This window comes from Schistocerca piceifrons, chromosome 4, assembly GCF_021461385.2.
Source record: "Schistocerca piceifrons isolate TAMUIC-IGC-003096 chromosome 4, iqSchPice1.1, whole genome shotgun sequence".
In the NCBI taxonomy this organism is placed as follows: Eukaryota; Metazoa; Arthropoda; class Insecta; order Orthoptera; family Acrididae; genus Schistocerca; species Schistocerca piceifrons.
Window position 1 is genome coordinate 671,391,166 of NC_060141.1, and position 72,089 is coordinate 671,463,254.

Here is a 72,089-nt window from a genome sequence, read left to right on the forward strand (position 1 = left end):
CTATATATAAGGTGGTCCAAGGTCTTTGCGGCAAACGTCTAGGGGTGACAGATCGCGTCATTGTGAGCAAATTTTGGTGCAGACAAAATCTTTGCAGAAGTTTTCCATCGACCCTAGACGTTATTTAAAACTGGTTCTGTCCTTGAGAAGTGGCAGCTGTAACCACTCTCGCATATCTATCAGTGTCAGGGAAATATTTCAGTAATTCTTCTTTTCATAATAATTTTTAACTAGTTTTATTCGAAGTATTTAAGTAAAAACATCAATTGAAAGGAAGTAAAATGACTAATAACAGTAAGTTATAAGAGAACAAAGCTGTAATACCTAAGTCTGTTTTTTCATTGTTAGCTTAGTACTATTCCGATTCCTGTTCGGATGCCTGTCCTGTGATTGGTCATATTAGGTTGTTGCAGTTGCTAATACTGAGTGATGTGTAGAAAAAAGCGCCGAATAAATATTATGTTTTCTTAAAATGTGTACTGCTCATTTTACAAAAAGTATTACCTGCTATAAGCCGGTGTAATTTTCATCATCTAAATACATACTTTCAGGGGCTTGAATTGTTTAAAGACAGAAAGATTCTTAATTGATTAGAACTGAATATTTGTAATATTTGACGCTAAATGGAATTATCGAGTGAAAACTTAAAGGCGAAATCAACTATATTTTAGTGTGAGTAGTAGCAAAAATTTACAGTACCGATATCGTTTAGTATAAAATTTTAATACTGCAGACCGTTATAATGTCTGGTCCGACGCAAGCCTTGGGCTAGATGGGACACTTTGGTAACTTGTTAACGATTATTTATTGGTCTATCTAAACAATAAAAATACGAAAGACCTTGCGAACCTATAATTAAAAACCAGAATCAATAGTGCAGCCAAATAATTACGTTGCTGCATCCCGTTGTGTAACAAACAGTTCAGTAGTATCGCACGCAGTGTTTATAAACTTTTTAAATAAAATTTAAATGAGCTGTATCTTCTTGAAACAATGTGTTGATTCTTAATCTGTTTTCTTATAACTAAGCAGGGAATAATAACTAGACTGAAGCTTCCTCGCCATGTTATTCAAATGAAACGAAACAAGTGCTAGCACACTCTGGCAACACTACGTTTAAAATATCTATATTCAAGACAAGACCAGGACAACCCACAACCAGCTTCCAATGGCGCCCAGCGTGGGGCCGAAAGAATAAAATAGCCAGGTAAGTATTGTTTAAAATATTCAAATACTGAAAATGACATCATTATTGTGAAAATTGTGATAGTGATTTGTGACTGATTTAATATGCGTAAGTAATGTGAATTGTGTTTTCTGTTACATGTTCCATATTTATGGACAACTGTAACCGAGCGAGCTCATTATCATCGCCTCATAAGGCTCAGAACTGTTGGGAGCCGAAGTCCCGCTATGGTGTGTTCCGCTAATAATAAGGTAAGAAAGCTTGTTACTGTGGTTTATTTATTTTTTGTCCTGCGAACTTAGATATTTCCCCTTAACATTTCATGGCCTTTCTTAGTGAAGCTTTTTAAAAAAGGTTTTTTTAGTCGGTTACATAATTAATTTTGCATTGTGTTAAATAGGCAACCGAGGCCAGTTCTTCATAGTTTTTGTGGTTTGTAGTAGCAACATTCTCATATCACGTGATTTTTTTTTTTTTTTTTGAGCAAGTCAGTAAGTGAGTCTTAGTTGGTATATTTCTTGTATTTGTGTTTCAAAGACGTCAGATTTCATTTTACTATTTAAATTTGGAGAAATGGTGAATGAATTCGCAAGCGAAAGATGAAGTCGGCCAATTTTGTAGAATATGGGTCTCGCCATAATTTGAATGAACTTAATCTACATCTAATTCTACACGGATACGCTGCAAATCACAATTAAACGCCTGGCAGAGGGTTCATCGAACCACCTTCACACTAATTCTCTATTATAGCAATCTCGAACAGCGCGCGGAAAAAACGAAAACCTGTACCTCATTACGCGAGCTCTGATTTTCTTTCTTATTATGTTTATTGTTTTTCCCTATGTAGGTCGGCGTAAAAAAATATTTTCTCATTCGGAGGAGAAAGTTGACGATAAAAATTTCGTGGGAAGACTCGGCCGCAATGAAAAACGTCCACCTCAAATCCTGTATCATGAGGGAGACACTCTTTCACCTATTATCTCGATAACACAAAACGTGCACCTCTTCTTTGAACTTTCTCGATGCACTCTGTTAATCCTATCCGGTAAGGATCCCACACGACGCAGCAGTACTCCAAAAGAGAATGGACAAGCGTAGTGTAGGCAGTGTCTTTAGATCTGTTGCATCTTGTAAGTATTCTGCCAATAAAACGCAGTAATTAGTTCGGCTTCCCCGTAATAGTTTCTATGTGTTCCTTCGAATTTAAGTTGTTCGTAATTGTAAATTCTAGATATTTAGCTGAATTCACGGCTTTTAGAATTGACTGATTTATCGTGTAACCGAAGTTTAAGGGATACCATTTACTACTCCTGTTGATGACCTCACACTTTTCATTATTTATGCTTAACTGCCAATTTTTACGCCACATAGATAATATTTTTAAATCGTTTTTCAATTTATTTTGACCTTCTGATGACTTTATGAGACGAAAACAACAACATTATCTGTAAACAACTTAAGATGGCTGCTAATATTGTCTTCTAAATTGTTTATATAGATAAGGAACAGGCTAGGTGCTATAACACTACCAGACCCAAAAGTCACTAATGTTTCACTCAACGACTTTCCGTTACTGTGAACTGTGATCTCTCTGACATTAAATCACGATATTAGTCACATAACTGACACAATATTCATTAATCACGCTTGTGAGATGAAGTGTCAAAAGCCTACTGGAAATCTAGAGTTACGGAATCAATTTGAAATCCCTTGTCAATAGCATTCAATACTTCGGCTGGGTAAAGAGCTAGTTGTGTTTCACAAGAACAATGCTTTTAAATTCGAGTTGACTGTGTGTCGATAGACCGTTTTCTTTGTGGTGATTCGTACTGCTCGAATGCAACATATGTTCCAAAATTCTACTCCTAATTGACATTAAAGATATGGGCCTGTAATTTAGTGAATTACTACTATTGTCTTTCTTGAATATTGATGTGATCTGTTCAACTTTCCAGTCTTGGTATACCGATCTTTCGTCGAGCGACGATAGTATATGATGTTCCAATGGAGCTCTTGCATCAGCTTATTCGCAAAGGAACCTAACTGGTAAACAGTCTGTAACGGAAGACTTGCTTTTATTAAGTAGGTTAAGTTGCTTCACCACTCCAAGGATACCTATTTCTAAGTTACTCATGTTGGCAGCTGTTCTTGATTCGAATTCCTCAATATTTACTTCATCTTTTTGGGTGAACGAATTTCGGAAGGTTGTGTGTGGTAACTCTGTTTTAGCAGCACTGTCATCTATAGTATTTCCATTTCTGTCGTGCAGAGAAGACACTGATTGTGTCTGGCCGCTATCATACGATCAGTATCTCTTTGGATTATCTGCCAGGTTTGGAGACGAAGTTTCGTTGTGGGAACTATTGTAAACATTTCGCGTTGAAGTGCACGCTAAATTTCGAGCTTCTGTAAAAGATCATCAGTCTTGGAGATTTTGCGCTCATTTAAATTTCTCATCCTCTTTTCCACTGTTTCTGCTGCAGTGGTATGACCTGTTTCGTGTACAAGAGGATCAGATCAGTCCTTTCTTAAATTGTTTCGTATAAATCTCTCAATTTCTGTCGATAATGTTTCTTTGAATTAATCCCAAATCTGTTCTACACTTATCGTACATTGTTAATTTGGAGCGAGTGGAGATTGTCAAAATGTCGTCAAGTGCATTTTTATCTGATTTTTTTAATAAGTATATTTTTTGTTTATTTTTCGAGAACTTTGGTGTTACAATATTCAGTCTCGCTACGACAACCCTGGATAGGCCATACATCTACATCTACATCTACATCCATACTCCGCAAGCTACCTGACGGTGTGTGGCGGAGGGTACACTGAGTACCTCTATCGGTTCTCCTTTCTATTCCAGTTTCGTATTGTTCGTGGAAAGAAGGGTTGTCGGTATGCTTCTGTGTGGGCTCTAATCTCTCTGATGTTATCCTCATGGTCTCTTCACGAGATATACGTAGGAGGGAGTAATATACTGCTTGACTCTTCGGTGAAGGTATGTTCTCGAAAATTTAACAAAAGCCCGTACCGAGCTACTGAGCGTCTCTCCTGCAGAGTCTTCCACTGGAGTTTATCTATCATCTCCGTAACGCTTTCGCGATTATTAAATGATCCTGTAACGAAGCGCGCTGCTCTCCGTTGGATCTTCTCTATCTCTTCTATCAACCCTATCTGGTACGGATCCCACACTGTTGAGCAGTGTTCAAGCAGTGGGCGAACAAGCGTACTGTAACCTACTTCCTTTGTTTTCGGATTGCATTTCCTTAGGATTCTTCCAATGAATCTCAGTCTGGCATCTGCTTTACCGACGATCAACTTTATATGACGATTCCATTTTAAATCACTCCTAATGCGTACTCCCACATAATTTATGGAATTAACTGCTTCCAGTTGCTGACCTGCTATTTTGTAGTTAAATAATAAGGGAACTATCTTTCTATGTATTCGCAGCACGTTACACTTGTCTACATTGAGATTCAATTGCCATTCCCTGCACCATGCGTCTATTCGCTGCAGATCCTCCTGCATTTCAGTACAATTTTCCATTGTTACAACCTCTCGATACACCACAGCATCATCTGCAAAAAAGCCTCAGTGAACTTCAGATGTCATCCACAAGGTCATTTATGTATATTGTGAATAGCAACGGTCCTATGACACTCCCCTGCGGCACACCTGAAATCACTCTTACTTCGGAAGACTTCTCTCCATTGAGAATGACATGCTGCGTTCTGTTATCTAGGAACTCTTCAGTCCAATCACACATTTGGTCTGATCGTCCATATGCTCTTACTTTGTCCATTGAATGACTGTGGGGAACTGTATCGAACGCCTTGCGGAAGTCAAGGAACACGGCATCTACCTGTAAACCCGTGTCTATGGCTCTCTGAGTCTCGTGGACGAATAGCGCGAGCTGGGTTTCACACGACCGTCTTTTTCGAAACCCATGCTGATTCCTACACAGTAGATTTCTAGTCTCCAGAAAAGTCATTATACTCGAACATAATACGTGTTCCAAAATTCTACAACTGATCGACGTTAGAGATATAGGTCTATACTTCTGCACATCTGTTCGACGTCCCTTCTTGAAAACGGGGATGACCTGTGCCCTTTTCCAATCCTTTGGAACGCTACGCTCTTCTAGAAACCTACGGTATACCGCTGCAAGAAGGGGGGCAAGTTCCTTCGCGTACTCTGTGTAAAATCGAACTGGTATCCCATCAGGTCCAGCGCCTTTCCTTTTTTGAGCGATTTTAATTGTTTCTCTATACCTCTGTCGTCTATTTCGATATCTACCATTTTTGCATCTGTGCGACAATCTAGAGAAGGAACTACAGTGCAGTCTTCCTCTGTGAAACAGCTTTGGAAAAAGACATTTAGTATTTCGCCCTTTAGTCTGTCATCCCCTGTTTCAGTACCATTTTGGTCACAGAGTGTCTGGACATTTTGTTTTGAGCCCCCTACCGCTTTGACATAAGACCAAAATTTCTTAGGATTTTCTGCCAAGTCAGTACATAGAACTTTACTTTCGAATTCATTGAACGCCTCTCGCATAGCCCTCCTCACACTACATTTCGCTTCGCGTAATTTTTGTTTGTCTGCAAGGCTTTGGCTATGTTTATGTTTGCTGTGAAGTTCCCTTTGGTTCCGCAGCAGTTTCCTTACTCGGTTGTCGTACCACGGTGGCTCTTTTCCATCTCATACGATCTTGCTTGGCACATACTCATCTAAGCATATTGTACGATGGTTTTGAACTTTGTACAATGATCCTCAACACTATCTGTACTTGAGACAAAACTTTTGTGTTGAGCCGTCAGGTACTCTGTAATCTGCCTTTTGTCACTTTTGCTAAACAGAAATATCTTCCTACCTTTTTTAATATTTCTATTTACGGCTGAAATCATAGATACAGTAACCGCTTTATGATCCCTGATTCCCTGTTCTGCGTTAACTGTTTCAAATAGTTCGGGTATGTTTGTCACCAGAAGGTCTAAGATGTTATCGCCACGAGTCGGTTCTCTGTTTAACTGCTTAAGGTAGTTTTCAGATAAAGCACTTAAAGAAATTTCACTGGATCCTTTGTCCCTGCCACCCGTTATGAACGTTTGAGTCTCCTAGTCTATATCCGGCAAATAAAAATCTCCACCCACAACTATAACATGGTGGGGAAATCTACTCGAAATATTATCCAAATTATCCTTCAGGTGCTCAGCCACAACAGCTGCTGAGCCAGGGGGTCTATAGAGACATCCAATTACCATGTCTGGGCCTGCTTTAACAGTGACCTTCGCCCAGATTATTTCACATTTCGGATCTCCGTCAATTTCCTTCGATACTATTGCACTTCTTATCGTTAGAAACATGCCTCCCCCTTCACTGTCCAGCCTGTCTCTGCGGTATAAATTCCAATCTGAGTTTAGGATTTCACTACTGTTTACGTCTGGTTTCCGCCTACTTTCTGTCCCTGGTACTATAAGGGCGCTGTGACCGTTTATTAATGAGAGCAGTTCTGGGACCTTTCTATAGACGCTCCTGCAGTTTACTATTAGCACATTAATATTGTTATTCCCTGTTGCATTTTGCCTACTCCTACCTTGCTGCGTCTCAGGAGGCGTCTTGTCGGGCCTAGGGAGGGAATTCTCTAACCTCAAAAACCCACATGTGCACTCCACGCATACTCCGCTACCCTTGTAGCCGCTTCCGGCGTGTAGTGCACGCCTGACCTATTCAGGGGGACCCTACATTTCTCCACACGATAGCGGAGGTCGAGAAATTTGCACCCCAGATCTCCGCAGAATCGTCTGAGCCTTTGGTTTAAGCCTTCCACTCGGCTCCAAACCAGAGGACCGCGATCTGTTCTGGGAACGATACTACTTCGACACATTACCAGCCGCAACTGAGGGTGGAGTCTCTGAAGCAGGTCAAGCCAACGTAGAATGATCTACGCCACAATAAGATCGAGGTGACGAGGCGTCTGGTCACCTCTGGTCGGATTTACCTGAATATACATAGGAAAAGCCTGAAATGGTAGGAGCCCCAACTATCTGGACTAGATCCTGGGACCCCTTTCCCGAGTTTTTGATGAAACTGAAACAAAAGGACCGGAAGGCAGATACCAAATTTGCTGATATCGAAGCCAAAAGTGGACTTAAACAAGAGGAAAAATTTGCTGCCCTCGCCAAGAAAAATAAGGAATCGCTTAAAGCTATAGACGCTGACTGAGACCCAGAGAAAGCCGCTCTAGACGGCGAGCGTGAAAAGAAACAAGAATAAAGAGATAACATAATCTTAACTGATCTATAACATTTCAGATCCGAGCTAAACGAAGTAAATAAGAAGCACGAAGGCCTTCCTGATTTAGTAAATCAGCTGAAAGTCGATGTACAGGCTGTTAAAATAGTACAGTCCATCGTAGAAACCACAGAAGACAATTTAAGCACCAGGTATAAGAATCTGGAGGTAAATAGTGAAAGAAAAGATCGGTGATTAGTAGGTAGAAGAAATGGGGAGAAGAGATTGGTGATTGGGTTGAGAATAAATCTGTTGAGGTAAATCAGCTAGTTACTGCGGAAATTTCCTCCACAATACAACGAACTACTAAAGAATCGAAGTCGAGTGACGCCTATTCTGTTTAAAACTTCTAGGACAAATTTCAGCAAAGAAAAGAAAAAGTTATGTCTGAAAGCCTCAAGTGGAAAAAATATGCACACATCAACAAAATCTCTCCATCACACCGTTTTCCAGAACTCCTGAAAATGGACGTTGACTGTGGATATCGAATCACAGACACAGTCCCTTCGACTGTTAAGAGATGTCACTAAACCCACACAGAGATGTAAACAATCATGGATGGGCAGCGGCTATTACACGGAGGGCGTCCGACAGCTGATTAGTTCCAGTCATTCCACCAGGAAGGAGGTGTAAGGCTTATTCTAGAAATGAGAACAACTGTATGAGGTGAAATGACAAGTTTAATGTCGCACTATTTCTCACAAAATTACAGCTTTCACACAGTTTTCAACTCGACAATATAAAAACAGCGCAATGGATAAGCATCTTGCCAACATCAAAAAGTGAAATAAGTTGATACACAACAATGTTAAATATTATCTCTCTGAAAGCACATTAATCCTAAACACTATATTATGAAAGTTTAATCGGAAATTTCTTTACATTAATCCTAAGCACAATAATTTGAAAGTTCGATTGGACGTTTCTTTACAAAATTGCTCCTACACATAAGTTATGATGGTCAATACTACGAAAATCGTCCGATTCCGGTTCAAAGTTCGGTACTATTTAGGTTGAGAATCAAGTCTACGGTGGATGATTAGTCAAGTGACAAATTTCATCGCAAAATTACCCAAGGCCACTCGAGTTTACAGTGGACGCAAGCTGGTGAACCAACAGACTTTATTCCTCTGCACACGGTATTTACCTTAAGCTGTGACATGCTGCTGTCTGCGAGGCCGCTCTCTCCCACTGAAATTGCTACAAAACTCATCTGGCGTTTGCTGAACTTTCCAGCAGAAACTTAGCCTATGCTTCTCGTTATGTGAGAAAACATGTACTCAGCCCTAGTCCTATTACGTGATGATATACACGCAAATGGTTGTAGCAGCATGCATATTATAGTGCCCTCTCAGTTCTCGCAAGAACAGTTAACTAATTAGGCTGGTTCGTTTGTCCACAGTTGGAGTTAAACGTTGCAGCAGCTAAATTTTAGCTGGAGTACAGCCTCTGTGAAATTGCTGCCCACACCAATTTCTTCTCTGTGTCATATAGAGCGTTAAGCGACCCGTTCTGCACTTGACGCCAGTTCAGAGACAAGCCCTCGAAAATTTCTCTCTTGTTCTATTCATGGCAGAACTGCCTCTATCCATGTGGGTTCCTTTTCCACGTCACGGTTTTTTTCGACCAATAGGAGCGTTCCTCTTACTTTGTAGGAATTCCCTCTACCGATCACAATGTCCCATCTATCAAACTGCATCGAAACTTCAGTATTTTTCTCCTTCCTAGTGCGTTTGCGCCAGTCAGACGTTTTGTGTCCGTTCTAGACACCAAATGTGCATTGACTTTTCCATGTGTCGCACTCGCTGGACGAAAATGCGTCGGCCGGCCGCGGTGGTCTTGCGGTTCTAGGCGCTCAGTCCGGAACCGCGCGACTGCTACGGTCGCAGGCTCGAATCCTGCCTCGGGCATGGATGTGTATGATGTCCTTACGTTAGTTAGGTTTAAGTAGTTCTAAATTCTAGGGGACTGATGACCACAGATGTTAAGTCCCATAGTGCTCAGAGCCATTTATGAAAATGCGTCGCTCTTTTGCTCATATCCATAAAGTTTGTTCTCAGCTCTTGTGCGGTTGCCCCACTACAGGCAGTCCTCTGGCTTGAATCACCTGGCCCGGGGTCGCTGTCCTCCTTCCTGCCACTCCTTTAAGTGGTTTCCGGCATAACTCCAGCAACGCGACATCTCTACGCCATTGTGGAGCTGGCTTTTCAAAACTAAAAGCGACTTGACCCGCGTTCCCTGTTGTACCTTCCGCTCAAAGACATACATTTTATAGGAATGGTGTGTTAATTACTATCGATTGACTGTCATCCCTTTTTGCTTTACATATAGATAGTCCAATGTTCTCATAACTGTCCATTTACGTTAGGTGTCATCTTCACCTTCTCACTGCAATTTGTAAAGGTCTCATGTAAGGTGCGAATCGGACCATTTTTCTACCCCCTTTCAGAGGTACACAGCCCACGTTGTCTGTAGTTCAATGACGCCTAGACGGTCAATACCGCTGTTTGATCGTGTCCGTATTGTTACTTTGTATAAGGAAGAGCTCTCAACAAGGGAAGTGTCCAGGCATCTCAGAGTCAACCAAAGCCATGTTGTTTGGACATGGAGGAGATACAGAGAAACCGGAATTGTCGATGAGATGCCTCGCTCAGGCCACCCAAGGGCTACTACTGCAGTGAATGACCTCTACCTACGGATTATGGCTCAAAGGGACACTGACAGCAACGCCACAATGTTGCATAATCCCTTTCGTGCAGACACAGGACGTCATGTTATGACTCAAACTGTGTGCAATACGCTGCATGATGAGCAACTGCACTCCAAATGTCCATGGCGAGGTCCATCTTTGCAACCACGACAGCATGCAGCGCAGTACATATGGGCTCAATAATATGCCGAAAGGACCACTCATTATTGGCATCACGTTCTCTTCACCAATGAGTGTTTTATGTGCCTTCAACCAGATAATCGTTGGAGGCACGTCTGGAGGCAACATGGTCAGCGTGAACGTCTTAGACATACTGTGCAGCATGTGCAGCACTGTGGAGGGTCCCCGTTATTTTAGTGTGGCCTTATGTGGGGCTGACGCACGCCGCTAGTGGCAACGGTAGGCACCATAACGGCTGTACGATACAAGAATGCCGCCATCCGATCGACAGTGCAGCCATATCGGCAGCATATCGGCGAGGCATTAGTCTTCATGGACGTCCAATTACGCGCCTATCATGTATATCTTTTGAATAACTTCCTTCAAAACAACGACATGGCCAGCATGTTCTCCAGACATGAACCCTATCGAACATGCCTGGTATAGATTTAAAGGGGCTATTTATGGACAACGTGACCCACCAACCACTCTGAGGGATCTTCGCCGAATCTTCGGCGAGGAGTGGGACAATCAGGACCAACAATGTCATGATGAACCTGTGGATAGTATGCCATGACGAATGCAGGCATTCATCAATGAAAGAGGAGCAGCTACTTGGTATTAGAGGTACCAATGTTGCTGCGATCTGGACCATCACCACTGTAGGTCTCGCTGTGTGGTTGTACAACATGCAATGTGTGGTTTTCATGAGCAATTAAAAGGGAGGAGGATGTTTATGTTGATCTCCATTCCAACTTTCTGTACAGGTTCCGAAACTCTCGTAATAGAGGTTATGCAAAACATGGTTTGAAGTGCGTACTAATTACCAGTTAAATAAAATCTAAAGTTATTTGTCTGTTGAGACATATACTAATACAAGAGTTTTGCAGCAAACAGGGAAGTATAATACTATGTTTGCGAATGGATATGAATACAGTAATGAATTAACTCCATCATGTAGCCCATATGCTAACTAAGAGGGTACAAAGAGCCACATTTCCTTTGCTTTTAAATTAGGACAAAGAATAATGAAGAGTACGCAGTTTCAATCCCATTCTGCAGAAAATGATGAACCACAGTCGACTAATTTCATTAAGAGTTTTCCAAATGTGTTTCCGCGATATTGATCGGACCATACAAAACCCAATTATATTACCTCACTACACTATGTGTAATAACTGCGCGAAATTTTGCCGGATGTTCATCCCCAAATATTGCTCGCATAACAATCAGGAGAAACTTCATAAACAGAATTTTATAATCCCAAGAATGTGTGCTTGCGGAAATACTTCGAGTGATATATAAATAAAACGAGATTTTGTGATGAACCCATCTCTCCTCGTGTGATATTAAGAATATTAAAAGCGAAACTTCCGATTCACCTAAGCGAGAAACCCGTATATGTACTCGACCACGGCCTAGATTCACTTGTCTTTTGTCGATTCGCTGTATATTATCCAGAAAGACACTAAAAAGTTTACTAGAAATCAAGATCTGACTTGTGAGCCATTATTTATGGGGAATGAATAATTATAATCATTATCCGATGGAAACAATTGTAGGAACTGTAACAACAACGGTAAACAAAATAACCATAATAATTATAACAGAAACGGAAACAGCAGGGGCAAATCATCATTTATGGTAGCGAATACAGAAACGGCGACAGTAGTCATAATAACATGAGTCGTAATAATTCACAGAATAGTACAAGTAAAAGAAAATTTAACTGCAATTTTAATCAAAATAATCGGCAATATAGACGACCACTACCGAATCAGTGATGCAACCAAAACCAGAATATGAGTGCTAATCCGTGGCAGCCGTCCACTGTGCCGATTCCGATGCCAGGAACGGCACGAAGTAATGAAATGAGAACGAATAGTAGTAGTCAGATTCACACAGCAGGAACATGGCGCTTTTATTGCTGATATGGCAAACGAACTGCGAAATGAAGCGTCTTGTTCAACATATTAATTCCGGCCAATATTCGCCCTCCGTGGCTGACGGTGGATAAGAAGAAGGCACAAATAAGCAAGACATAATAATGAGAGCCGTTATAAGGACGGGAAGTTTATGTGTGAGGAATTAAGCGAAGAAACCGAGCCGAGCAGTAAAGGACAACAGCAACTGGTGCACGTTATGGTACAGGCTATAAATTACGTAGTTCCTGTAGATGTAATAACAGATACAGGAGCCATGACCAGTGTGATGAGTGAAGCATTTCTTACATCAGTCAGTCAAAACCGGTGAATTCCCTCATTGCCGATTCAGAACTACAATGTTACAGAAGCACTTACGACACAGTCACAGATCGTTATATTTCAGGCTTGAGTAAAAGTCGTAGAGGGGAAGGGAGAAGTAAAGTGCATATTCCCTATAGTGCCTAGATGGGGAATGGGATTTCTTGTGTGAGAGACTAGCGGTAGTTAATCTCTTCACAGAAAAATTAGCATTAAATAGTGAATGTAATAGAGTAGGAACAGGCTTGTTAAGGTGCTGGAGCGGCATAGTAAATATTGCCACCATCTAACAAAACGATGTGAAGAACCAACGATCTAGCACATCACGACTGATGGTAATTCAGGGAATTTAGCTGAGGAAATTGGTTGTGGTAACAAGTTCTAACTGAACAGAAAATAGCGAGTCTGGCTACATGACACCATCTCAACAGCGAGGCATGTCAGGTGAATTCTAGAAGTACATCCACGTTTTCGAAGAGATGCCTCGTATTACAAGAGATTAAGTCTACGATATGGAGGTTAACCTCACAGTACATCCAGTCGTGCCTCCTCCTTGGTCCCTAGGACAAAGAAACAAGCGGTGACAAAGGAAATATGAAAGATGCCAGACTGGCAGATTATCGAGCCATCTCACTACGATTATAGCAGTCTGCGGTTAGCATAACAAAGCCCGATAGTAGCGTCAGGCTTGTTCAGCATGCTACGGACATTAATAAGATCGTTGTTCCCATCCGAACGCATCACGATAACTATGAAGAATAGATGCAGCGGTTCCATGGTGTGAAGTTTCTCACCTCAAGAGGTTCCAGATATTCTTTCTGGCAAATATAGGTGTTATACGTTTCGAGGAAATACGCTGCTTTTATAGTTCCAGGACGAAGTTACCAATTCAGAGTTCTACTTAAATGTGAGTGGCAGAGTGTTTAGTGGCGCCCTAGATACAGCTCTAGGACCAGGGCTGCTGAGTAGGATCACAGTATATGTAGATGATCTAATCGTCACACAGACCTCGGCAGAGAATGTCGAAATCCTCGAGGAAGTGCTGAGCAAATTCAAAGATTATCAAGTTACAGTTAACTTGATCAAATCTAAATTCTGCTGTGAACAGATAAAGATTTTAGGGTGCCTGATTTGTCTAGCAAGGATTAAATCTTACCTAAAAAACTGACGCTTTTAAGAATTTTCCTTGCCCTATGACCAAGTAACAGCTAAAGTCGCTTCCAGGTTTGGCTCCGCTTCTTCGGAGATTTATGCCCAACCACTTATTAAACAATGACCATTTGCTGGATCTTTTGTGTAAAAACACATCATGGAACTGAACACCACGGTGTGCTCCTGTGTTTGACGAAATTAAAAATGTTCTTCTTAGTTCGTAAATTGGCTTAATCCGGACATGAGCAAGGATTTTTGTCTTTCTACAGACATGCATCTTCCACAGATCTTGAAGCATTTCTGTTTCAGTGGGACACAACGGGAGACCGACAAGAGATTAAAGTGATTGGATTTGCAAGGTGTGACCTCTATAGCTGTAAAAGAGGCTATACGGCCACATAATTAGAAGTGCATGTGGTTAAGTGAACTTTGTTAAAGTTTCGCTATTTGTATATGGCAAGAAGGCTAAAATTTACTGTGACCATCAGTCAGTAAACTTTTTGTTATGCTATAGGCTGTTACGTGCAAGACTTGCCCGCTGGGCTCTGGTGCTGCAGTCGTATGGTGTAGAAATTATTCATATAAGGGGACAAGACAACGTTATAGCTGACGCTTTGTCTCGCTTGCCACAGGTCCTTCAACACCTTCAGATATTATAGAACTGACCATACATTTTAAGGTGCTGTTAACTGAGGATTCACCTTTTAAAAGGTGTTACATATCCATGTGTAAGAACATGTCAAGGCTGCAGGATAAAGACCCTCAGTGGCATAAAATAAAACAGTCTTTAGTACTGGATAGTGCAGTTTCAATGCTCGCAAATATCAGTCGCATTTTGATGTGTTGTTCCGAAGAAAAGATGTTAATATTGCTGGAATTTGGCGTGTGCGTCTTCCTGAGCAGTATCTTGCTATGTTCATTTGGTTGGGGACATTTTGGAGTCAAAAAACAAAGCAAGAAAAAATTGCAACATTGTTACTACCCCTACATAAAACGACATGTACAACAGTTGCTCAGAAATTACATCTTCCAAAACTCTAAACCAGTCAATCGATATAGTCAAACCACATTACATTCGACAGTACCGACAGCTCCATTACAGTTGGTATTTTGTGACATTTGGGGACCCCTTACCAACAGCGAACGTAAGTGCGAAATTTTACTAGCTGTATGTCATTTATTCTCAAGGTACTTTAAGCCGCTTCCAATGTCAGGCACAGCGACGGTTATATTCAGAAAGTTCATTCGAGCATATTTCCCATGAGTAGGGAAGCCTACGGCCATACTGCCTGACAAAGCCTAAAATTTGGTCGGTTTTGAATGGAAGAAAATTTTATAGGAACATGGGGTTAAACGAGTTTTGACATCATTATTTCACCCCAAGGCAAGCCCTGTAGAGATAATTTGTAAGGAATTTAACTCGTTTATACATTCATCGGCAAAACAGCAAACAAAATGGACAGACTATGTACCCGTATTTGAAAAGATTTTCAGTCATCTTCTTCTTCATTCCTTCATTCGTCTTTCCTAACTTCGGTTAAATTAATGAATAAATCCACTTCCCAAGATCCCAAAACTTGTTTATGACAGAGAAAGAAATTAAATAACGTTTTATTAGCGCTTAAAAACAGCGCCAAAGACTTAACATTAATTATGATAAAGGATTAGTAGGAAACATATCTGCAATCTTTTTCTAAGTCCTGCTTACTAAGAAAATTAAATAAGAAATGGAGAAGTCTGTATAACGGGCCTTATGAAATTTTAAGCATTCTATATGAGGCAAGTTATTTATTCGCTCTAACACTAGGTTTATAATAGTAGTATACGCCATAATGATTTTAAAAAGTATTTTGAGTAACTTCTACTATTGTAAAGAAATGTATGCAGATCTGTGTTTTAAAGTTAATATTGAATTAATTAATAACTGTCTAATGAAAAATAGATGTTTTCAGACATTAATATTTACAGTTAAATGGTAGTTCCTTTTTCCATTTTCAACCTGGTTTTGCTGCATTTGCGAGATAATAATTTTATTATCATAAATTATTTCAGGTCACTGTTAAGGCGTATTAGTTCTGAATCCTTTCAGAAGAAATCATTTGTAATGAACATTTTGTATTGAGATTGCGATTTTTTTTAAAATTGTTCACCAAACTGCAATGCTCAGATTTCTCGGGTGTAAGATTATTGCCTGGTGCACAGTGACATGATCTGGTGTGAAATTATAACTGGCGAACCAGCTATTTTAAAGATGATCATGTTCCTGAAACAATTTGAGTGATGCGAAATTTGGCATTAGATTTCGATCCCTGAACACGAAAGGCTTGCCACGAATATTAGCCTCCCAAACCTCTCGATAAACTTAAATACCCTGACATAATGTGTACTGGATTATTTGTTGTTTTCCTTTTGCGAAAATTATATTCGTAGCATTATTGAACAACACATAACTGATGGATGTTATGCAGTGGAGGACGCTATTCATTCACTGAGAAAAGAAAATTTTGTGTATTTACTTTCCCAGTCAGACTGTATTTGCGGCCGTTGTAAGTTAATAAAGAAGGTGTCTGAATCGCCACTTTCAGGCCGGACTGTGTTTGCCGCAATCGTGAAATGTTTCAGTGCGAGACAATTAAAATCAAAATAAATTTTTATTTGTATTCGACCCGACTATGCCGACAGTGATCGTGAAGCGAGCTGTACAAGACAAGGACTCGTTTAATTGACTTGTAATATACAAGCTAATGAATTGAGTGGTGGTGCTTCGTGAGTACTCATGATGTGATTGAAATGTACTGCTATTATGACTCATTTGTGAGGAGAAAGCAAGGGACAAGTTGTTAATTGCAGAACGACAGCCACAGGAAACTAACATTAATAATCTTTTTGTGTCCTTAAAGATTATTATAAACTATTTTGAGTGTTTCTAATTATGTCCGTTCGATTTTTATATAAACAACCGAACTTGGAGGGAAATCCCGAACCTGAATGCGGCCGCGAGGGCGGGGGGGGGGGGGGGTGGCTGGAGGCAAAGCTAGACTATTTGCTACCTAGTTCACTAGAAACGAAGCTGTCAGGCTTGGATCTTTGTGGTCTCCAAGCCTTGCTGGTTGGCCCATCTGCTGGGCACTCTGTAGCTGTATTGTCGAGAAACTGATTCGCCGGGTCTTGATACCTGATCGTCGACCACAGGCACCACCTGGGAACGCAGACCCAGTCATCGTCAGCGGAGCGCTGTCCAATAATCAAGACGCAGATCTTCAAATCCAAAAATGATTCTAAAATGATGGAACTGAAATATATATATTGACCTTTATCAAATACTTATACGAGCACTGTTGTTAGGCTCGAACAGAATTAAGAAATGACATATGTAGTTCCTGTAATATAATAAATGACTCAACCAATAATATAGTGTGGCCAAGCGGTTCTAGGCGCTTCAGTCTGGAACCGCTCGACCGCTACTGTAAAGGTTCGAATCGTGCCTCGGGCATGGATGTTTGTGAAGTCCTTACGTTAGTTATGTTTAAGTAGTTCTAAGTTCTAGGGGACTGATGACCTGAGATGTTCAAAATGGCTCTCAGCACTACGGGACTTAACTTCTGAGGTCATCAGTCCCCTAGAACTTAGAACTACTTAAACCTAACTAACCTAAGGACATCACACACACATCCATGCCCGAGGCAGGATTCGAACCTGCGAGCGTAGCGGAAGCGCGGTTCCAGACTGAAGCGCCTAGAACCACTCGGCCACTCCGGTCGGCTACCTGAGATGTTAAGTCCCATAGTGCTCAGAGTCATTTTTTTAACAATATAGTGTATGAAATATCTAAGATGTTATCAACGAAATATTTAAGATTTTCTTTTCGAAAATTAAATTATTTAATGAGCAAACGTGTTATGTCCTTAGTTATCCTGAGATATTTAAGTTTTTGAGCGCCCTAATACGGTTGAAATGTTTACAGAATATTACAGTGAACATTTTAAAATAAATATTTTCCTTGAAATATGTAAGTTTTTTAGTAGACAAGTGGCTATACTTAAGAGGGCAACATTTAGACTCAATTTCAAGTAAGCTAGTTATCAAAAGTGTTTCAGTTCAGATTTATCTTGTAAACTGCTAAATGGGAGCGTGGTTGGACTTCTCGGACTATGGTTGTGGAGTATGCTTTTACGTGGACAAACGTAGTCCAGGTGGCGTCGGGTGGGGTGTAACCAGTCTCCCATTTCCATCAGTGTTGGGGAAATAATTCTGTATTTCTTCCTTTAATAATAGTTTTAGTTAGCATTTTACGAAATACTGAAGTAAAAATTTTAATTAAAAGGAAATAAAATGACTAATAACAGAAAATAATAAGAGAACAGATTTGTAGCACCGTAGTTTGTTTTCCCTATATAAGCAAGTCACCATCATCGTTAGCTCAGTACCATTTCGATTCCTGTACAGAGTCCTGCCCCTTGATTGGTGCTATTATTGCCGTTACGATTATTAATACTCCATATTGTGTAGGACGAAGTACTGAAAGCATACGAAGTTATTTTAAAAAGTGTGCCGATCACTTTACAAAAGTAATACCTGCGCCAAGTCGGTGTAATTTTCATTATCCAAAGATAGAGTTTCAGAGACTTGAATTTATTTAAAGAGAGAGAAAGATAGATTCTTCATTGATTAGACCTGAAGATTTGTGTTTCTTGACGTTAAGTGGTATTACCAAGTGAAAAGTAAAAGGTGAAATTAACTGCATTTTAGTGTGAATATTTGCAAAAGTTAACAATATCGATATCTACATTGAAATGTTGGTACAAAATTTGAATACTGGAGACTGTCAGAATTTCTGGTCGGACATAAACTTAGCGCTAGCTCGAAAATTTTGATAATTTGTTAATGACCGTTTATTGACCTATCCAAATAAGAAAATTAGAAAAGACGATAAAACTTGAAAGCTTAAAATTAAAAATCAGAATCAATAGTGCAGACCAGAGAATTATTTACAAGGAGCTCGTTTTGCAGCGTGTCTCATAAACAGTACAGTTGTATTGCACGCAATGTCTACAAACTATTTAAGTTTCAGTTGAATTCGAAATTGAATTTTCCGTGAACCGCTTCTAGAATACTTTTCCCCGTTTAGGGACACTCATTGTCATCATTTTCTTGACGAAAATGACTCTGTAAATTTACTTGCGTAGATAGTATGATGCACACCTGGTTAGCACACCTGGCTATTTCGGTGAAATCACGTCGCCCCAGAGCTGGGGTACACTAACGGACGCCTAGTGCCGCTAGGAAACCTAAGTGAGCATCTTCTCCCTAAGAAATGTTGTTCACCATGACGTGATATATGATTCATAGGTGCCCGTTTCAACGACTTTTAAACATCTTTTTCTAGCCGGAAGATTACTGATTACTTACTTCTTAAGGTGATTTACTTGTTCTAGTTAATCTTCAGTTTAACTAAATGAAACTAATAATGGAATAATTACATGTGTGTGTGTGTGTGTGTGTGTGTGTGTGTGTGTGTGTGTGTGTGTGTGTGTGTGCGTGTGTGTGTGTGCTTGTATTATTTTACATAAAACTGCACATGTTTGATACAGAGCCATTTTTGCTGATCTTTCTATTACAGTTCTGATTAAATACAAATTTTTATGTGTGTACATAATTATCGTTGACTTTTAATTGAAGTAACGAAAATTGGCTCAAGTTTTATCCTTTAAAACTACACTCTGACTGACTGTGAGATGACGAGAAGGGTAGGGGCCCAAAGCTAATTTGAGCTGTTTCCCTCATCGTGGATTTCTCATCGTATGTACCATTTTAATCTTTCACTGAGGAAGAAGGAGGCAAGGCACTTTTAAATTTAGCTGTCTTATTTTCAAACCTTCACAGCAATTGATTGGAGATTAACATAATTTGTTTGTTCCATCGTCTTAGTCTTTTTGACCGGCTATTTCAGCTTTAATACTGAGTTGTCATTGGTTGAATAAAGGCTAGAGAGGTGATGGGGTGGAGAGGGGCCATGGCATCCTACTATCGAGGATTGTTACAATGCTCGTGACGTTACGAATGACATTACTAACGACGTTGCTAATATGGATAATGACGTCACTGGGTCAATGACGTGAATTGTTTGAGGCAAGCAATGTGGGACCGAACTGCCAATGTAAGAAAAGTGAGCCAAGGGCTTTGAGCAATTACATCCTCGATATTGAAGGAATTACAGTAACGGCATTCCATAAACACAGAGTACCATTATGTATCATTAAGCTGGATAGAATTGACATATCGCAGCAGACGGAGAGTATGTATTACGAAGAAATTGTGCCTTGTGTCTTCAGTGTTCAGGATATTATCATGATAACTAACGTACGAAGAAACTTTACAACCAAAATAGTATACCTTCTCTCCTCATAATAATTCAAAGTTTGAGGATAAATGGTCACAGAATGGCTCATTTCCTTAGGTTTGCATATGCTGTCCTTACGGACAAAGCAGGTTGTTTTTCATCTCGGCCCATTGCACAGCCGGCCGCGGTGGCCGAGCGGTTCTAGGCGCTTCAGTCCGGAACCGCGCGACTGCTACGGTCGCAAGTTCGAATCCTGCCTCGGGCATGGATGTGTGTGATGTCTGTAGGTTAGTTAGGTTTAAGTAGTTCTAAGGTCGACCTCAGATGTTAAGTCCCATAGTGCTTTGAGCCATTTTGAACCCATTGCACAGCTCGTATCCGTTCAGTCACGGCTCACCAAATAGGGGTTGGGTCATTGATTAGTTGCAGAGGTTGATAATGCTCCCTAGCACTTTGGTACAGACACAACAATTAGAACTATATCCATTTGTTGCTGGAACAAATTGTTCAAGTGAAACGAATGGAAAACTGATTGCTATGATATCGCACCAACAATATACATTAATGTGACAAAGGACGTGTGTTATGGATAAGAAAAGTATGTGTACACAGCAAAACTGCAGTACACCTCAGCTGTTTCAGCATTTATATATGCCTAACACAACAGGCAATACGTATTTGACCGTGAAATATACATAGTAACTCTATGGGTAGGGATATTGGTGGGAATATGGTTATGTAGCCACAACAGTTTAGAATACGACAGATATTACCATGGAATCCACAATTATTAGGTCCAATAGGCGGAATGGCGACACTGCTTCTGCCTTTTAAATTAAGCAGTTACTTACTTTTTATGTCTCTATTTCTCGTGAAAACTTCTTTTTCCTATATCACTTTTACAGCCTCAAAACTTGTAACACAAGATATCAGTCTAAGAATGTTATATAATAATCAAAATCTGGTCTTTGGTAATGCTAATTAGTTGACATTATTTTTTTTTCTCTCGTGAAAAATGAAGTTTTGAGCACATTGATTGAAACCAAAACTTTCCAGAACTATATCTTGAGTGGTAGCGATGTGATTGTAATGCCCATTTGCAACGCCCAATCCTGGTCACATAAGGAGATGCAAGAGTTTTCTTCCAGTCGTCGACGAAGTCGTAAGAGAAAACATACACATCATGTTTCTGTTTCTTGCCACGCAATAGCTTCGCATTTTACTTACAGCGTAGCGTGAATTAAGAAGAATGGGGTCCCTGATTCACATTATAGGTACGTGATTTTTATAGCAGGTAAAGCTATAATATAGGTTGTGATGATTTCATACGTTTTAATAAGATATAGTAGCCGTAGTTTCTCGTTTCACCGGCATAATTAATTATCCAGCGTAAACGCGGTAACCCTGTTCCTTTACCCTGGTGCTTCAGCCGTATATCATAAGAAGAAATATAGTTTCCGCGCTTCCGTACCTCAAATGAAATAAATCATAGAGGAAGTTCATTTTTCTAGTAATAGTTCTTATGCAAATTAGTCTGAAGAAGTACAGCTCCAAATGAGTTTCTACATTCACTATACAAGTTTTCGATATCCTTTCGTCAGTCTGCCACCCTAAAGTAATTCAGACAGTATCCAAATGATTATAGCATCAGCAGAATGATGCTTGATATGCCTTGACCTACGTTCTTCTTGTCCTACTTAACCGTATTTCATGCACTGAGTTACCTGTTATGAAAAGTAGTTGCATACATTAAACTCCAACATTAAGATCGTTCTACAAATTCATCATTAGAAGAATAAAAATATGCTTTAAACGAAATACGTGAATCATTTTCATTCGAGGGCTTCACTTAATGTAACCCATTGGCAAAGATTTAGGACAGTTTTAAAATTGTTTATATTGCTGATAAAGAGCAAAGATACAAGCAGCATTAAAGCTTGTTCATTAATATTAGGGTTCATTACAGTGTCAGTAGACTGTATAATTGATCTGTGTTTGTCAAAAACAAGTATTCAGAATTGCTGTTGTCGACAAGAGTTGAATGAAGCGAAGAAAACAGTAATCCCTCATAAATATCAATAATTCTTATTTTCCATGAATCCATGTATCGTATACCAGCGATACTGTCATGATGGACATCTGGATGGATATTAAGAAATATTTTAACGTTTGTCCTCTTATGAAACAATATTTTACAAAAATTGAATTCATGGTGAATGGAGTACGAATTGGTTGTTTTTTTATGAGCACATTGCCATTCAGTACTCTAAATATCTGGGTTATATAAAAACAGGTAAATCCTTTTCATTACCATTTTTATAATACTTCATATGTAGTTTACCGGCATCAATTTAAATATAAAATCAGTTGTTAAAAGTCATAATTTTAACATGAGGCTTGGCAGTTTTCGTGTGAAAATCGTCAGTACAAATAAAAAAATTTTGCAAAATAAGGAAACAACACGGCAGTTACAGGATCAATAGTATTTTATTGCAGACATGACCAGTTTCAGAACATTTAAAAGTTCCATCGTCTTGAGGCGGAACAAGCGCTGTATCGTTGCAAGAGTTAGAGAGTCAAGCAAGTGTGCTGGGGCGTACACCAGTTCACTACTACCAGTGCCACGTCATCATAACACGCCCGTGCTTAATATACAAAGGAATGCGCCACAATCTAAGTGAGAAATTAAAAATTAAAATAACCTCCAAGCTTTTTCAGTGTATGGTCGAGTATATGAATGTTAAATTCTGAATTATCAGAATGATCAAGTGAATTGTTGTTATTGTAGCTACAGTGTTGAGGCTGCTTTGATACGGTTCATCATGCTACTCTATCTTCTGCGAGCTTCTTTATCCCCGAATAACTACTGAAACTAACATATTTTTGCATCTGCTTGCTGTATTCCTCTCTTGGTCACTTTCTACGATCGTTACCACTCACACGTCCCTCCAGTACTAAATTAGTGATCCATTGATTCTCAGAATATGTCCTACCAAGCGATCGCTTCATCTGGTCAAGTTCTGCAACAACTTCCTTTTCTTACCAGTTCTAATCAGTACCTTCTCGTTAGTTACGTCATCAACCTATACCTAATCTCCAACATTCTTCTGCAGCACTACATTTCGAAAGAGTCTATTCTCTTTTTATCTAAATTATTTACCGTTCATGTTTCACTCCCATACACGGGTACACTTCAGACAAATACCTTCAGAAAAGACCTTTTAGCACTTAATTCTATTTTCGGTGTTAACAAAAGAATATGTTAGGCAACATATATGAATTTAATACAAAAATAAGTGGTGCTAAATAATGAAACTAGAGAGCTTAATATTGGTCAGAATATGAAAATGTGCTTTAGAATTAAATGTCGCAAGCCTCAACTTGATGAGAGCAATACTTTGGGCAAAATAGGCCATTTTACGAAAAACTGAAGGCGCTTAATGTTAGACTCAGAAAGACGAAAATTCTTAAGTGACCTCTGTCACAAGTAAAAAGGTTATACGCGTAACACATAAGCTACCTCTATTAGTTTTCAAGTTATTCATTAAAAACGCTATTTGGAACGAAAATGTCCTTATTCTTGGTACGTTAAGTATAATAGGAAACTCTACTTCAGCATTCGATTAGTTCATGCAATAACACAGGTGTACCAAGTTTCAAGACTGAGTTATAAATGACTATTGTTACAAGGAATCTTAAAGAGGCAATCAAGATGTAATGTTCTACTTTCAGTTCCCATCTAAAAATTCTAGCCGGCAATGTTTAATTTCAGTTAAGCTAAATCGTTTTCAGTAACTAAAGCAAACGTAACTCTATTTTTATAAAAATTAAAAAGGTTGTAAATTGTTAAACTACAGAGGTATTAATTACGACGGGTCTGAGAAAGAGGCCTTGCAGATATTGGTACCTGCGCCTAGGTCGCACGTTTTATACGTTAGCGGTCCCCAGCGCTCCTACATCAAAACAGCCAGAGAGGCAGTGAAAAGACACTTCTCACCGATATATCAGTCGGTTCACGTCAGTCAAACGTTTGCGTGCGCAGTGCCTGAAATGACGTCAGTGCAGAGCAGTCTTGACGGTATTTTCAGTAAAAGTAGAGAGGGAACTCGTGAGGACTGTACGCCGTCGTGGATCGCTTAGATTTCACGAAAGTAACTGTTCTTGTGCCACTCGCAATGTTGACAAAACCGCCTGCCAAGTGGTGAGATTATTTTCCACTTTTATGGCCAGCAATTAAATTTTGGTGATAGACTATTTTAGGTAGAAGATTCTGTAGAGGGCGCTTATGAAATGTTAATATTATTATTATTATTAGGGATATAATAATATTTTATGCGTGTGAACTTTTACAGAATATATCAAGCAGTGAAAACTCAAAACTGAGTAAATAACTAGTAGAAACATTTTCTTTCAGTGAGCACAAAGAGTAATGTGAACTTATGATCTGGAAATTGCGGTTAGTGTGTTCTCCATCGCTTTCAGGCTGGCCTCAAAAATAGTTTTTAATCTCTTGTAAAGTGTGATGTTAGGTGTAAAGGACGCACAGACAATTTTAATCTCTTTTCGTAATGACATAACGAAGTATCGACCATTGTATTACTTACCCACCACCCCAAAATCAAGAGCAACAACAAAAATGGCTTATCCATTTTAGGTCATCCTCACCACAGTTGTCCTGGAACAAAAGCTGCATGTCAAAAGTGTAAAAAAAAGGGAAGAGATAACCACTGCCTTATGCCGCTGACTGTACAAGAAAAATAAAGTTGATTTTGTTAACGGGTAAAGGCATTGAAATTGTGATTATGAAGCATTTTATTTTCTCTGTGACAGCTGCGGCTTGTGAGACGGTTTATGTTAATCACTATGCACAATTTCAGTACGTGTGGACATTCCTGTTTATTGCTTCATATTTACCTTATCAATTACTTTATGAACTTAGTTTTCTTCCATTTTTATTTAGGAATTTATTACTCTATTATTTTTGGCACTGTCCTTACATCCAAACGGATGAGTAATACAGAAGCGTTTGCTAATGGAAAGTTCCCATTTACACTTTTGTAAATAAGAGCTACATATCCTGTGCATATAACGTATTCGCCTTTAACGGTTTTCACCCACCTAGAGCAGGAAATGACCCACAAACTGTGGCTGCTCCTCTACCCTTCTTGTCAAGGTCTTCGGTAGAAAGATCAGCGCCATTCCTGATGATTATTATTCTAAATTAATGTGGTGTTGAACCTGGAGCCCAGGACATTTTAATTATTATTAGTCAAAGATGCTACAACTACATCAGAAAAAAATTTGCCATATTACCCTCAGATCTTTGGCAACATCTCTGTTATGATTTGTAATGTACGTATAATTTACACATATGTCATTATACATTTATATCAACAGAAATCACTTTGTAAATCACTGTAGCGAATAACAGGTTTAATCTTATGAACCACTGTTATTATATACACAAAATGCAGCTAAAGCAAAATTTCTGCGTGCCACACTATGTTGGTAATTTCAAGTTTACAGCTGGGAAAATAATAGTGAAAATTAGAAATCGCTCAAACCAATAATGGGACAGACAAGTTCGTGCGGTGTCTCTACACTCTTTCACAGTTCATGTAGGATGTAGTAAATGTTTTTAAAACGTATTTAATACTGTTACCACTTTCTAAAGATACAATCAAAATGTTTGAAACAACCAATATTCATATTTTACTGTATGTATTTATATTCTTGCATGCATTAATGTGTATAAGAGAGTAGCTCTTTTGAATAGAAGATTAAAAGGCAAAATTCTTCATCTGTTTGGTTCACAGTATCAAGATTGTTCGCGATTACCGTATTGCATGTGGTTGTTTCTCCTTTAGGTGAATCTGTGGAATAGACACACAAAGCCCAAATTATTATTTATTAATTTGCCTTTTTCTGGCTTATTATCTGAATTCTAAAACGGACCATTTGTTTGAAACAGTGTTGTTCAAAGTAAAACGTGTGTGAAAGCTTATGGGACTTAACTGCTAAGGTCATCAGTCCCAAAGATTACACACTACTTAACCTAAATTATCCTAAGGACAAACACACACACCCATGCCCGAGGGAGGTCTCGAACCTCCGCTGGGGCCAGCCGCACAGTTCCTGACTGCAGCGCCTCAGACCGCTCGGCTAATCCCGCGCGGCGAGACAGTGTTGTTTATAGGAGTTTAGCACATGGCGCGTTAACATAAATTTTAGAATATATTGTTTTATCTCAACGTTGTTCTGTCTGAACGAATAAAATTGGTACTGGATTGGAGGAAACGAGACAGAGAGAAACACAGCAAACGAGGAAATGAGTAATTAACTGTTATGAGCTCGAAAGAAAGAGAATTCTACATACTGCCATTGGGCCTTCAGGCATACTCATCAGGCATCCGAAGGAACATGCTGCAGATCTACTGTAGTACACTGCACTGATACAAAAACTTAATTAAGTCGGTTTACAGTTCTGCATTGCACTATCATTAATTTGCACAGCGCAATAGTAAACCACAGTCCTGAATTTGAAGTCAGTCTCAAAATTTATGTTTTTACAATATCTGGCCCCCGGCCTGCTGAGGTGCTTATTCCAAATATTTTTTTTATGCATTTGTTATATTTCTAAGTAACTACGGCTTCATATTCAGGTAATTTAGCACTATTATCGATGAGATATGCTACTGAGATTATATCCTGTTGCAGCACCGCAGCATCTGCTAGTGCGGTAACTACAAGACCCAACTTCGTTCCTCTTCTCATTTACGATATGAAGACCCCATGAGAGATGCGGCTTTCAGGATCTCTGCAAATCTTCCCTCGACACGTCCCCTCGTCATTGCCTCCCGCAGAGCCATTGCACTAGCAGCAGCACGTACTCATAGAAGCGGACCACTTACAATATCCCCGCCTCATCTGTCTCTCCCAACGGGGCAGAGTCCCGCCGGGCTGCTGCTGTTACGTGGAGACCGTGTGTCCCCCTCATGTGACGACAGCTCCGCCATCGGCCCTGACCCGCTCCCCGCTAAGCCGCCGTCAACACCAGTGCCACCAGCAACCACCCCTTGCAGGCAGATATTGCTACACGGCTCTGCTTCTACAGCACAATCCCGCTCGCTGCTATTGTTCGGCGTGCTTACGGGGAAATTGTGCCGCGTCGGCGGACAAACTTGCTGTGGTCCCTGCAGTCCTCGATGTGCCGGTCCGCGGATTACGGAGTAATTAGACGCAGGGAATCCTCTTCTGTGTGCCACTCGGAATGCCAGATTCAGATACCGCTGTGGCTGTGGCTGGTGTAGTGCGGGGACGTTCGTACCGGTAACTTAATTCGACCAACACCGAGTCTCAAGAATCATGACCACTGCCTCTATTTACTTGTCGGGCAGTGACCGGAACCTTTATCACGTAAGAGGAGCTACTTATTGTTTTCTAGGTACATATTCAATTCGTTGCTGTCCTAAAGATGAAAGACGGTGGACTCGTTAGCTTCTAAGGAATTCACAGAGCTATAAAAAATCCTTCTATTCCTCTTCCCTCATTTCTTGTTATTTATATAAGCACAGTTATATTTATAGATTATCAGCTTACATTTTACAAATTTCAAAGTGAAATGGCTCCATCTTCAGCAAGAAGCTGACGGGAATCGACGTACAACCGCAACATACGGCAGTTACTCAGAAAGTAATGCATAGCATTTTCTTTTCCTCAACTGAAAACAGCGCTACAAATTGCGGAACACACGTGTGTATTATTGGAAGTCTCCGAGTGAGCGCGCCAAGTTTCCGTCACTCCCGAGAGATAGCGTTGCTGCAGGACAGTTTCAAAATGGCGTCTGTAGGTGATGTACATTACAAGGAACATGCTGTCACTGAATTTCTCACTGCAGAGAAACAAACTGTGGGGAAAATTCACAGATGCTTGGTAAAGTCTATGTAGCATCTGCTGTCGACAGAAGTACAGTTAGTCGCAGAGCACGAAGGTTGAGATCATCAGAAGACGGTTGCAGTGGTCCGAGAGACCATCCACGGCTGTCGCACCTGATGCTGCAGCGAGCTGATGTTGTTTGTCATTCACGAGGACAGACGCATTGCGACGTGGCAGCTGGTATTGCATCTGCCAGTTAGCAAAGGAAGTGTGGTACACGCCCTTGTTTCGCGCTAGACGAAGGGCATCTCAAGGGATGGAGATTACGAGGAGAAATAAAGAGAGTCGATAATACAGCATTCTTTCGTGCGTGTATGAGGGTTATTAGACGGATGCCATATTCCTTGACTTCCGGAAAGCGTTTGATTCGGTGCCCCATTGCAGACTCCTAACTAAGGTACGAGCATGTGGGATTGGTTCCCAAATATGTGGCTCGAAGACTTCTTAAGTAATAGAACCCAGTACGTTGTCCTCGATAGTGAGTGTTCATCGGAGGTGAGGGTATCATCTGGAGTTCCCCAGGGAAGTGTGGTAGGTCCACTGTTGTTCTCTATCTACATAAATGATCTTTTGAATAGGGTGGATAGCAATGTGCGGCTGTTTGCTGACGATGCTGTGGTGTACGGGAAGGCGTCGTCATTGAGTTACTGTAGGAGGATACAAGATGACTTAGACAGGATTTGTAATTTGTGTAAGGAATGGCAGCAAACTCTAAATATAGATAAATGTAAATTAATGCAAATGAATAGGAATAAGAATCCCCTAATGTTTGAATACTCCATTAGTAGTGTAGCGCTTGACACAGTCACGTAGATTAAATATTTGGGCGTAACATTGCAGAGCGATATGAAGCGGAACAAGCATGTAATGGCAGTTGTGGGGAAGGTGGATAGTCGTCTTCGGTTCATTGGTAGAATTTTGGGAAGATGTGGTTCATCTATAAAGGAGACCGCTTATAAAACACTAATACGACCTACTCTTGAGTACTGCTCGAGCGTTTGGGATCCCTATCAGGTCGGATTGAGGGAGGACATAGAAGCAATTCAAAAGCGCCTCCTAGATTTGTTACTGGTAGGTTTGATCATGACGCGAGTGATACGGAAATGCTTCAGGAACTCGGGTGGGAGTCTCTGGAGGAAAGGAGGCGTTCTTCTCGTGAATCGCTACTGAGGAACTTTAGAGAACCGGCATTTGAGGCTGACTGCAGTACAATTTTCGCGGGAAGGCCACAAAGATAGGATAAGAGAGATAGGGCTCGTACAGAGGCATATAGGCAGTCATTTTTCCCTCGTTCTGTTTAGGACTGGAACAGGGAGACAAGATGCTAGGTGTGGTACGAGGTACCCTCCGCCACGCACCGTATGGTGGATTGCGGAGTATGTATGTAGATGTAGGTGTGCATCTCATTATGTTCAATAAAGAATTGTTGAAGAAAAATAAGCGGTGCATTACTTTCTGGGCAACCCTCGTATATTGACAGATAGAGAGCATGAGGAAATTAGGCATCCTTCCATGTAGCAACAAGTGCTAACACACCTAAAATGATTGCAATATACAGTTTGCAAAACATTCACCACGGTAAAGCGCACCCAAGTTCCGTAGCATGTCTGCCTTCATATCTTACATTTGTGTAAGAGAAATTTTCGCTTGTAAATTCTGTTTCAGTTAATGCTGCAGTGCACTGTGTTACTTCATTGAACCATCATACTTCGAGTAATAATCGTTATGGTCAGAAACATTCAACTCGGCTACAATCTGGCATATATGCTGCGAAAACGATATGTCTTTATGTCAGACTTTCGAGCACAGCTGTATTGAAAAAAGGAACCTTTTATCAACACTGAAAATGTATTTCAAGGAAATCGTCTCATGGTATCTGGAGGGAGCAGAATTAATTCTTGGAAATTATTGAATGGAGACTTCTACATCTTGCTCGTGAAAATGCGTACCTGATATTATGAAAACACATTTTTGTCTTTCTAATACGTCGCTTCTTAGGCAAGTGACGTTAAATATTACAAGGATGGAAGCTTACACAAATGAGAGCAATAACTATAATCTGAAATCAGTCGAGTCAGCTTGTCACATACTTTCAGCATCAAATCACTGGAGTAGCAATAAAAAAAAGTAATATGTTCACTCAAACGACATTTATTATATGACGTAACTGTGTGTATTTAGTAATTCTTTAATGAGTATATAGTGGCAGCTGTGAATTTGTGGGACATCCGGTCTCCATACGTTCCCATATTCATTAAACTGCTGGTTCAGAGTACTGGAATGATTTATTCGGATTTCATTTTTGTCATTACATCTTCAATGATATCATCCACGAAGATAATTCATGTACTTAATTCATTTCATGCCTATTCCTTGTGGCAGGTTTAACACCACGACTCCATCCCCTATGTAGTGATATTCTCAAATTTTCTGTAGGTTAACCTCTAATCGCAGTGTTCAGAGTTCTTGGGTGGTTACAGCCGTGACAATGAACGTTTAACTAGCTAATGTTTATGCTTTGGTAGCCAAAGGGCTGTTTCCCATCCGATGAACCACAAGGTATAATTCAGTAGGTCCTCGCATCACATGGTACTGTTTTACTGGTGTTAGGCGAAGATAACAACCACTGTGAAGTAGGTAATGAAGTGTGGTTATAAAAAATAGATTTGAACGGAGGTACCTCGTCCTACGTGGACACACACGGATTTGAGACCCTCATGATTTACGAGGTGCGGTCACGCCCACTTGCAGATTGTAATACCGCTGTCCACCTTCGGAGCCTAAGGCCCACAAAATATGAATAAGTACCACACGACACCACTGGAACCACGATAAAACCAAGCCGGTCCACAAAATACAATTACGCATGCACAGGAAGACGGCGATAAGCTGTCGTTAAACAGCTCATACATAAAAAAGGCCAGCTTTTGCGGCCGAGCGGTTCTAGGCGCCTCAGTCTGGAACCGAGCGAACGCTACGGTCGCAGGTTCGAATCCGGCCTCGGGCTTGGATGTGTGTGATGTCCTTAGGTTAGTTAGGTTTAAGTAGTTCTAAGATCTAGGGGACTGATGTCCTCAGATGTTAATTCCCATAGTGCTCAGAGCCATTTGAACCATTTTGATCATAAAAAAAGGATAGTACACAGCTGATTATGCCAATCTAGTCAGGCGTTGAGCAAAATAAACCCGTGACAGTAACAAGAAGCTAATAACACTGAGTATGGAGTCTAAATCTACATCTACGTGATTACTCTGCTATTCACAATACAAAGCCTGGCAGAGGGTTCAATGAACAACCTTCAATCAGTCCCACTGCCGTTCCACTCTCGAGCAGCGTGCGGGAAAAAGGAGCATTTAAATTTTTCTGTGCGAGCCCTGATTTCTGTTATTTTATCGTGATGGTCATTTCTCCCTATGTAGGTTGGTGCCAACAGAATGTTTTCACAATTGGAGGAGAAAACAGCTGACTGAAATTTCACGAGAAAATCCCGTCGCAATGAAAAACGCCTTTGTTTTAATGATTGCCACTCCAATTCACGTATCATGTCTGTCCCATCATCTTCCCTATTTCGCGATAATACAAAGCGAGCCGCCCTTCTTTGAACATTTTCGATGTCATCCGTCAGTCCCACCTGATGCCCTGATGCTGATCCCACACCGCACAGCAATACTTCAGAACAGGGCGGACAAGCGTTGTGTAAGCGGTCTCTTTAGTAGACCTGTTGCACTTTCTAAGTGCTCGGCCAATGCATCGCTGTCTTTGGTTTGCTCTACCCACAACATAGGTATGTGATCGTTCCAATTCAGTTTATTCGTAATTGTAATCCCTAAGTGTTTAGCTGAATTTACAGCATTAAGATTCGTGTGACTTATCGTGTAATCTAAATTAAGCGGATTTCTTGTAGTATTCATGTGAATAAATTCACACTTTTCTTTATTCAGGGTCAATTGCCACTTATCTCACCACACAGATATCTTATCAAAATCATTTTGCAATTCGTCTTGGTCATCTGTTGACTTTACAAGACGACGAATGACAGCATGATCTGCAAACATTCTAAGAGTGCTATTCAGACTGTCTACTACGTCATTAATATACACTGCTGGCCACCGTAAATGCAACACCCTGAAGGAAGCATCCGAATCAAATGAAATTTACACCATGGGTTTGCAGCGATGAGATATGCAACTGATTAGAATTTCAGCGCAGACGCACATCACGCGCGCCTGTGGCGCCACCTCATAGCGCCATTTAAGGCTTGGCGATTTCGACGAGTGTACGTTCGGCACGTGTGTTTACCATGTGGTTGTCTCACAAGACGATCAGTTATGCCTCGTAGACAACAGCTAACATCGTTTGATCAAGTATCCGAGTTCGACAGAGGAAGGATAGTGGCTTGTCGAGATTGTGGATTATCATACAGAGAAATCGCTAGTCGTGTTGGACGAAACCAAACAACTGTAATGCGGATATGTGACCGTTGGATGCAGGAGGGTACGACGGACCTACGTGGTCGATCGCATTCACCTCGGTGCACCACTGCACGTTCTGATAGGCAAATTGTGCGCATGGCAGTGACGGATCGCTCAGTGACATCCCGAACCATAGCACAGCACATTGCGTCTGTAACGCATCATCCAGTGTCTGCGCGTACCATTCGACGCCGTTTAAAGCAGAGTGGTCTGTCCACAAGACGTCCATTGCTTCGTCTACCATTGACGCAGAGCCACAGACGTCTCCGTCGCCAATGGTGTGATGACAGACGGATGTGGACGGCAGAATGGAATGACGTTGTCTTTACTGACGAGGCACGCTTCTGTCTGCAGCACCACGATGGTCGGATTCGAGTGTGGAGACACCGTGGAGAGAGGATGCTGGACAGCTGCATTATGCACCGCCATACTGGTCTTGCACCGGATATTATGGTATGGGGCGGTATTGGATATTACTCTCGCACGCCTCTAGTACGCATTGCCGGTACTTTAAATAGCCGGCGCTACATATCCGAGATGCTGGAGCCAGTTGTCCTTCCTTACCTTCAGGGCTCAGCCACAGCCATATGTCAACAGGATAATGCGCGACCACACGTGGCACGCATTGTCCAATGGTTCTTCGTCAATAACCAGATTGAATTGCTTCCCTGGCCGGCTCGCTCTCCGGATCTTTCGCCGATAGAAAACATGTGGTCCATGGTTGCTCAACGAGTGACCCAGATTACATCCCCAGCTGCCACACCAGATGATCTTTGGCAACGTGTGGAAGCTGCTTGGGCTGCTGTACCCCAGGAACACATCCAACGTCTCTTTGACTCAATGCCGAGACGTGTGGCAACGGTGATCTCCAACAATGGCGGCTACTCTGGCTACTGATTCTGGCAGGAACCACATGTCACAGACGTCTGTAAACGTAATCATTTGATACTTGGTCAACATGTTATCTACAAAATAAATTTTGTTGTGCTACCTCTTGTCTTTCTTGGTGTTGCATTTACGGTTGCCAGTAGTGTACATCAGGAGCAATAGAGAGCATATAACACTTCCTTGGGGAACGCCGGATATTACTTATGTTTCACTCGATGATTTTCCGTCCGTTATTACGAACTGTAACCTTTCTGACGGGAAATCACGGATCCAGTCGCACAACAGAGGTGATATTCCATAGGCACGCAGTTTGGTTAGAAGACGCTTGTGAGGAACGGTGTCGAAAGCCTTCTGGAAATATAAAAACATGGAATCAATTTGACTTTGCCTGTCGATAGTACTCATTACTTCATCAGTATAAAGCGCTAGTTGTGTTTTCTTAATGCGAGCTGACTATGTGTCAGTAAATAGTTTTCTTCGAGATAATTCATAATGTTAGAACACAGTATACGTTCCAAAACCATAATGCAAATCGACGATAGTGATATGGGCTTGTAATTCAGCGGAATCTCCTATTTCACTTTATGGGTATTGGTGTAAAAAGCAGTTTTCCAGTCGTTAGGTACGGAACTTCGTGTGAGGGAGAGGTTATATATAATTGCTAAATATGGAGCTATTCTATTAGCATACTCTCAAATGAACCTGAATGGTATACAATCTGCACCGGAGGCCTTGCCTTTACTAAGTGATTTAAGCTGCTTTGCTACTCAGAGGATATCTACTATGTTTCTCATCATGGCAGTTGTTCTTGATTGGAATTCAGGATTATTCACTTCGTGTTCTTTGGTGAAGGAGTTTCGGAAATCCGTATTTAATAAATCTGCTTTAGTGGCACTGTCATCAGTGACTTCACCGTTGTTATCGCGCAGTGAAGGTATGATAGCATTTTGCCACTGGTGTGCTTTATGTATGACCAGAATCTCTTTGAGTTTTCTGCCAGATTCCGAGATAGAGTTTCGTTGTTGAGATTATGATAAGCATCTCGCATTGATGTACGCGCTATATTTAGAACTTATGCAGGAGGTTGCCACTCTTGGTGATTTTGCGTTCTTTTAAGTCTGGCTTACGTTTTTTCAGCAGATTAGGACATTTTTACCCGACAAACGAATGACAATCATCCTAGAGAAATCGTTATATCTTAGTATATGGATATGAACTTTAACTCCCCTCAGTTAAAAATATGATAAACGTCTGGCCTGAGGGAAAGTCATTAGATATGCAGCAGTGAAGAGGAATGTTACAACCCCTAGTGGAGAAACGGTTTTCCTGTGACATTTTGCCACATAACAAAATGATTCTTTTATTTCCTCTAAGCATTCAGAAATTATCTGTACGTAGTACTTTTTACACAGGCTGGAAATGAATAATGGGGTGGACTTGCCCACTTCTGTATTACTTTCTTAAGCGTGGAAAGCCGATATGGGAATAGTTGCGCTGTGGTACTGTCGCAACGGAGGAATGAGTCTAAACAAGCCTAATAGGACACAGTGGAAAGTGAGCGGAAAATTTCGTGAACATGCAGAAACCGTACAAAAGATAGCAGAAAGAATGTGGACTTAAAAGGCCATGAAGTGTACAGCAGGCATCGTGTAAAATGCCAATATTGAAAACAAGGGGAAGAAGCTTTCGAAAATAATAAAGTTAGTAAGGTAATATAAAAGCAGAGTTTGGTGAAAGTCTCACAAGCCCATCGAAGGCCCGCTCAAAAGTGTGATGCAATTTTAGTTTCAAATTAAATTTACTCGAGGTGGACGTACATAATCATGTTACAGAACGTCGTCAACTCGCACATCACCTAAGTACTGGGTTTCGTGTAACAGACCAACAAAGGAAATGGGCTCGGCACTGCAGTCGTATACATAAAGAAGACATACGTAAACTCTATTACAGAATGGATGATACTGCAGGACAGCTTATAAATCTATCTTTGGTCAGCAGATACACAGCCACCGGTTCCTTTGGACGTGTATAAGAAGGAAGGCTTTTAGAAAAATATATGGCAGGACTAATTAACAAACTGTCCTGAAGCACCATCCCAGCAGTGCGTTTTAATTACGTCCTACACAGAGAAGTTAAGCGTTCAGAACTGAAGCGTCATTAATAAATACGAAGTCTAAAGAATAAATTCAAAGTGATCGATACGCAGCAGTACATGCACCCAGCGAAAATATTTGACTGTCATGTGGCTGACCCTCGGCGATCAAACTCGACAACATATACGTAAGTACATGTATTGTACAATACATGGTTAACAGCGAATATGAATCTAAGAATTTATCGGATTATAGCTCTTACGGAAAGTCTATTTATCGAGATCTTAGAATTTCGCAATTTAATCGAGCGCTGTGAATCGATTCGAATTTACAATCAATGTTATTTGAAATTTGGCAGAAATTATTGAGAGGTCATGCTACATATTACCTATGTATGATTCAGTATGCTGGCCAAAAAGCATACACGCAAAATAAGAAGCAAAAATCTTTTTCACAGCCTTACTAAAATTACGTAGCGACCCCTCTTAGTTATTACATACCATTATAAAGATTAGTAGTATTAAATCAAAGACTCTCGCAATAATATGAAAAACACTCACAAAGAGTTAGGTAAGAAATCGGAATCTCATTGCGAAAGCCAGAAAACCACATCGGTAGGCCACATCATCAGTGACACCATGTGGACGTGTCTATATTGTTGTTATATTGATCGTTGTTATACTGGTCACAAAGGACTGTGAGAACAATGGTGCTTACACTGATGACCCATAGGGTTACTAAAATACAGGCTGTCCATAATTAAAGTTCCAGGTTCCAAACACTGTAGAAGGAGAGCCACTGCTCAGAATAAAGTCAAATTTGAGTATCATATTACTGTCGCTCGGGGAAACGACACGAAAAAAAATAAATTTAAAGAAATTTTCACTAATAGATGGCGCAGAAAGCGTCTTAATGTAAATGCGGTGGACTACAAATAACAGACGAATCGCAGTGCGACGATTATGGTTGCACCTCACGCCATCCGTATTGTTTAAGTTTAACGGATTCCTTTTAGCACTCATGTGGATGACTTCACACTTTTCGTTATTTAGGGTCAACTGCTAATTTTAGCATCATGCAGATATCTTTTCTGAATCGTTTTGCAATTTATTTGATCTTCTGATGACTTTATTAGTCGATAAACGACAGCATCATCTACAAACAACCTAAGACGGCTGCTCAGATTGTCTCCCAAATCGTTTATATAGACACGGAACAGCAAAGGACTTATAACACAACCGAAGGGCGCACCAGAAATCACTTCTGTTTTACTCGATGACTTTCCGTCAATTACTACGAATTGCGACCTTTCTGACAGGAAATTACAAATCCAGTCACATAACTGAGACGATATTCCATAAAAACGCAAATTCACTACACGCCGCTTGTGTGGTAGAATGTCAAAAGCCTTCCGGAAATCCCGAAATACGGAATCTATCTGAAATTCCTTGTCAATAGCACTCAACACTTCATACGAATAAAGAGCTAGTTGTGTTTCACAACAATGATGTTTTCTAAATTCTTATTGACTATGTGTCAAATGGCTCAAATGGCTCTGAGCACTATCGGACTTAGCCGGCCGGTGTGGCCGCGCGGTTCTAGGGGCTATAGTCTGGAACCGCGCGACCGCTACGTTCGCAGGTTCGAATCCTGGCTCGGGCATGGATGTGTGTGATGTCCTTAGCTTAGTTAGGTTTAAGTAGTTCTAAGCTCTAGGGGACTGACGACTTCAGAAGTTAAGTCCCATAGTGCTGAGAGCCATTTGAACCATTTGAACTATCGGACTGAACATCTGAGGTCATCAGTCCCCTAGACTTAGAACTACTTAAACGTAACTAACCTAAGGACATCACACACATCCATGCCCGAGGCTGGATTCGAACCTGCGACCGTATCAGCAGCGCGGTTTCGGACTGAAGCGCCTAGAATCTCTCGGCTACACAGGCGGGCGACTGTGTGTCAATAGACCGTTTTCTTCCAGGTGATTCATAATGTTCGAACACAATATATGTTCCAAAATACTGTTGCATATTGACGTTAACGATTTGGGTTGATAATTCCTGAATATTGGTGTGACCTGTGGCACTTTTCAGTTTTGGGGTACGGATCTTTCGTCGGGCGGACGGTTGTATATGATTGTTAAGTATGGAGCTAATGCATCAGCATACTCTGAAGGGAACCTAATTTGTATACAGTCTGGACTATAAGACTTGCTTTTATTAAGTGATTTAAGTTGCTTCACTACTCTAAGGATATTTACTTCTACGTTACTCATGTTGGCAGCTGTTCTTGATCGAATTCTGGATTGTTTACTTCGTCTTCTTTTGTGAAGGCATTTCAGGAGGTTGTGTTTAGTAACTCTGCTTTGGCAGCACTGTCTTCGATAGTGTCTCCATTGCTATCGCGTAGAGAAGGCGTTGATTGTTTCTTGCCGCTAACATACTTCACATACGACCAGAATCCCTTGGGATTTTCTGCAAGGTTTCGAGACAAAGTTTAGTTGTGGAAACTGTTGTAAGCATCTCGCATTGAAGTCCGCGCTAAATTTCGAGCTTCTGTAAAAGATCGCCATTCTTGGGGATTTTGCATCTGTTTAAATTTGGCATGTTTGTTTCGTTGTTTCTGCAACACTGTTCTGGCCTGTTTTGACTACCAAGGAGGATCAGCTCCATAGTATGTTAATTTTTTTTTGTATAAATCTCTCAATTGCTGCCGATACAATTTCTTTGAATTCAAGCCACATCAGGTCTACACTTATATCATTAACATGGAAGGAGTTCACTAATCCCTTTATCCGTTTTGATGCTCGTTATTAACTCAGGATTATTTGTTGCTAAGAGGTCAAGAGCGATTTCACAACCGTTTAATATTCGCGTGGGCTTATGAACTAACTACTCGAAAAAATTCTCAGACAATTCGTTTAGCACAATTTCGGATGACGTTTTATGCGTACCTCCGGAATTAAACATGTATATTCGCCAACATATCGAGGGTAAATGAAAGCCACCACTAACTACAATCTTATGAGTCGGGTACATGTTTGAAATCAAACGCAAGTTTTCTTTGAACCTTTCTTCAACTGTATCATCTGAAGTGGGAGGTTGGTAAAAGGACTCAGTTTTTGTTTTGTTCCGTTTGCCAACAATGACCTAACTCACAAGAACTATCTACTTCAATTTCGCGATTACATAAACTGCTTCTAACAGCAACAAAAATGCCACCGCCAACCGTGTTTACCGTATCCTTTCGGAACACCGTTAGGTTCTTCGCGAAACTTTCGGCTGACCTTACATCCGGCTTCAACCAGCTTTCAGTGCCAATAACGATTTAAGCATCAGCGATTTCTATTACTTCTTGGAGCTCTGGTACTTTCCCAACACAGCTACGACAATGTACAACTGTTATACCGATGATTCATGTATATAAGTTCTTCCTGTGTTCGGCCTACACCCTTTGTAACTGAAATCCTTCTTGTGTTTTCCCGCGACCCTCTACCATAAAAAACACCCCATGCCACAGAGCCCTTGCTATCCATGTAGCCGCCTCCTGCATATAGTGGACACCTGACCTGTTCACCGGAACCTGAAACCCAACCACCCATTGGTGCAAGGCGAGGAATCTGCAGGGTACAAGGTCGCAGAACCGTCTGAGCCTCTGATTCAGACCCGGTCCTGTCGACTATGCGGCAAAGGGTCAGCTCTGCTTCCATCTTGCAAGCAAGACTGGCAGATTCTACCACTTCTGTTACCCACTCGAAACCAGAGAGAATCTTTCCTGATCCAGTGTAGCGCACATCATTGTTATCGACGTCAGCAACCGCCTGCAGTTGCCTCCACCCTGTGCTCTTCATGGCATCTGGGAGGATCCGTTCCACATCTGGAATGACTCCACCCGGTATGCAAATGGAGTGCACTTTGGTTTTCTTTCCCTTCTTGGCAGCCAAGTCGTTATGGAGCCCCATAACGCTCCTAACGTTGGAGCTCCCAACTATCAATAATCCCACCCTCTGTGATTGTCCGGATCTTGCAGGATGAGTGGTTTCCTCGGAAACAGGACAGGCGACAGCATCTTGCTCAGCGACAGTGTCAGCCACAGACAGCGCCTGGTACCTGTTTGTCAGAAAAACCGGGGGGGGGGGGGGGGGGGCTTACGAGCGGCCTGCTACGCCCCGGTGCGACCTCTCACTCGATCACAGCTGAGGGATCAACCTCAGTGCGAGCAGTAACTGGGGTGGGCACCGGTGAGGACCGATCGGAGAACTCGCGTGTGCTGGACGTCCGTTGGATCCGCATCGCTGGGCTACACCAGTGGTGGTCATCCACTGCAGCCTCAAGCTGTGTTACCGAAGCCATCAAAGCCTGAAGCTGAGAGCGAAGTTTCACCAACTTGACTCGCATCCGCACACAACAATCGTAGTCTCTGCCCATACTAAAGACCGTGGAAAAGTAAACTATGCAGATAAATGGACTATCAGCACGTGCTCCGCAACTCCACTGAAGATCCTAACGAAACCGCAGGAACTGTGTCTAATTAATTATATTAATAGGGAGAGATTCTAAAACCTAACTACCGAAGAACTCAGGTGACACTAAATAATTCGCCCCTGGCTATGAACTTGTAATATATTACAAAATCGGTTTACTTTCCGACGCAACCGGAAACGCGAGACCTTTGAGTATTAGATATTGAATTAACACGCAGAAACTCAAGAAACTAAACGATTAAAGCACCCAGATGATATCAGAAAATTCGCTCCTGGTTAGCAAATCGGAAAAGTCACAAAATGGGTTACTTCCCTGTTGCTGCTTGTGTCTCGGTCGGCCACTGCTGCCTGAAGCGGTGCCGGCTGATGTCCGTGCGGTTGCCCATATTTTGCAGTTCCGCGTATGGCATGTTCTTCGATATGGAAATGAGCTTCGTCTTTCCACAGAATTTTCCATGGTCATTCATTATCCAAGTCTATGGGAGTAATAAATTCTATAGCGAATGTTTGTCTCGCTGACAGGTCAGCAGGAAGCAACTTCTGAACGTGGTTCATTCTGTATCGACAGAAATGCAGGATGTTTCGTAGTATTTCATGCACCGTGCTTCAAGCATGCCCAGCGTTCGGGAAATCACCTGTGCCCTGATGCTGGCACACCACTCCTGGACCTCTCCTGTACTGCTGCTGTCATATCTTCGACAGGCGTCGGATCAACTGTTATATTACGAAATATTAAGGAGACATATTAAGACAAGAAAGGCTAAGAAAGTTACTACAATCTGTCATGAGACCTAATCAGACCAATGTAACGACTGGAGGAGCTACGGTACCGTTAGTTAGGACGTCAACCTCGTCATGGTGAGGTATGGTCGAGTGCGGAGGGACGGATTGCTCTCTCACTATCCATTAAACAATCAGTCCACATACCTGCACAGGCTTCATGTTGTCTGACCCTTCACTCTGCGATGGTAGGTACTGGTTTAGCCGATAAAAGCTGCATTGACGAAAAGTCAGCTAAATACCTTGTAGGCAAAGGCCACATAACTCCAGCCCATGGGCAGCATCCGAAAGTAAATTAAATTATTGGGCGTTCGAAATTCTTCCACTACTCGTTTGAAAAACGTCTAAAATTCTTGGAAGCTGGTTTACTGTCTTTAAAACACAGAAAATAGCTATCAAGTCCTTAGTTAATATCCCGATACAAATTATGTAACGCTACTGACTGTTTCTATAACAAGTTCACACCCAAAAGCAACCAGAACATATTTAGTCCATACCGATATTTTAAACGTTCTGAACAGTGACTGACAAACGAATCCTTCAGACGTAACACAATAGGCTTCTTGTAAGGAAGTTCTCGCCATAATAATATGCACGAAACGCGCAACATGGAGATAATGTACGACTCTGAAATGTTCCAACGCGAAATCTCCTAAAATAACTAACAAAACTCAAACTTCCTCAAAATACGCAACAATAAAAAAGAAAATGGTTCAAATGGCTCTGAGCACTATGGGACTTAACATCTGTGGTCATCAGTCCCCTAGAACTCAGAACTACTTAAACCTAACTAACCTAAGGACATCACACACATCGATACCCGAGGCAGGATTCGAACCTGCGACCGTAGCAGTCGCGCGGTTCCGGACTGAGCGCCTAGAACCGCATGACCACCGCGGCCGGCACGCAACAATATAGTCGCTTTCCATCAACTACACGAGAACCGTCAAACGCGCAGATTTCTTCATTTTGGTACAAATTTTATCAGCGCGATTTAACATGAGTGTTTGCAGATGGCGGCTCCCGAGCGACTATTTCGACTCATAGATCTGAGGCATAAAGCCCTACTCAAATGCGCGGGAAACGTTGAATTCCTTTTGCTTAATGTATTAAGCAGCCAATCAGATCATCTGGAATACTTCTATACTCGCGTTATTTCTAATGTCAGCCAATCTGATTACCACATGTAATTCAGACTAGAAATCTTTTAATTCCGAAACTTCATAAAACACAATGGAAACCAAGTACGATTCATTTGCACAAAATAAATTACTTACAAACTTAATACTTAACGCCCCTCCTGGTTGCCTTTCACAAAAACATGCTCACTCTGACATACGTCACAAATTCCCCAAACACACAAAAAATTTCTCACTCTTACATTTACGTAGTTTTACTAAAATACCACATTTCGATCTCTCAATCTCTCCAAAACGCTCACACAAATGAATGACGATGAAATAATAATTTTTCAGTGCACTGTTAATTAAGTCAGAAAAGTGTGCCAGTGACACAAAAGAGACTTCCAGAAAATTTGGTTATATGAACCCATCCTCTTGGTTGTAGTTTCTAATGATACGATAGATGAATACATTACAGTTGCTAACTCGGTTCTTACAATGTCAGCACAGTTACCATGTGTTTCAGGGAAACAGGGTTATTGATTTGAAATCTTAGCAGTATGGTTCTGCTATCCATAGAATTTTGTACACTAAGTATGAAAAATATCGATTAATATTTAAAAGTATTTCTTCAGATTCACAGAGAGTATGTGTAACGTATTGCATGCAGCATTGGTCAAGTACTCAGCTCGCCAGACACTGTAGCCAGCGTCAGTTGTGCGAGCGTGAGAACCAAAACCTGCACTCCTCCCGGCTCCACTGCAAGCTACGTTTTCCATGTAAGGTGACAATTCGTAATAATTTCCTACGTTACACGAGGTAACGGACGTCATTTAGGATATTAATACTGTAAAGCCTTTGGTAGATTACGTCTTCATTACCTGTTGTCTACATTAGACAAAAATTAGTTTTGCGCACATTTTGTACGTTCGATAATTTTTTTTTTCTCAAACAGAAAGTCAATGGACCAATAGCAGCGCCAGCCCCTCGAGAAGAGTGATGTAGCAGGGTTGCCCCTGGCGTCATTCTTCAGTGCCGTAGTCAACGAGCCATTACTTACAAAACTGCTCGGCGACTTCGCAAGACAGTAAGTATCTGTTTGTAAGACCGTTTGGCAGGTAAACACCGACGATGTCAGCGTTTTAATTAATAACGTCGGAGACATGAAACCTACAAAAAACTACTCCGAAGTCTACGTGGGGTCCACTAACTTAAATCAACCGTACCTTCCTGTCCCTAAAGACAATCATTCACGGCGTGGATGGGTTTCTCTAATTACAACACATATGCAGCAAGAAATGATCACCAGCAGATCAGAAGCATCCTGTCGCCTATTATGGTAAATTAATAGGGGGTATGTCTATCCTTCGCCTGAATGCAATGGAGACATTCAAGTCTCTGAATGTCTGTGATGGAATGGCAGTTCATTCTGCCCTCAAGAATCTAAGCCAGAGAAGGTAGTGATGTTGTACACTGGAGTCTGGAGTGAAGTCGCCGTTATAACTCACCCCTAAGGTGTTTTATGGAGTTCAGGTCGGGATTCTGGGAAGTCCAACCCATTTCAGGAATGTTATTGTCGAGAAACCACTTCCTAACAGAGTGAGCTGTCATGCTGATAAAGCCATTATCTTTCAGTTGTTCCCCAGCTGTATGCAGCAGACAATACTGTTAAACATTTTCATGTCCTTCTGCATTTAGCATTTCCTTAAGCCCAACGTGGAGACCACTCCCCAGTCAAGAAAAACGCCCTCATACCGTAACATAGCCACCTCCATAATACACTGTTGCAACTACACACAAGTCCCCCTTACACATCCCAACAACCACCACCAACTACACACAACTATGTTGCGGTTGTAATCCTCAGGCATTTGCCAACACTCCAGTGGACTGCCAAAGAATATAATATGGTCCATCACTCCAAATCACTCGTTTTGCAGTTATTCACTGTCCAGAGACGTCGCTCTTCATACTGTCTCAGGCTTCAGTTAGCAAACAGAAATGTGGTGGTTCTGATTAGCAGTCTCTACAACGACCTTCCGGAATACTGCACAGTCCCAGATTGACAGTAAATGAGGTTGCCTGGTCGTGATTTAGCTGTGGTGGCTCCTTCGCGTTTCTCCTTCACAGTCGCCAAGTATCGAATTGGGCAGCTTTAAAAGTGTTCACATGTCCCTTATCGATTCTTTACTCACCTGCTACGACTACATTCCCACGAGTCCTCTGCTCGGCGTCTGTCTCAGTATTCGTCTAACGACAGAACTCCCGCGCTCCTCGCTGCCAAGCAGCGATGATAAAAGCAAGCACATCTTCCAGCGACACAGCTACTCTGACCAAAGAGTGCGTGCGAGTAATCTGCAAGCTCAACATTGTCGCCTAGTGTTTGAGACAACCAAAGTACGTACAAATTCCAGAAATGCAAATAGCGAAATCTCAATAGTCCGTTTCAAGTGTACTTTCCAGCCCAACCATCCAGGTTAAAGATAGTCAATCCGCAGCCCAAACTACAGGTGATCTCTTCGGCAATAGAGCGTGAGGGCACTGGACTGTGCACAAAAAGTTTTATACTTTAATACTTATTTCTTCACTCCTATATACAGCCCAACGTTTTCACGAGTACAGGTTACTAAGTCAGATGAATAAAGCTTTACAAAGTAACCTTTTAAACTCCTGCAACAAAACGCCGAGGGAGGTTCTTAGGGGTCTAAAACACTGAAGCGCACAATCGGCCCATTTACATTTAACAAATTGTTAATACTACAAACAGTACAAACGACCGCATCAGCAAGATGTTTTCTCACGCATTTAAATCATTGCCGTCATTTTACCGAAGTTATGCACTGTCGGGCTGGGCTAGCACTCCGCTTTGCTGACCACTGTTGGCACGTGGGGTGCACTCAGCCATTATGAAGCAAACTGAGCAGCTACTTGATTGAGAAGTAGCGGCTCCGGTCTCGCAAACCGACATACGGCCGGGAGAGTGCTGTGTTGTGACGCCTATGGGCTGAGGATGAGACGGCGAACGGTCAGTGCCGTTGGGCCTTCATGACCTGTTCGGGAGGAGTTTAGTTTTTAGTTTTATTTCAATCATTGACTGTGAGCTAATGGATCAAATGAGCTCCAAGATAACATACACGGGACAATATTATTTGTAAGGAAGCTTCACAGGAAAAAAGATATGAAACGTACCGACACAGAGATTTATAATATTCTTGCAATAAGATCCACACAGAACCAGATGAAGAAGAATTACTCATTACAGGGGTGAAAAAATTCCTCGGCAAGACCATTATGATGTACGTCATATGGACATTGTGCCAAAGAGTAAATTTTAGAAGCAACCGTATTTATCGTTTGTCTACCGTGCACAATATCTGAAGCACGGCAACTAACTTACAAAAAATTTCCAGCATCACTTGCGCTTCAGTTGTCTCATAACTCATCCACTACATTTTCTAGCAGAGTGCAATCAAAACGGCTGCTCTACAGCTAGTGTGTAGATCTGCTCATAATACAATTTTCATGTAGTAATGAAGCAATATCAAGAACTTCTCACGCATGATTACACTATGGCATCTGATGCCAATGTAACCTGAGATTTTTGTGTCGTTTCCGTTATAATGTAATTCTTACCGTATCACGACTCAAGTAGCATTGATTCACTGGTCTTTAAATTGTCTCCATAATTAACATGCTTTTTGACACAGTGAGAAACAGAAATTAAGCGTGAGGTGAAAAATAGTTACTAGAGACAAGATTATATGCATAATAAAATCTCTAAGGTGTACATGCAATTATGCATGAAAAATGCTTAAAACTGCATTAAAAGTGTCGAAATATGCGAGATCAAATAATAAAAAAACTTGCTTGCATTATAACTCAACGTCCCAACTGTGAATATCAACTACGTAGAATTGCGCCGGACACACGAAAAATCGGTACATTTTGAACGCTGACATCATTTTCTGAATACTGTCTGGTAGAGGTTAGAAAGGGGGCCTTTCTCTGATTATTTTCTAAAAATTTGCCAAATGGGGACGCTTGCCGTGTTTAAAGAATTGTTCTTCTTTGCAACTATTGTCGGTAAGAAACGATGGAATTTAGTCGCTGCGAAACAATCGATATGTACAGAACCAACTTCGAGATATGTTGCACGCAGAGGGGCACGGTCAAAAAATTCCTAATATTTTATTTAAAAAACAACGTCCAATCATGAATTTTTTTGAACAGCATTATTTTTAAATAATCTGTTAATTGTAGCATCATTTATAATTTATTTTACATTTTTCTACTATCGTAAACATAAACGACCTAGTACTTTTCCAAATGTTCGGTAGTAACATTGTGCCTTCGATCACTCACAATATTTTTATAAGCAGAAAAGGATCGTTCTACATCAACTGAGGAAAACTGTCAACTTGGCACAAGGCTCAAAGCCTGGGTTATTGTTTAAAATGTTTTCTAACTTTTCTTTAAGTATTCTTGAGAATATTTCTCGCAATGAGGATCTAGCTGGAATAAATTATAGATTCTTTCAACGCCAAACTTTGAATTTCAAGCTTTTTAATTCTTGCAGGTATATGCGTAAAATGAGTGGAATCATGGCAATGTCTTTTTTAATACCGTAATAGTCAAAAGGTTCCTTGAACTGGCAAACTGCCAAAGCCTCTGCACTATCGAAGTCGTTTACTACTAATGGTCTCGAAATGTTCATAGTAAAACAACACAACCTCGACCCACGTACCCCAACGAATTCCTACTGGTTCTGGAGATAAATCACATTTGGTTGTTTTCCTTTGTAGATTTTGACGGGAGCAGGTGCCTTTAGAAACACTTCCTTTGTGGATGAAATCAGTTTATTTACATTCACAAACGTGGAACGTACTTCTTCAGCAAGGTCACGTACTCCATGAGCAAAGGAAGTCACATGAATGAAATTGGTATACAATACTCGGAGGCCTTTTCTTGGTTTGATCATATAGGGCGCAGCATCTGAAATAAACAAAAACATCCATTCATGTGCAGAAAATTATGGAAATATTTTTCTAATTCCCTCATTCACAAATCTGTCGATCATAGAACAATTTACTTTTTATAATTCGTTGGAGGCCGCTAAATAGGAAGAAGAAGGCTCTTCTTTTAAAGCACTAACAATTAAATTTGCTATGTAACAATCACAAGTGTATGTAGTTCTGTCGCCGGCTGATGTGGCCGAGCGGTTCTAGGCACTTCAGGCCAGAACCACGCGGCTGCTACGGTCGCAGGTTCGAATCCTGCCCGGGGCATGGATATGTGTGATGTCCGTAGACTAGTTAGGTTTACTCAGTTCTAATCTGATGACCTCAGATGTTAAGTCACATAGTGCTTAGAGCCATTTGAACCATTTTGTAGTTCCATCGACTGGAATCCAGATAATGCTGTCCTTGAGTTCATTGCGTATTTCTTCCAAAACATTTACGTAAATTGGCGGTATGTAGTTTTTACACAATGTTAATTCATCTGGTATATTTTTATTTAAGAAATATTTGCTCAGGAAGCCATTGAGGATGGGGTTTTTAAGTTTATGAAGAGGAATAATGCTTGCAGTGAATGCTTAACATAGATCCATGTTAAACCGACATTTTTGGTTACCTTTGGACAAATCTCTGTTACTGCAAGCTGCTGTTGTCAGAAGTTCTTGTTATGGTCCTTTCTTCTACATTCCTGCGACGTGAAGACTTGTTGACGTGCTGGTCTATTTGAAACGTTTTTTCGCATGAAATGTTTTCCTCGCAAAACTAGACAATATAAAACAATTCCACCATATTAAATGTTCCAGGATGGTCAGCTACCCACGAAACGACGTTTGTTTCTTCGGGCGGCATGATGCACTACACGTTACACACTACATGTCTTAAAACACGTTCAGCTGTGTACAAGTAAATAGAGAGCTGAACTGAAACAATGGACTTACGGCTAAAACCTTCCTTAAATTAATTTAATTGTTACCAACGCGTACGGTATGATAGCGGACGGATTAACCGGGGGCGCGGGCGCAGGAGTGTTGACTCTGTCTGCCTGTTCCTGCTCCTCTTCTATAATGATTTCGCTAGGCAGTGGCCTCTCGGTTAGCGATTTCACGCGGTTCTAGGTCGTACTTAATCTGTGAGACATCAAAACTAGATCGACCTAAAGACCGTCCATCTAAATTTTTAAAATATTGTAAATACAGGGCGAAAATATGGATCGTCACTTGATTTTAGTTAAAATAAGCAATAACCGTTGAAAAGGAGCCAAATATGCAAATGCACATGCAACATGCAAATGCACATAATGCTCCTGCAAAAGCAACTACCAGCGATACGAATTGTCTGTCAGGTTGAAAGAATGCTTGCTTAGCCATGGGACATGTCTCCAGTGACACAGAAACTTGAGATATCCCTCAGGGACCTTCCATATGGTTTACATTTGGAACAGTCCAATGTTGGTGAAACTAAACTCGTGCTCTCCTCGTGACGTATCGAGAAACCTTGGTGCAAGGAAAGGAGGCGGCTCAACTTCCTTTCACTTCCGATATGCATTTGACTCAGTATCTCTCCAGCGCTACGGCAGAGAAGTATCAAACGAATTTAAAGCTGTTTTGAAATCTCCTTTGCAAATGATGCCATTATCTGAACTGAAATAAAATCGTCAAATATTCGCACAGGTATACAGATCATCATAAGATTTCAAAATGTTGAATAAATTGCCTAGTAGCTTCAGATGCTCGGAAAAGTAAAATTGTGCCGTTCACAAGACGCATAATCGTAGAAGCGCATGCGTAAAATATCAGTCAGTAATAAATGAAATTACGGGAAATCTATACAGTCCTTAGTAAGAATCTCTTCCCTCAGGTGCCAAAACCACGTACGTTTTCTGTGCTATCATCAATCCACAAAACGAATTCAACTCTTCGCTGCAATGTGTACACCATTTGGTGACCAACTTACAGACCGAAAAAAATATCTGTCCAGCCTCCTTACAACATGGGGGTCGCTGTGTGTACTACATATAATACACCAACCATTTTATTAACCGAATTAGGCATCTACGTATTGGTGAAGTGACATAATGGTCAAGTTCGATGAGGCGTCCCCATTTAAGCGTGTTCTTATATAGATACCTTGTCCAATTTATTTGACAGTACGGTTATGAGATTGTGGAAGCACACGTTGACATCGTTATATTTCCAGTATAGTGGCCACTATATCGACCAACTGGAAGGCGTGGCCTTGGGAAGTAAGTTACCTCAGCCAAACAATATATGGAGAAATCTGAAGACGTCACTGTGGACAAAGCTAAGTCAAGATGCTTTTTTCTTTGTGCCGACGACACACTTATCACCTGGCCCAGGAGATGTGAAAAACTGGGAGAATTCTTAGAACACCTGAACGGAATTCGCAACAACACCAGATGCACAGAAGGCCTCATTCACAGAATAACAAATGGGTACCTAAGCCATAATCACCTGGCACAAGAACGTGACGTTCTGGACACCCCCGTACATCGTGCTCAGACGCTGAAAACTTGTCGCTAGAACTAAGTCACCTATGAAGAGTCTTCTGGAAAATGGCTGCAGTCACCGCCAGGTATCACAAGTAATTTCTGGCAACACGTGCAAGAGAAACACAACCGAAGCGTAGAACAAGAAACTTGAATTTTTGGTTACTAGTGGCACGGTGTTGGGAAACGTTAGTTGGCTCCTGAAGAGAGACAATATTTCACCAGTGTTCAGGTCCCCAGCAAAAGTACGGCAGCTCATGCGGCCTATGAAGAACGATGTTGAGCTCAGCACGCCCAGAGTGTAGAAGACACCATGTCTGGGTGGCTACTACTACGTCGGGCAAACAGTACATACTGTGGAGAGACTCAGGACGGAACAGGGAATGTGCTTTCACTTAAGCTATCCGCAAACAGCACTCGTCGCAAAACATGTTTTAGTAAATCGAAAATGAAATACGTTTGACGATTGGATTTTAGAATAGCGTCACTAAAGATGCTGTAAAAATAATATATCGGAGAACAGCATCAATAAAAACGCCGGTTTGCAGCTCATCACATACTGGAACCGAGCCATCGCAAGCTGAAGTGGTCGTGACGGACGTGGGACGAAAACATTGCCATATTTGGCTTCGAAGTGAGCACCAGGAGACTCACACACAGCAGTGCGGGTACGACACCACTTGACTATGACCAATTAGAGCTCACTCCAAAGGTTAAGGGATTTTAACCACCTGATGGGGCTGTAAAACCAAGATGACTTTATTAATTCATGAGACAACGTTGCTCAAATTTGTGAGACCGTCACGATAGCACAACGAATCCTCGAAAATAGGTGTTAACAATCCCATGGAAAGCTTCTTAGTAAATTTCAAAATCCAGTATTAGATGAGGAATCTGGGATAAAACCACAGTCCCTACGCATCACTCCCATAGAGGTCTTGGTGACAAGGGTATATATCGTGCAAAAACATCATTCTTCTTGAGATCCATAAGCCAGTTGACGGGGAAGGAGCTGTAATACCTAGAATAAAAGTAACACCTGCCAAATACTTCCTAGGGGCTGGCAACCTATGTATGCATGTGTCATGGTTATATCAAATATAAAGTATAGTTCCAATACATGTTACCCAAATTGCAGCTGATAGAATCATCGAAAGCAATGTGTACCTCACGGGAAAATCAGTGGAAAAAAATTTACATAACACTACCCGAGTCCCAGGCACTGCCTGGTGTGTATAGATTCCATCACGTCTCTCCCCCTCACTCTTAACTCTGACCATTTCCTCCTTCATCTCCTCTATGTCAATCTACTCCATCCTCTCTCTGATGCTCCTCCTACACCCTCCACTATATGTCCATCTCCTCCTGCACTTCTCTCTCTATCTCCTTTTTCAGCTGTCTTTGTTCACCTCCTCTGCTTTCCTTTCTCTGCCCATTTCCTCCTTTCCCCTCTCCCTGTTCACCTTATCCTCTCCTCTTCCTCAGTCCATTTCCTCCTTCCTCTCAGTCTGCTCGTCTTCTCCTTTCCCCTGTCTCTGCTTATCTCTTCCTCCCCCTATCTCGGTCCATTTCCTACTCTCTATTACCCGACTATTTCCTCCTCTGCAACTCTTTGTGAATTTCTCCATCTGCCCTTTCCTCCTACCTATGTACATCTCTGCCTTCCCCTGGCTGTCTGTCCATATCCTCCCCCTCTTCCGTCTACACGTTATCGCTTTCACCCAAATAGGACGCTGGTGTTTATTGCCTCCACAGTATTTATTTCCAGATTTTTACTAATATGTGCACCCAGTTTAGTTGAAATCACTCCAGGGATTTAGGATAAGCATCTTACCCATGAATTTGCGGACATGGACACGTATCAAATATATTTCAGATACGTTTAACAAATTTCACACTGGTTTGTAGACATATTTCAAGTGTATCCATAGCGAATATTGCCCTGCAGTTTCATTTTCACAGCTCATGGTTTAGGACGTCGTGTATCCTGAACTACGTGCTGTACAATGATATAATTTTGTAAGTACATCCATTATTACATGCGAAATGTGCAAAATTAGTTGTGAATATAGATAATAATAAACAAGTAATAAATCATTATGTCATGCATGATGCGGCACTTCTTTAGCAGATCACAGTACTTATGACATTATTTCTTCTGAATCATGTGTCGTAAATAGACATATTTTGCTGGGAAATTCAGTGGCACATGTGGATGCTGTCTACGAAGTCCGTTGCAATTCTTAGTAAATAAGTAATAAACTGAAAGGCCAAAATTACGCCACAGTTTTTGTTGCATCTTAGTATTTGATATCATATCCCCTGAACTATGTTTCGAACAATGGTACACTTTTTCTGGTGTATTCAGTGGTATATTTAAACACCGTCTGCAACATGAATCATCAATAAAATTAGTATTACAGAAGTAATAAATCAAAACGTCATTATTCATGTGGCAATTTTACTGTATGAACAGCGAAAAGGTAGAAAACGATTAACTTTTGTCCTTTCATGGTTTTGTGGAGGTCGTCAACGAGAATAAGTCTCAAAGTGCCCTCAATCTCAAATATTGGATGACTCAAGTATGTGTATTCGCATGTCGTGAGCTACACTACTGTTCCACGTCCACCTCCACCCCTTTGATGGGTAGTGGTATCTTACCCCACAGCAGTGATTTCCACATAGGTGTATCACGATTCATAGAAATCGGTCCAGAAGTTGTGGAAAATACATACCGGGCCGTTACTACAAAATTGATGGTTTGCCGAATACTTCAGTCTGGGTGTATAACGCTGGATGCTAAAACATTAATCTGTGCGCTCGCGTAGTATGTCGAAAAAATGATAATCCCATTTCAAAATACGCACAATTTAGCGATCTTCTGCATGGGACCATACAATATTGACCTTCCCACACTGAAACTCTAACGCAGCGGTGCAGATAAACAAATTCTATAGGATTAAAAATTTCATCCGAGCTGTGTTGCCCACGTATCTTCCCAGCCCAATCACTAGGCTTGGACACACAGACTAAACTCCGCTATACTGCAGTGCTAAATGCTCGCGCAACAACAATCAGACATTGTTCGAAACTCTGGGGGCAGCTACTACTTGGTAATTCTGCCTCCATACGCAGTATGACCCATATCTTGACATGTGACGATACAGGATCGTCACATATCCCCTGACTTAACATTTGCTTGGAAACTTATGGTGATATAAAGTTTCACTGTGAAACTGATCACTTGCAATGCGCTCCAGTGCACGGGAGTGACAAAACAGAACAGTACTATGTACCACTAGGCTGGTGCATAAAGCCATGGCGTTTTTGCTTTCCATTTTGATATTCCGCTTGAAAAGGGGTTTATTTACCGATTTCTTTATTTATTTATATATAACTGCTGCTTTTGGAGGTAAAGCATTGTTGTGGAAGCTAGAAAACGGAGTGGGACAATCTTCTGTGTGAGGTCAGTAGAGTGGTGACAGCAATGAAGGCCACCAGAAACATTTGCACCGTGTATGGGGTAATGCCACTGTACAGAGCTTGGCGAGAAAGTGGTGTTGTTACTGTAGGGAGGATTGTTGTAACATTAGTGACTCAATACGTTCAGGAAGACCCCTGAGGTTTGATGAAGATGGCTTAAACGCCTTTATCCACAATGATCAATGTCAGTGTACTCGAGCACTGGCAGGTGCGATGAACTGTGATAAATCTATCACTGTACGACTTTTGCATGCAGTGGGGAAAGTATATGGGTACCGCACGCCCTAAACCTAAGTCGAAGAAATCAGAGGGTGGCCAATTGTGCCTCTCTCCCCTTGCTAGTGATCAACTGGCTCGTCAACAACACCGAGTATTCCTTCCTTCTATCGTTACTGGTGACGAGAAATGGTTTTACGCTAATACAAGGAAAAGAAAGGAGCGATTGAGCCTAGACAAAGCAGCACGGCCCAATACAAACATCTGTGCGCTGCTCAAAAAGATAATCTTATGCGTCTGATGATGCATAGGCTGGTTGGTGTACTATGAATCGCTTCCCTGATACGTAGTCCTCACTGCTGACATTAACAGTCAACAACTGAGGCGTCTCGCAGACGAAGGACGACGAACAGGAAGACTGCGTGAAGTAACACTAACTCGGTCCTGAGTTCGAGTCTCTGTCTGTCACACAGTTTTAATCTCCCAGGAAGTTTCACATCAGCGCACACTCCGCTTCAGAGTGACCATCTCGTTCTGGAACCTATAAGGACGTTCCTGCCCAATGAAAATGTGCTCCGAACGTGACAAGTTGTTCACCTTAAAGCGAGGTAATTTTACAGTCGCTAAATCGAAAAATTCACTCAGTGTTGAGAGACTGTTGTAAACAGTGAGAAGAATACAGTATAGGTGACTAAAATCTGAGTTACTTGCATCTGTTTTTTTTTCATGAAACTTTTGGGAAAACGCTACGAACTTATGCACCAGTCCAAAATTAAACCGACAAACCTTTAAATAATTCTCACGAGATAGGTGTAACCATGTAAATATTCTTTATATTAGGATGATGAAAATTTTGGTAGATGAAGCTATAACAAGTCTGTTAACTATAAGTATGTACAACAAACAACAGTATTAGTAAGGTAAATTTCACTTAAGTAAAAAGCACATTTTCAGTGGATGGTCTCTAACCTTAGAGTATATCAATAAAAATATGTAATTGAATTTGGGAGAAACGTCATTAACAGTTCAGCGGAATTTGTATTTTTGATTAGCAGAGTATTGATTAATAGTAATTTCCGCTGCCCTGCAGAGTGGACATCGCTTTGTTTTGTCCATCGTTAAAAGATTATCAGAATGAAAACATGTTAGATCGTTGCATGGGACAGGACCAAAAATATCCCCATCACCAATAAAACAGGTGCAGTATATAAGTTACCTATCCAAGAGCAGTACACTAATGTAATAATCAATAAAATCAGAGACGGAAAAGAGTTGAAAGCGGCAGGTTAGGTTTGTGGCCTGCTGTGTACAGGTCCAATTAAATGAATGCAGAAATACCATCAAATTTTACATATCCAAAGTTTGCTTTGCACCTTTTCGTCAAATTCTTTCAAGGCACATTGGTGTAGAATGCTTTTTGCAACAGAACCTACCCGACACTACAAACGCATTACTTGACCTTAAAGACTCGCGTCATCGCTCCTCCGACACACGTGACGTTGTTGATAAACGTACCGCCACCGTAAAGTGACCTGGATATGTCGCAACCAGCTCCAGCAGCGTAGTGAAATGCGTCGCTGCCATGTACAGCATGAATTAGTGCGCAATACAGCGGAAGGTTTGACAAATGTTGATCTCACATTTTAAGCCGTCGATGATCTCCCATGAGCCTCCTCTTTGCACGGCCTGACGTAGCGATGACGTAGCGTTGCCTTATGGAACCTCGTGAACAGAGAGAGGATACGGCGAGTGTGTAACCCAAAACAAAAAACGCTCGCACCACTGCACCATCCAGTTAACAGTCACACGCATGTCACTTTAACACTGTGTCACGACATAACTGGAAATATTCCGTAGTTCGCCCACCTATGTGTTGCCATTTTGCACACAAAGTACATGTCCACTACTCCACCTTATTAAAACATTATTCATTTACGTCTTAATTTTTTCCACATTATCAATATTACAATTTAATGTACACCACGTGACAAAGCCCAAAATATTTATTGCCGCTAAGTTTATATAACTTAACATAATTTGCATCCTCTGAATTCTAAATGGTCTCAAGAAATGATGCAGAAATTTCTTAATTTCGTCCTTTGCCACTGAAGATTTGAAATGTGATCGTATATGCTCATAATCTCTGATACGGTCGACAGTGGTTGTAACCAAAGTATCGTGCCTTGTTTTCCTTTCCATTGCCATCTTCTCCATCTGTTTCAGGGCCATATGCTGTCTTTATTCGGTGGTTAATTCATCTGATGACATAAAATCCTATCGACAGTCCTGTCAAGCTCTTTGCCATGTAAAACTTTACAAGACGGCCGACTAGTATTATCATGTGAAGGCTACTCATCACTTCTTCATGATGAGGTAACTTATGAATCCACTTCTTGTGATCCTTTCTGCAGTGTGCTTGGTAAAATTGTCGTGGTGCGCGCATTGTACGTGCTGTGCGATTTGACGACCGTCTGTATGTTGATATGCAACTCGACGTGTCTTCTCCTCATCAATAAAAGATTTACAAGCATTAGAACTAAATTGTGAGTAATTATCCTACAAAATACTTTGTGAGTGAATGGTATTCCGAAAATAGTCTTCTATTAATTTTTGAACTATGGTATTATTCTTAGTCTTTCTCAGTGGAAAGAACAGAGCAAATTTTGAATATAATTTCACCACCGCCAAGATCTGCGAGATATTATCATGATACTGTGAAAGGGGAGGGAATAGATGAAAACCAATGATTTCAGCTATTTTGTGTGGGACAATTCATACTCTTTGAGTCCGCCTAAAAAAAAAAAAAAGATAAACACTTCTTTTCGAAGTTGTAGACGTTTCTTTGGATCAAAATGTGCGAGACCGTTATGGATATATTTGATCAGGTAACCGGTAACTTGTTCTGGAATGCAAAGCCCCCACGATTGTGAGGTTAAGTCCTTTCTGCAGTACCCGACGACATTGTGAATTAAGTAATATGATCCCGATACACTGTCCTTATCATTTTTAATATTTCATCTGCTTTAATACTATCTAAAAGCCAACTAAGTTTTGATTCTTATTCCACTCCCCTCACGATATTAATCTTGATTTCCTCTATACTGGGTGTCTTGGTGCGAACATCTGATGAAATATTAAAAATGAAAAGGGCAGTGTATTGAGATGATATTTCACAATATCGTCTGGTACTGCAGAACTAACTTAACCTCACAATCGTAGAGGCTTTGCATTCCAGATGCACATTACGTGACAAAGCGTCAGGCACCACATTTGTTTTACCTAACATGTATTCTGTCTCAAAATTGAATTCCTGAATGGCAAGGGCCCATCTAGGAAGACGCTTATGTAATAATTTTCATTGAAGAATTAAAGATAATGGTATATGACTGGTCAGTACGACATTGTAGAGTCCGCGCAGTAAATAGCAGAACCGTTTAAAGCTCCAAACAAACGTAAGTGCTTCACGTTCGGTGCAGTGTATTTCCTTTCCCGTGCTTGTAAAACGCCGCTGGCAAGCGAGACTATGCGAATTGTTCTAAACTATATTTACAAAATGACTTCAACTCCAAATTCACTGGCGCCCACGTCAAGGTAAATGGTTCATTAAGGTCAGGAGGATGCTATCGTGGAGCTTCTGAGAGTTGTTTCTTGATCTCATTAAACGCTTCTTATTGGTCTGCCCCACTGGCCCAAATTGAAATCCGCCCTCTTAATGTCAGAAACACGGATGATGATAAGCACTGTCCTTTTAGAAACAGACGGTGATATCCACTGGCACTGAGGAAACGTTGAAGTTGCTTTTCATGACTCTAGAAAACTTTGAACTGCATCGAATTTTTTCGGATCTGGCTCAGTTCCTTCTGACGATATGACATGTTCCAAGAATGTTACGTTCCTCTTCGTGAATTCCGGTTTCGGTGGTTTAGTGTGACTTCAGCCGATCTAAATGTACCCAAAGCTTTATGTAGGATGCCTAAGTGCTCTTCCCAGGACGCAGATACAATCAAAAAATCATCGGCGTTCACTACAAGCTTCTGTACAAGTTCTTCTCCTAGAATCTCATTTAACGGTCTAACAAATGCTGCTGATGAAATGCTTTAACAGAATGGCATCCGTCTGAAACGGTAAAACGTCCCTTGTGCAAGAAAGCAGTGAACTTTCTGCTTCCCTCCTCCAGCTCTATCTGCAGTAACTGCTATCTATAATATTAAGATAAAAGGTACAAGCAAATTTCTCCAAAATTTCTTTGGCATTTGCGGGCTGATCCCGCTGGGGCATACAGAACAAATCTGATTGGTACGACCTTTTTAATTACGAGGTCTATCGGATTGCAGTAGTCGCTAAGTAATCTCTCAGTTATCATAATTGTCTCGTTTTCTATCACCCGTTTAACTTCTTTCCCTACAGCTTCTGTACTAGTTAGTGATACTGGATGACTTAATTTTAAACAGTTTGTGCGGCCACACCTTAATTCGAGATGTAAATCCGTCATCAGTCCAGATTTAATTGAAAGCACTTCAGCGTGTGGCTTGAACGACTCGCAGTTCTTCCCTTTAGGTAGTGGGGAAGTTATTAAAATCATCTAAACGTTCTTTCTGCCAGCAAATCATTAAAAAAACCAAATTCATAATCAAATAATCAACAATCAATACAACCACGTCAAAGCATCTTGCACATTACGAGTGCCTGTCCAGTAACAGCAGGCCTTCCTTGCCCATTTGCTCTAACTACACTCCTGGAAATTGAAATAAGAACACCGTGAATTCATTGTCCCAGGAAGGGGAAACTTTATTGACACATTCCTGGGGTCAGATACATCACATGATCACACTGACAGAACCACAGGCACATAGACACAGGCAACAGAGCATGCACAATGTCGGCACTAGTGTATATCCACCTTTCGCAGCAATGCAGGCTGCTATTCTCCCATGGAGACGATCGTAGAGATGCTGGATGTAGTCCTGTGGAACGGCTTGCCATGCCATTTCCACCTGGCGCCTCAGTTGGACCAGCGTTCGTGCTGGACGTGCAGACCGCGTGAGACGACGCTTCATCCAGTCCCAAACATGCTCAATGGGGGACAGATCCGGAGATCTTGCTGGCCAGGGTAGTTGACTTACACCTTCTAGAGCACGTTGGGTGGCACGGGATACATGCGGATGTGCATTGTCCTGTTGGAACAGCAAGTTCCCTTGCCGGTCTAGGAATGGTAGAACGATGGGTTCGATGACGGTTTGGATGTACCGTGCACTATTCAGTGTCCCCTCGACGATCACCAGTGGTGTACGGCCAGTGTAGGAGATCGCTCCCCACACCATGGTGCCGGGTGTTGGCCCTGTGTGCCTCGGTCGTATGCAGTCCTGATTGTGGCGCTCACCTGCACGGCGCCAAACACGCATACGACCATCATTGGCACCAAGGCAGAAGCGACTCTCATCGCTGAAGACGACACGTCTCCATTCGTCCCTCCATTCACGCCTGTCGCGACACCACTGGAGGCGGGCTGCACGATGTTGGGGCGTGAGCGGAAGACGGCCTAACGGTGTGCGGGACCGTAGCCCAGCTTCATGGAGACGGTTGCGAGTCGTCCTCGCCGATACCCCAGGAGCAACAGTGTCCCTAATTTGCTGGGAAGTGGCGGTGCGGTCCCCTACGGCACTGCGTAGGATCCTACGGTCTTGGCGTGCATCCGTGCGTCGCTGCGGTCCGGTCCCAGGTCGACGGGCACGTGCACCTTCCGCCGACCACTGGCGACAACATCGATGTACTGTGGAGACCTCACGCCCCACGTGTTGAGCAATTCGGCGGTACGTCCACCCGTCCTGCCGCATGCCCACTATACGCCCTTGCTCAAAGTCCGTCAACTGCACATACGGTTCACGTCCACGCTGTCGCGGCATGCTACCAGTGTTAAAGACTGCGATGGAGCTCCGTATGCCACGGCAAACTGGCTGACACTGACGGCGGCGGTGCACAAATGCTGCGCAGCTTCGCCATTCGACGGCCAACACCGCGGTTCCTGGTGTGTCCGCTGTGCCGTGCGTGTGATCATTGCTTGTACAGCCCTCTCGCAGTGTCCGGAGCAAGTATGGTGGGTCTGACACACCGGTGTCAATGTGTTCTTTTTTCCATTTCCAGGAGTGTATATGCACACACTTGACAGAGAAAACAGGTACATCTTTTATCTCACAAAGCTAATCATACAAACTATTGGAGACAGCCAAAATAACACTTCCAGAATTTAAACTTCTGTAATTTTCCGACAAATATAATGAGCTTAATCACTGCATTCAGTGCCTCACTATAGCTTCTCCATATCTCACAATAGTTCAGTTTTAATGTTCTCACTTTCGAAAGTGATCATCGGCACTCTCACATATGGTCAGTTAAAATGGACGAATGTTCGGGAGCGGATCTCATGAGAAACTGATTTTTTATGGCCGGCCACCAATCTCGTATCAGAGTCTCTTATCCGTTTACGGAGCGGTGAAGCATCCCAGACCCTTCTATCCTGTATCGCCTGCTCGTTCCGTCTATCAAAATCATTTCTCCTCCTCTCGTCATTTCGAAACAGATCATGATCGGCATGTAATTTCGCGAGAGTTGATCTCTTCGTGTGTCTCCGTATCGCTATGGATTGTCGTTTTGTTGATTCCAGGGAGGGCGTCCGAAGTCATCGTGCTGCAGAGCGTCGCATTGCTGACAAAGCTGATTGTGACGTGCCATACTTATTTCTTATGCAACTGGCGTTCCTGTATCGTCAATCCTTTCAAACGATCCACAACTGTTAATAACTTACCAAATCATCAAATGTTCGTGAGGCTTAATGTCTTGTTACATTACAGCGTAAATACTTTATTAAAATTATCATTAAATTACCGTTGCTTACAGGATCGCCAGATAACAATTACATTCCCATTGTTTCTGAAGAACGTAGGGCACTGCCTCTTTGCCTCGATCGTCACTGTGCATCAAAACCAATTTTTCTTTGATACTTCTTTGTTTCTCCCGTTATCAATGTTTGTAGAGAAGCACACATTCTAAGCCCGCAAATGCGGAGTACAGGTCGGACACTTGGTTTCCCCATGTCCTATCACCTGCACTCTTGTTCCGTACACAAATACTGATTTTTTCCCATTCATTCTGAATTCTTAGAACACAAATATAAACTGTTTCATAAAATGAATGGGATGTAATTGTTGTGTGAATCAAATTCCTTTGAACGTGCATGTTATCGATAATGATATTTGTAAAACCACATGTACCGCGGTTTTCTCGTATTACCGATTCTCTTTCTTGCCGCACACGTTCATATCAACTGGTGTGCTGCAAATCTCGACATTCTTCTTTCTTTCTTCTAGTTCCTGCAATTATCATTCTACATCGAAACATTGATGTTGCACACCTGATAGTACTCCCATAACCCATTCTTATTTTTCTAGCACGCGTGTTTAGCACGAAATTCGTCATTATTTATGAAGTTCTTATTTTTATTCCTTGTATTATTTAATGAGAGTTTTATTAATGCGATTGCGTAATATTATTAATAGATTTTTTATTCATGGTTTCATTTAGCGATTCCTTTTTACTGTTTGCTCCTATTACTTAAGTTGAATCCCTTTAATTATGTTTGCGGTGGTTATGAAGTCTATATTGCTTACTATTCTCCGTAAGTTAAAGAATACAATACCATATGCATTTCGCAGCGGCAGATCTCGTTGAGTCTCCTTGCTGGAATTCTCCAACTGAAATCGCTAATGATAATTTATCGCTATACGGAAATCAATCGGTACAGCCTAATCCTATGCAATGTCTTGTGTATGGACTGTGGGATCCAACTTTATTTCGTGAGATTATTTAGGTCTTCGGAGAAATATTATCGACGAATCGCAAAACCGTGTAAAACTGCAGGTTCGCACCATCATACCACACAACACTTCCGAACAACTTGCGTCTTTACAATCACTGAATATTTCTTTTGAAATGATTAAGGGTTATGAACTCTACACACCTGATACTCCTTTTGTGCTTTTATATGTATTTACTTTCTTCAGTACCATAAAACGTAGGCTACTGCCTTTATGGCAGCTTCCTACAATCTCCTCTCAATCCAACACAGAACATCTCTCTTCCAGTATCCAACGTGGAATAAATATCTCTTTGCCGTATCTTTATACAGTTTGTATATCTTTGTTATCGAGTTCGCACAGAGATGCTTAAATTCCACAGAGTATTTATCTCTCGCGCCGGTATTTTACATTTATGGTGGTATTAATACCCCGTCGTGACCAAATCTTTCTTGAATGATACAGGTTTATTTGTAATTTCTTTTTCTGTTACGAGTGCATTTCCGAGTCGAATCGTTGTAATTTATGAATCGCATATTAGCGATGGTATATATGCAATTTCGGCATTGGTAACTTTGTAGTTATTGCCCCAGGATAGCCGGGAAAGTAGTTACTGGCCCAGGCTCCAGGATAGCTGGGAAGCTTTTGACGTGCGCAGTCTTCTCGTGCCGGGCCCCAGGCTACGTCAGGCGGACCCATGTCCACTATGAAGAGGCTCGCAGAGCATCCTTTGCGACCCTCTGACTCTTCCACCGCCGCCCCGTGTGGAGAACCGCGGCGGAAACGCCGCTCATCCCGTCGCACATAATGTTCCGCTCAACTCACAACGCGCGAAGGATCGCGTCAACCGCCACAAATCGCCGGTGGATCCCACCGACACTTAAACCGATCATCATGAAGACTGTCCACCGCCCCATGCAGGGTCCATTCCTCCGTGTCGTCGTCGTCGTCGTCGTCCAACGATTCACCTGACCGCCTAGTAATTGATCTTTCTCGTAGTGAGGCGGCGAACAAATCGGCTCTCTCTCACCACCACCCGGCTGTACCTGCACCTCTTCCTATGCTGTCCCGCTCCAGACGCTCCTCTGCCCACGCAGGCTGTGGTGAAAGCGGATTGTGTTCCGATACCCCCCTGCCGGGGGACGCTGCACCGGATGGTCCTGTGAATGAGGAAATGCCTCAATCTCCCGACCCTCCTTCTCAAGAGATGCCATCAAGCCCTCTGAAGATCCCCCCAATTGTGGTATATAATGTCACTAATTATACAAAACTGAACACTGAGCTCCAGCGGCTCATTGTCGCCCAATTGAGAGCAGCTTACCAAAACGATCATGTGAAATACCTGCTTGACAGTAGGTACGACTATCTTACCATTCTCGACTTCATAAAATCCAAGGCGTTGCCTTACTTTACCCACCAGACGTCGGGTAATCGCCGAACCATAATCGTCATCAAGGACTTGCCACCAGAGGTTACGGCCGAGGAGGTCAAGAAGGAACTGCTTCGGCCCCATTTCGAAGATTCTTTTGTCCACCAGTATAGCAAGAGGGATCATGAGACCCGGGCATTGACCCCTGCCCTACCCACGTCGTCTCCCTTTCCTTGGGGCAGGAAATAGAGCGGATTTACCAAATCCGGTATCTTCTGTACACGAAAGTCCGGATTGAATCTTACGAGGGCCGCAACGGGCCAGCCATCTGTCGCAAATGCTAACATTTACGACATACTGGGAATTACTATGCCCTGCCGTTGCGGTATGTTAAGTGTGCTGGCCCACATTTAGTGGAGAACTGCAGACTCCCTGCTTTGGAAAATCCTACCTGCACCAGGTGTTTGGGAACGACTCATGATACCCACCACATGGCATCCTGGAGGGGGTGCCATGTTTACCAGAAGGCACTGAAGTCTTCTCGTCCTCCCAAAAAGAAACCAAGAACAAATCGACCTCCCCCACCGCAGCGGGACTCGATCAACAATCCTGTTTTGCGGGGTCAGCCTGGTGCACTGCCCTAAGCACCCACTCTGGTACCAGCCACCCAAGCACCAGATGTTTCTGTGGCTCCAGTGCCCCTTCCTGCCCAGAATCTCACAACATCCTTTGCTGCTGCAGCTCGGTATCCTCATTGTCCTCCTTCCACTGCTCACCTACTACAGGAGCCAGCTACAGCTCCCTCCAGTCCATCTGTGGCTCTGTCTCAGCCCTCCGCCCCTACCCCCACTCTACCTACTACTACACCTGCACCTGCCCGCCGCAGGGGCAAGCAGACAACCCGGGACGCCCCCAGTGGTGGAGACTGATGCGTCCTTTCGGGCGGACTTTTGCGAAATCCTCCAGGTCATCTCCTTTTTCATGAAACCCCACATCTGGGCTTTTATTCGTCACACTGCACAATAAATCAGTCGGTCGGAGAACGGGCTCTCCAAGGTCGTTGCCCTAGTGGAAGGGCTTAGTCAAATATTATTGTAATCGCGAATGGACCTCCACACCACCACCAGCCCCCTCAGGATCTCGTGACCTGCATTTTTAATGCCAATGGCATATAATGGATGAAGACAGAGTTGTATGCCTTCCTCCATGAGTATCATGTGGATGTTTTACTGGTTACAGAAACACACCTCAAGCCGGCAGACGATTTCCGCCTTTGCAACATAGTGTGTTACCTCTCTGACCGCCTCGACTGCCGTGGTGGAGGCACAGCTGTGTTCCTCAATAAAGCCCTTGTCCATACCCAAAAGACTCTCCAGCCAATGGAGCACCTAGAGGATACAGCGGTTACCATCTCCACACACCTTGGTGCCATTACCTTTGCAGCAGCATACTAGAGCCCTAAAAAGACACTGCTGGAAGCAGACCTCCGCAAATTGTCATCCTTCGACAGGCTCATCGTTGGGGCGGATCTCAATGTGAAGCACCCAGCTTGGCATTCTCGGGTCTCTAACCCCAAGGGCGGGCTCCTCCTTGACCTGGAGGAACCTTAACACTATCGGTCTATGGTCCCCACAAACCTACCCTTATCCCCGTCTGTACTAACTGCCAGTCAGACATTCTGGATGTGGCCATCTTCAAAAACATCACCGCTCAGTTTTCACTGGAAGTTCTCCATTAACTGGCCTCTGACCATCAGCCAGTACTCTTGCACCTCATCAATGCTGCCCTTTCATTTGATGTTATTTCAACTGTGAGCCTCACCAATTGAGACAAGTTTGCAAGGGTACCTAGTAACACCACTTGACATGACCACGATTTGACAACACCAGCCAATATAGTCCGTTCTGTGGATTACCTTACCACCAAAATACAGAAAGCAGTGAAATTCTCCGCCTCACTCCACCTCGGAATTTAACCCCCCTGGACGTCTTGCCCCCTCTGTTACGAGAGCTGAAGGTGCAAAAGAACCGCTTCCGCCGGCTGTGGAATCAGTTTCGTGACCCTCAGGACAAAGGCCAAAGGAAACGCCTCCAGCGCGAATTCTGCCACTGGCTCACCGACTGGAGGTCCAAACAATGGAAGGACAGGATGTTCGCTTTCCTACTCCACCAAAAATCTGACTGGGCTGTCATTCGCACCCTGCAGTGTTCTATGCCAGCGACTGCCCATCCTAATCGCATGGCAGCGGGCTTGTCATATGATACCCTCCAAATTGTGGAAACGCTGGCGGATGCGTGTGAGGCACAAAACCGCCCTCTTGTCCAGGACCTTTCTCCGAATGAACTACAGGAAGAACATGAAGTCCTGACAGCTGTTGTTGCTTTCCGCACCCACCCACCCCTGTCTGCTCCCTTTCTTACGTCCATGGCAGAAATTCAGCGCATCCTTCGACGGAAACGTGGCCGGTCGGCCCCTGGATTGGACTGAATTTTAAATGAATATCTTTGGCACCTTCCCCTCACACCACTCATCTTGTTCACCAAGATTTTAAATTTTTGTCTCACGTCTGACCTTTCCCCTCCTCAGTGGAAACAAGCCAAACTGATCGTGATCCCCAAGAGGTTCAAGGACCCTACGGTCCCCATCAACAACAGGCCCATCAGCCTCCTAAATACTATGGCCACGGTCCTTGAATATGTGACCCATCACCGACTTTCCCAACCTCTTGCGGCACCTGGGACGATCCGTCCTGAACAGTTTGGATTCACTTCGCACCTCTCTGCCGAACTTCAGGTCCTACGCATCACTGAAAACATCAGAAAAGGCTTCAACACTGCCAAGTCGACAGCTGCCACTTTTCTGGACTTGCAAAACGCCTACGACAAGATCTGGAAAGACAACCTCTTACGCAAGATGCTGACACATTCCCCTATACTGGATATTTATGTCAAGATCGTGGATGACTTCCTCCGTGGTAGGACTTTCCTAGTGGCTCAACGGGGAATGCGTTATGGCATTCGCCAATTGACGGCAGGCACTCCGCAAGGATCAGTGTTATCTCCCATCCTTTTTAATATCTATGTAAATGATATGCCGGTCATCCCCGAATGCCACCTTACACAATATGCTGACGACACAGCACTATATATCACTGGTCGCATTACTGACGCCGTCGTCGTCCGCCTCCAGCGACAGGTGGACGCCACCATCACCTGGTGCCGGACAAACTAAATAGCCCTCAATGCCGCCAAAACTACGGCAGTCTATTTCACGAAACGGCGCCCAGTGCTCCGCCGCAATATTTCGATTGCAGGCATGCAGGTGCCCTGATCCCAGACAACCATCTATCTCGGGGTCTAGATGGACCACAAGTTGCTCTTCCACTGTCATGCGGAGTATGTCGCCAACAAGGGGCAAAAGCTGACCAGGGCTTTGTACCCAATCCTCCGCAGTAGGGAACTTGACCTGTATACCAAACTCCGCATTTAACGAACAGTTATCCTGCTTGCCCTGACGTATGGATCTGGTGCTTGGGCCACGATTAGTGTCACCAGGATGCGGACGTTGCAGCGCCTTCAGAACAAGGTGCTCAGGTGGAGCCTGCACGCCCCGCTACTCACGAGAATTGTCACTCTCCACGTGGAAGCGGATTTCGTCCCCCTAAAGACGACCATACGCAACAACGCGCGGCGGCTCTATGAGAAAGTGGATGCCTTGCAGGACACTGTCCATGGATTAAGCGACGTTGGGACCACACTTCCACACCGCTGGCATCCACATCCTGTTCCCCTAACCATCCTAGAGACCGGTGATGCTATATTGTAATATATCACACACAAAAGAATCATTCTCAACATTTCTATCCTTCTCTTAATTACTGGCTGGAATGTACAGCCGGCTGATTGCAACATTTGCTGGTTATTTACTCTGCCACTCTCATAATGACAAGCTACTTTAATAACGTAAAATTTTTGATATTCGTTATTTGAGTAACTGCAAATGCGGCCATTGACTTTCGATCAACAAAGGGCTAGGGTTTCTAAGGAAAATCATTAAAAAATCTGAGCTAGGCTCATTTAACCTTATGTTTCCACCCAGTAATTTACAAAATTGGATTAAAGGTTTGAACAAGCAATCTGAAAATCGGCTTTATCAAGGGTTGTTCTTGCAGTGTTGGAGTCGGGTAATTGTGAGAATATCTTGGTAGCGACGTCTGCACGCCGTCTGGTGGAAGTTGCAGGACAGATGTTGTTTGAGAAGTGGGATGACCTCTTGTTAGCGTCGATAAGATGGTATCGATAGACAGGAACACGGCTGATCCTCAAGTAGTATCCCGGCTGGATCAGACACCCAACATGCCGTATATACGGGTGGTTTGAACATTAAACATAATTATAACGCGTATCAGTAGTCATAATCACTGATGGAAAAGGGCTGTGAGAGAACGGATTAGTATAAAATATTTGTCAATCTCACATTCAAGGTCTGAATTTCGTAATTCTGCCGAAGTTATGCTTTTATCACTTCTTAGTTGGGTCGTCTCTCATTACAATCCCCTATTCTTTCTACTTTTGCAAAATTGTCCATCACTGCCAGAGTACTATATCTTCCTTAATTGTCTTTGGTAAACTGCTGTGATTATTCGCACTTAAGACTTCCCTGTTTCTTTGATTACTCACAACAATAGTTAAAACATGACGCACATGAGTATATCTCCGCTTCTTAGCACCTAGATAGTCACTTGTGTGTCACCTCACTAGTCAAACGTATGACACTGCCCTGACGTGTGTTCATAATTTCATAGATACCTGAAAACACACAACACTTCACTGGAAGTTCGTTGTTTTTCACAGGATCAAACACTATTTCACACTTCGTTCAATCTTCAAGATAGTTTTCACCATTTCTCAGAATGTCTTTATAAATTTTCTACTACTCCCAAATCTACGCAAATTCAGCCTAGTCAGTTTTCCTTTCATCTTTCCACATACTGCAAATAATTACATTTTACCATCAAATATCAGACAAAGATCACGCAATCCTCTCCCAATCTGGTCCGGCATTAATCGTTCAAATCATGGTACGAATAATATATCTCAAATACTTCAAAAACTCCACCAAGTGAAATGACCTTAATTATTGAAATCTTTAGTCAGAAATGTCACTGTGTCCTTACTTCGACTAGCTACTTTTCCATGACTTTAGGATGAATATTCACATTGTCCTAAAACTAATAATGTAATGAAAACTGTAATAAATTTCTCTTATATTGAAGTCTTTACTGAAATTTAAAACATCATAATTCATTTTTCTAAAACTACATAATAACTTTCTGAAAGAAAACATACATATATATATATATATATTATTATACACAACATGGTAACTCATATTTCGTGAATCTCTCTCGATCCATCATCGTTTTATCTGAAATTAAGAATATCAAACTTATACAAATATTCACAACATTATCCCCTTTTCTCACAGCTCAACATTCTCATGAATGAAACCTTTTCAAGTCATGATGTGGGTATAATCCCTTTACATTCCTGCTCTCAGGATGACACAATGTACGAGTATATGCTCCTGGATTTGGTATTCTCATTACTTTATATGGCCCCTGATACGTTAGTTGCCATTTCTTATTTGTTTTATTTAACAAAGACGTACGTGGGTATGTGCATAGCAATACTTTATCTCCAACTTCATAAGATTGTTTACGTAGAACATGCTTGTCAGAATTTACTTTTCTCTTCCTAGCATTCTGTGTCAGATGTATGACAGTTGTTCTTATTTTGTCTTGCCATTGTAGCTCACCCTCTGATAACTTGGGTACCTTATTTATCCACTCCTTCCTCTCCCTTCTTTCAAACATCAGTTCAGTTGGTGTGAAGTTGATAGACATGTGAGGCAAATTATTCACTATCTCCTCAAACGTATCCAAGTATTCAATCCATCTCGTTTGCTTATTATGGCAATACGTTTGCATAAATCTATTAAGTTCGTGAAACGTTCTCCCGATAGGGTTCGCGCTCGGATTACATCTGGATGTTAATATTTCCTTGATGTTACCTCGAGCTAACGCATTTCTCCATCTATGTCCAGTAAAATTCGTAACATTGTCGGACAGTATCGCGTCTAGCTTTCCAACGCTTGGAATATAATCCTTAAATGTCCTCAGTTGACCACACACTGGTAATTTGTATTTATCACACGAGCGCTAGTAACAGAAGTACCTCTCCACCTGGTTTCCGTACAACGAGAAGCGGACTGCAGTACGGACTGGTTGAGGGTTCGATGAAATTCCACTCTAACATTCTCTGTACTTCCTGGTCCACTGCATTTCTTTGTTTCCATGGAACGGGCTAAAAACTATGGCAATATGTTTCGTGTGGGTTTAGATTTAAATGACAGGTATAACCTTTAATTATATCAGGTTGTTCTTCGAATAGCTTTACGAACTTGCTTAAGATGACATATAATTTTGTCCTCTGTTGATCTAAATCAAATGTGTGAAATCTAATGGGACTTAACTGCTGAGGTCATCAGTCCCTAAGCTTACACACTACTTAACCTAAATTATCATAAGGACAAACACACACACGCATGCCCGAGGGAGGACTCAAACCTCCGGCGGGACCAGCCGCACAGTCCATGACTGCAGCGCCTAAGACCGCTTGGCTAATCCCGCGCGGCTGTGTTGATCTTTTAAGGTGTTCTGGCTCGCTCAATTTATGTTTTCTTTGATCAGATATGTCAACTATTTACATGACCTTGGTCAAACTTGTTTGGTAATTCCGGTGCTCTGTCCTTATTAACTGCAATTTCGCCCCTCTACAATGTTTGCCTTCCTTTCTCAGTAAATATACTTGGGCTAGGGCTCCGGCGTCCTTCTCCCGCATAGTTTCAATTCCCAGAACACAGTCGACTATAAATTTCTCCACAACTAGGAAGGCGCATATTATCGCTGCATTTCCTAATTCTAACTTCAACATCGTCTGTGTCCGCACTGGTTGTGATAGCGTGCCAAACGCTCCGAGTAGCTTAAAATGCTGCACAGGAAATGTAGACAATGGGGTCTTCCTCATTATCTGGTTAAATAAAATCAGTTAAACTGCATTAATCGATGTACCTGTATCTAAAACTACATTCACTGGAATACTCTCTATCTTCACTCTCATGGCAGAAATAGGCTCATATAAATATTCCTCTTAACGGTTGTGCCGTGCAAAGCTCCCCTTGCATTAACTGTCCTTCATTATAGCGCTACATATTCACTTTCTGCACATAGCCCCTTATGCTTGACCATGACCGCTTCTCCGGGGCATGATTGGATCGGCGTTAGTTTTCCAAATGCGATTCATTTCTATGAACCGCACCAACTTCGGTAATTATTGGTGATCTCTGTCGCCAATCATTCTCTATAGGCCTCAATTGCTGTGTCTGCCTGTTGTTACTATTAATAGCATTATAACAATTCGAAGAATTTGCATGTACATTGTACCCCGGGTCTTATCGTCTCTCTTGTCTGTTTTGTCGGTTGCGGCTGTGACGATAGTTATTTCCGTTGGCGTTGCGTGTATTTCTATTCTGGCTGTAGTTGTTATTCTGTGGCGAAGCGCGACTGGCATTTCTGTCGCCAATTAGCTGATTACAAGCCCGTCCGCAGTAAGCATTATTTAACTGCGAGAAAGTGCTATGCTTACGTGTTCTCGCCTTCATATCCTCTGGGATTAGATCTATTGAACCTAATACCGACATAAATTCTTCCAGATTCGCTTCTGAAGCAAGAATTAATTTTTCCCTATTTTCTGCGGAAAGTTTTGCCTTTAGAATGCGTAATAAATCTTCAAGTGTGATGGGCTCGTCCCAATATCTGACTTTATTTAGATATTTCTACAAGTATCTACGTAGGCTGCCTATCTTTATACGGAATGGTTCAGGATTAAGTACTTCCTTACTTAAACTTTCCCGTACACCTCGTGACCAATACGTCGCCAAAAATGCCTTTTCAAACTCTGTGTAGGTTTCACATGTAAAACTTTCTGGCAGACTTTTTTTTCCTAACAAAAGAAATGAAACAAAATCATGGCCATCCCTACGGGCCACCGCCACTCGTGTCCCTGCCAAACAAAAATGAACTCGTACCTCTTCAGGCGTTGCCTTCCTAACTATACGTAACCACCCCCCTCCCCTTCTAAAATGTGAAGATACTACACCATACAGGACTAACCTGTGTGCATCAACCCACAAAAAGACGATGAAAGGAAGGGGGGAAGAGTATTTTTAGTAGGTAGTTTTTTTATGGTTTTTGTTTATTTTTTTATTTATATAGGTATCAATGTGCGAACAGTCATAGTTAATGAAGCCTGGAAAACTAAAACAGAATGAAAGCTCCATGTAATATAGTAAACATAAATAACATAAAAATAAAGCTAACATTTCGTAGTTAGGCTTCCCAGCAACTGCACCCACTGATAAAGATGATCGTTTGCAGTTCGTTCTGACCTCATCTACTACTGCCTGGAACATTACAGCTACACGGTGGGTTGTGAAAGGCACTCCATAGGTAGTTTGCTTAGCATTGTCGATATCTGGACGCCCGGAAATAGCATGATGTCTTTCTTGCAAATAGAGCCAGATGTCAAGTAAGTTCTTGTGTCCGTCACGACAGAGATAATGGACCGGATGTCCACGTATCCAGGTGTCGGAGTTGTTTCGAGTATGGAGGTAAAATGTCTCATCCGGAAATAATAACGTGCGTGCAGATATATGCTCCGGCCTAACTCACAAGAGAGAAGCCAGCATCTGCCGCACTAAGTGCCAAACCGGTTCCACCTCTCCACAGCTGAAGCGCTGCACGTCAGAATCTACTGTATTACAACCCACGCAATTGGGAGAGTCTGCCATGTGGATACTGTAGAGACGTTCTTACGTCTCCAGCTTCCCGTTAACGACTACGTACCATTGGGAAATAACATCGGTCTCAAGCATGGCATCATGTACAGTCTTCCACACCACGCACCACCGTACGTCAGGATATTTTAGTTCGACCACATTTAGGGGGCAGCGTTGCAGCATGTCGTGATATAGGTGTCGAGTTGTGGCCATTCGTGGTGTCGTGAGCGCCATACTGGAATAACTTTGTTCTAAATAGAAACGTCCTATAGGAAAGAGGGGCGCTGGGATGTCCTGTAGTGGCACCGAAGCAGGTCGTAGCGCCGTCAGAAGCAAACTCGTGAGGCTCGTAGGACAACGGCGCAGCAGACATAAATGTGAGCTAACATAGAGGGCAATAGCCTTATCATGGACGTTAACTAGGCCGAGACGACCTTTTTCCTTGGGGAGGGTAAGAGATACATATCTGATCTTCAGCAACATACCAGCGGTGACGAAGTATCCCAGCGCTGCCATAATGCTACGAGCCAAGGGTTTCGGAATGGGTGGGGTTTGGGAGACATGCAGTATGCGGGACGCAAAGTATACGTTGGCATAATACGCCCATTGAACGATGTTGAGGGATCGCAAGCGCTGATTTGCAATTACGGCCCGAATTTGGTTAAGAGGGCGCCGATAATTGAGCGTCGTCGCGCGTCGCATGTCGTTCATGAAATCAAAGCCCAAGCAGCCGACAGTATCATTGAACCGTAAGGGGGCAATGTGTTGCTGCGGTAGCCCAATTCCGATGCTTAAGGCGACGGACTCGTCAACGTTGATGTGGTTACCAGAAGCTGTACCGTAGGTTGCAATCCACTCCAAAGCCGCGGCCATATCGTCAGCTCCACGTATGACGATCA